This window comes from Musca vetustissima, unplaced genomic scaffold, assembly GCF_032173495.1.
Source record: "Musca vetustissima isolate MV318-11 ecotype Yass unplaced genomic scaffold, APGP_CSIRO_Mvet_v1 utg212932, whole genome shotgun sequence".
Taxonomy (NCBI): domain Eukaryota; kingdom Metazoa; phylum Arthropoda; class Insecta; order Diptera; family Muscidae; genus Musca; species Musca vetustissima.
The window spans coordinates 1-72,089 of NW_026886658.1; the positions used below are offsets into that span (position 1 = coordinate 1).

The window sequence follows — 72,089 nt, forward strand, 5'->3', positions numbered from 1 at the left end:
TATAATATGTTTGATATAAAGATTGATTTTTTTATAATTCGTAGACTATAAAAATTATATAATTATAAAAATATATATATTAATTATTCGGGACGCATTTTGGTTAGTTGGATATTTTTAATGAAATTGTATGTTGGTAGCACTGTCAACCATACGTTTCCAAACACTTCCTTAAAGTCTTGACAAATAAACATTAATGGCTGCCAATCTCGAACGAAGCAGTGGGATTTTTTCCAATTTTTCATTTTCGCTCCAATTTGCAAACTTTAACAAATAAAGATTTAAATAAACGGAACAGTGTATAAAGTGCAAGTTTCTTAACGGAAACAAATACCGAATATAGGCATTATGTGGCCGCAAGCACTGCAAATGACCAGAGACGAATGTCGAGGCATTTTACGGAGACTTGGTAGGTTGTCGTTCGTGTGCTGTACACTGCATGAGAAAAAGTGGTACTGTAACAGAAATAAGTGAACGATAACTTGGGACGAAATGTGGTTATGGAATGAAAGATCATTGCCCTATCTCCTGTCCATTCAAAGGCGACTAATGTTGCGCATTTTTCATCTGTTTTAGAGCTGGAATCGTATTCTCAAGTAATAAGTGTGTTTCGCGCTCAAGGAGGTCTGAGTGAAGCCAAGGCTAAACTGTTAGAGGAATTGCGTGGTATATTTCACATATCAACTGAACGACACCGTGCAGAGGCCCGACGTGTTGCCAATGATGAACAATTGGCCACAATTGCGGAAGCGTAAGTCTAGCAAATAAACGATGTTGTTGTGCTCTGTCCTCTACAAACGTTTTTTTGGTTCTATTTTGACAGTATATCTGGACCAAATACATGGCAAGAATGGTCGCGTGAAGGTAGACGTCCTTATCCGTTGTTGCCACGTGTGGCTCCCCATACAGCCTTAGCTCTAATTGCCAATAATGTGGCGGAGGAAACAGCTAATGAAAATCAAAAGCTTCCCTACCCTGCTGAAACTGGTGAGGCCATTAAGGAAGAACAGCAACAAATTGAAAAGCAAAGACCAAGCGAAATTGTGGAGCGTAATAATCATGTAGTAACCAGTGATCCGGTGAGTACTTGGACATATATGTGTGCACTGCACCTGTCACATTGGTTACCCATTTGTCAATGTTATATAAGTGGATTTACTAATTGATTTGGATCGATCTTGAGATATTTATTCTCAAATTGTTTTCAATTGGATGCTGATACAAGTATTGAAGGCAGTGAAATATTTGTTAGGAAATGTTGGTGTACATTAGCGAAAGCAAATGTATTTTGCTTATGCGATAATCATTCACAATAGTCTAGTGTTTACCAATTTTGTTGACAGGGTTGTATTTGTGCACTTGGAAAAGTAGTTAACGGGTAAGTATAAGAGTTGCCAGATGATTAATCTAATGGACTTTGGGTAATCGACAGAGGGAACTAATGATGACAGGGACCGTAACGGTTATAAGTAAATCAGTTATAATATACAAGTTATTTTGTGCCCTAAATAAAATTAATTAAATTATCACGTATTTAAGCACAGTAAAAGAAAAAAATCTTCGACTTTGGTTTGCTAAAGTGATAAAATCGAATTAAACAAAACAGAAATTAATATGCTTTTAATCATGGTATAATTATTACAAGGTAGGGCACAGCTACCAACTGATTACAATTTTTTCTCAAGGTGGCTTGTCCCATCAAATCAAAATACATATTTTGTGTATGTATGTTTCAAAATATGATTTGACAGCAAACTTTATACTCACCTGTGCTTACTGACCGACCTTATATAGGCCTTGTGTATGTGTATTGTTTTGAATACTATGTCAAATAAATTCAAAATAAATTTGAATATATTCAATTTTAATTGAAATGAAGATTGTTATGGAAGAAACAAACGCTTTATGGTATTCCCTACTGGATTTTGGGAAGAAATCATAACCTTCATTACTTTTTCGAGTTTTTAGAAGAAGCCACACGTGCATAGTTGCTTTTTTGCTATTCACTTCAAGCTGCACTACCTTGTATTATTGTACCATGCTTTTAATCAAAATTATAGTTCCGTTCCAGAACCTAAAACAATCTACTCATTTTACATATTTTGCAACTTTTTACTCGAAAACCGTTTCTCAACCCACAAAACTGGTAAAACATTGAATCAAATTTAAGAGAGCACAAAACAAAATGGCGTTCTCTTTGTAAACTTTTTACTCGAGAAATTTGGCCGTGTAAAAATGGTAAATTGGAATGCCTACTTCAGATTGGCTGTTATGTTGATTTTGAAGTATTGCCATCTAATTTTGGCATATTTATTAGATTTGCGTTCCCGAACTTTTCAAATTATTTTGTACTCTGAGAGCAATTTTGAAATGTTTCCCTTTTACTAGATTTACTATTAAAAAAGTACTGGAACAGACCATATATAAATACAGGCGGAAAAAAATTCATTTTTGGAATGTTTACATTGGAATAATTATTTGATTTATTTAACTCGTGAACTTCGGAAATATCGATATACGTGTATAAAGTGTAATAGACGTAGCAAACGTTATTTATTTACATAATTTAACAAAGTGCAGTTATTTTCTAATTTATTTTACTTATCACCAAGGTATATGTAATATAGGCCATCCAGATATCTACATTTTTTTTTTAAATATATAGAATTAAAAAAATAAAACGGCATGTACATTAGAACTTTTTACCGGGTTAACCTACTTTACTTTAGTTAACTTTGACAAAAACCATCGAAAAATTTTTTAATTTGTTGAAATTTTGAATTTGAATTGAATTGTTGAATTTTTTTGAAATTATTTATTTAAATAAAATCAGTTAATTGTTTACATTTATTTGTGCGCGTGAAAAAAGTGCAAAATAAATCCAATTTGTTTCAAAGATATTTTTGCCACAACAAACTATGTTGTGTTTTGAAAATAAAAAACCATATGCAAGGTAGATGTGTTAGGTAGTCGCATCGACCAAATTGTGCCTTGACCATATGCATACAGAAAAATGTCGAACATGATTTTTTATTCAACCAAAAAAAATTGTTAAAATATGAATATATTCAAATCTTGGAAAAAATTGAATTGTTTACGAAAATTGTGTGTTGTGCGCCCTTAAAAATTTGGAAAATAAGTAATGTGTACTTTTGAACGAGTAGCCTTTTGGATGATCTGATATTTGGGCCATGGCTTGTGTAATTCCCGAAATTACACAAGTGCAAAATAAATCCAATTTGTTTCAAAGATATTTTTGCCACAACAAACTATGTTGTTTTGTTTTGAATTCCAATAAAAAACCATATGCAAGGTAGATGTATTAGGTAGTCGCATCGACCAAATTGTGCCTTGACCATATGCATACCGAAAAATGTCGAAAATGATTTTTTTATTCAACCAAAAAAAAATTGTTAAAATATGAAAATATTCAAATCTTGGAAAAAAATTGAATTGTTTACGAAAATTGTGTGTTGTGCACGCTTAAAAATTTGGAAAATAAGTAATGTGTACTTTTGAACGAGTAGCCTTTTGGATGATCTGATATTTGGGCCATGGCTTGTATAATTCCCGAAATTCGCCTTCTGGTTTCCTGGGTGTTCATGCATGAAATCCTCAACTGAGGCGATGTCATTAAAGGATGGATATGTTGCTCTTACGTTGATGTATTGAATGTTTGAAAATTATTTTCAGCTTGAAAATTATATAATTTTTGAGCTATATAATTTCTTGACTTGTTCTTTCCGCTCCACACGACTTCAATCTACGACTTTTGGCAAATATAATACCTTTTTGTTTATCAACAAAAGTATGTATTTTTAGGCGCATAAAATACTCACATTAAACTACTTGTGTTCCCAGAACCAGGATTATTTCTATCAGGACTGGGTGCGTTCAAGTGAAATTAAAGATAATTAACTCCAGTGTTAATTGCTTTAAGATATATTATACCACAATAATAAATATAGATTCCATGTAACAAATTATTTGAGGAGTTTTATGTAGATTCCATGTAATACCATAAAAAATTAAATGCCTTAATCCAAAGATTTTTTATTATTTTTACGCATAAAATTATAAACTTTATATTGCCTCTCTTTTTTTCAAATTTCAGTTCAAAATACCAGAAATACCCTCTGGTACTGGCAAAAAGAATTTAAAACGCAATATACACGATCAAAATCAAAATGTAAGTGGTGTTGGTTCGGGTAAAAAACGTGCTATCAGCGAAAATTCACCACAAAAGAATCATCAACATTCTGCGGCGAATCGGCAACAATATCCACACATAACGGCAAATTCACCACAAGTGAACAACAATATTACTGCGTCCACCAACCATGAACAGAAATCTAAACAACAGCAGCAAGCCGCAGCAGCTGCTGCTGCACAGCATCAACATTTACAAAAACAACGTTATTTCCATCATCAACAGCAGTTGACCAAGCAGAAAATGGCTAAGAAGGCAGCTGCTGCAGCAGCCGCTGGTAGTGCGAGCAAGAGGCAAGCAACACCGGCCAAAAGTGGTAGAAGGGCTCAACAGAAGTTATTATTGGAACAGCATCAGCAACAACAACAGCAACAGCAGATGTCTCTCAAACAAATTGGTGAACCACAATCACAAAATATACCACATAGTGGATCAATGCATATCGATCTGACATCATCGCAACCAATTGCCGTGAATTCTGTTTTGACCCAACAACAAAATGATCTGCAATTCTTGACATATGCCACCCAGAACGTGCCGCCGCAACAGATTCTAATGGATGAACAACAATCTGCTGCACAAACTCAAATACATATATTGCCTGCGAATCAACCGCCAAGTGGAACATCGTTAATAACACCGGCAACACCGTCGTTACTACCGTCACCAACAACGCCCCAAATTGCAGCTTCGAAGCGCGATGTCTCGAAAAATCTTAATAAACTGCAGCAGATGCAGCAGAATCAACACCAACCTGTCCCAATATCCTTCCCCTCCGGCACACCTTCAGTAATATCATCGCATGATATGCAAAGTAATATCGGTACGATAATAACCTCCCAATCGCCCGCTGTTAAATCATCTACGGAGAAATCTCTGATCTCTACCACACCAGTGCAAAAATATATTGTCGAGGAACGCCAGCCGATCATAAGTACGGCACCCGGTTCGATTGTTAGTTTACAAAGTTCTCCAAATCCATCATCGGCGAATGCAGGTTCTACCAGCCATATAATACAGGTATCAAATGCTGGTGGACAGACATCTCAAATAATGGCCTTGCCACAATTTTCCGCAGCAGCTACAAAGTTGCGTGCAGTAAACACTACGCTTATAGCTCCGGGGTCAAAAATTTCCCCGACGAACAATAAGAAAATTACAACCATAACATCACCGCTGTCGCCGATAAATGCAGGTGCATTGCATGAATTGGCAAACGTGGCTAGCACCCAGAGTCAGGTCCTGCATATTGTGGAAACGACACAAGGCGGCAGCTCAAATCCCACAAACAGTACATCATTTGCTTCATCCCTGCAGACACCACCGGCGGTAATTCAAATACAGAGCGGTACAACAGGTGTAAGTGCTGTTAGTACTCCATCCGATGTTGTCCCTGTTGCTCCTGCGCCAGCTCCAACATCACAGAGTAAGGTGTTGACTACGACAATATTGCCTTTGGTTTTATCCGGAACTGGTGGTGGTGTTAGTGTTGGTGGCAACAGCACCAGCAGCTCTGGCAGTTCTCCTTCCATTAGCAATGCGCCGATTATAATCGGATCAACGTGTTCCACTGCAGGCAGCTCCACTACAACATCCACAACCACAACAGCTGCTACTGCTACCACCTTCATTAAGAATCTTCCCTCGACAGTGGTATTGAATACCAACACAAATACTTTGACACCAGTTACCGTTACGGGCACCATTTTCTCCACGCTGGGCGCTGGAGCAACAGTGTTTCGTAAACCGCAAAATATAATAAAAACATCAGTGGCCACCGCCGCCGTCACGTCCACTTCCAAATGTACGACTGCCGTCTCGGGTGCTCCGCATATCATTAGCAATGTAAAGTTAACTCCCATGAATGTTAGCACCACGAACGCCGTGGTGACACCGCTCTGCTCAGCAAATTCAACGTTTAAAAATGTGTTGCCAACCACTTCGGGTATGATGAGAACGAGTGTAAAAATCTGTCAGTCACCCAATGGAAAAGTTGTAATACAGCCGGCAGGTTTGATGGATGGTTCGAAGGTGAAGTTGAATACATCTACACTGTCACATAAGATTTTAGCCAGTAGCGTGACGAATTCAGCAACGGCTACATCGGTTGCCGGTGGGACGGGAGGCCAACGCATTGCCATACAAAAAGTACAAATAATTCCGGCACCATTGGGATCTCCGGCTGCTGGGACGACGACTATTCAAGCAGCTGGAACAACGGCCTTGGGATCTAAAACCACTACATTGACGGGCAAGAGCAATATGATTTTTATGCCTTCATCCGCAACGGCTAATGTTCGACCAGTTACCCTCTCTAAAATGGGCAACAACATATTGTTGAAATCAACCGCATGTGCACAGCTGGCCAGTTCTCCAGATGGCAATAGTGGAGCAAAAACAAACATCGTTGTTCTGGGACCATCCTCCTCCATCCAGACACAGAACACCAATCCCAATCCTAGCACATCTACATCCACATTAAAGGATACCCTAAGCCAGAATAAAATTGAAATGAACAGCAGTGCTTCATCGTTTATGAATGAAGATGCACCCTTGGATATTCTAAATATGCCTATAGTAATGGATCCGGGTGTGGGCGTAGCATCTGGCGGTGGAGATACTGTAACCGTATTATCCGGAGGAAATATACTAGATAGCAATGCGGCAGCAAATACTACAACCACAACTCCAATTATTGTTGAACAGGGCAACAGTACCCATTTGCCACTGTCGTCAGCGACCCAACAAACGGTTATACTTGGGGCTACCGACTGGGAAATGGAATTAGACCAAGCCATAACTACGGCGGCACACAACAACAATACCACAATTCAATACCAAAAATCCAGCACAAGTAATACAAAACAAAAGCGATCCATATCAACATCATCGTCTTCGAATTCCTCGTCATCGTTGTGTGTCACCGCCAATAAGATGAAACGCATCAACAGTGATTTGATTTCCATTGAGTTGAAATCGAATAGGCCCACCACATTATCCAGCCACGTAAAATCATTGCCTTCCTCGAATAACAACAGCACGAACAACATAATTGTTGTCGACAGCTTTGATGATGTCATTGTGGAGGAACACGAAGATGATTTGACATCCACCTGTTCCACGAATGTGGAGCAAACGTCTACTGAAACGGCAAAAAATCGAATCCACGACGACGACCAACCAAAAATATTAGATATGCAAATATACCAGCAGCATGATGGTGGTGTTGATGGTGGCAAATCACAAATAACCATTGTTGCCGACAATAATGAAGGCCCGGCAACAAATGTGTCGGAGAACAGACAAAGGAAAATCCAATCGAATGTCATGAGATCACAACCACAACAACAACCGGAACAACGACAACGTCAACAGCATATGGAATGTGAAGTAGATGCGGGATTTGATGAAACAATAGGTAAGTTGGAACACTTCGAATTTCAATTAAAATTTTAAAAATACATTAAATTATTCCAGTTTCTGAGATCGATGAAAATACCGCAATAGAATACATTGAAGAAGATGGAGCTTTAGTCACATCATCGTCGTCCTCGTTGTTGCCAACAGTTACCAGCCAATCCAACTCCAAGGAGTCATCAACCGAAGCAGTAATTTTAACCAAAGCTCTTAGTAGTGGTGTAAGCACCACAACTATTAAATCATCTCTAAACACCAGCAATATTGGAGCCAAACCCAGTAAAGAGCACCCCACTGATGCAATGGAGACAACAGTGAATAATTCAAACACCCAACTACAGCAGCTGCAGCCAGAAACACAAGCCAACAACAGTGGTAGTAGTACACAGGTTGAACCTTAAAAAATGTTTTGCTATAATTTCTCTATAATCTAAGCTATAATATTAAGGTTTGTTTTGTTTTTGTTTTCATTTGTACAACAATTCGCATACATATATAGGTTTTATTTTTTATTTTTTGCATAATAATGTATAACATTTTTACATTTACACACAAACACACACGTTTCAAACAATTGTTAAATTTGTTTCTCATCAATTCATTGATATTGTAATAACGTAACATAACGCACATTAGTTTACATTTATACAGACAACATACATTAATCATTATAAAGAGCAACTACATACCACAACTCGGATCACTTTGTTGTATATGCACTTTCATCACCTTCATTTACCAGACAAATATTTTAACTACTTAACCTTAAATTAATTTTTTTATCATACAATCATCCAGCTATACCCACCTATTCATTCATCAAATGTTATAATTTGGAAGAAGAAAAAACAAATTGTTTGATATTTTTCTTTTCAATTTTAATTTAGAATAGTTTTAATAATGGAGTTTGAAACTTTACAAAAGTTTGTATATAACACATAAAATCTAGATTGTACATTTTAATTAAAACTTGTTTTCGTTTTTAATTTTCTTTTCATTATTATAAATACATATTAAAAAAAATATTAATTCACTTATTGCCGTTGCTGTCCTTATTAGATAAGGATCGCCGTGATTTGTGTAAAAGTAAGGAACTTGATTATTAGAACTTTTGTTGTTTCTTAATGTAAATGTCAAGTGAAACAATTCTATAGAAATGTGAATCAAAGCGAGATTATAGGTTAGCTGAATATTGGAAATTATACATACATACGTACATATAAATATTATGTATTTTCTCCCCTTTTATTGTAAGTATGTATAGAAGAAACCCCAACATAGATACACAAACATAACACAAAATGGTTTGTATAAAAAAAAAGGAAAAACAAAACACCACAACAACAATTTTCATTAAGTTAGTAGTAAATTCTTTAGCATATAACACTGTTGGTTGGCATTACTATTATATAATATTATTATCATCTTTTATTATTAAAACAAAAAGAAACGTAATATAAATTAAATTTATATAAAAAAGATTGCAATTTTTGTTTTCTTGAATTTTTTCAATAAATAAAATATCTTTGAAGTTGAATACAATAAAAAATAGATACTTTATTTATTTAGAGACAATTTAACCCGAATAGTGCTGTAATTATTTTTTCGTATTTTGGGACGAAACTTTCAGCGGCTCTAGATTGTTGGTCACTGAATCCAAACATTTTATTTGTATCCTTTCATTAAACAAATAAACTTTTTGCCTATTACATAGATTGAATTCTACTAGCGCCATCTGGATTTGATGTCAGCCCAAATGATCAATTCAATTATCATCATTACACGCCTTGAGTAACTCCCTAAAACGTATGTTGTTTTCTAAATACCTTTATAATATGAACTCAAAATTATAATGTAGAATGCATAACGGCGTTAATTTTTATTATTTTGGAAAGTCTGCGCTCACCAGCGTAAGTATCGGTGTTTTTACAAAACCAGATAGATTTCAGATAGGATTGAAAACTTCATTACAAATAACCGTGAGTATCTCTATGTGGGAGGGTATAAAAAGTTCGAACCGGCCCGAATTTATACTTTTTCTTATTTACCTCAACATAACCAAGTTAGTTCAATCCAATTTACATGTATTGAAATTTTTTAAATATTATATATATATATATATATATATATATATATGCTCATGAACCTGCAAGAATCTTGAACTAATCAAAATTGTTTTCGAAAAACTTTTCCACTATTTATAAAAACATACATTTAGATTTACTTATAAATATATAAACGTAGTTGAAAAAACCAAATTTAAACATTTATTGCAGTTTTGAAATACTGCTATATAATTAATCATTATTGTACTTCCGAAATTCGCGAAACATTGACGCTATTTTACAATCGAAAATAATTTCCACTAATAGAAGATTCTTGAAGGTCCTGAAACGGACCAATAGTGTCACAAAACTCAAAATCTAAAAGTTTTCAATGTAACCCAATGTAACAATTAGTCATAAAGTTTACTAAAAGAAAAGATGTTAACATTTTTAGAGCTCAGTACGAGTTTTGAACACCACTAGCACTCCAATACATTTTCTACACGACTCCACTAAAATTGATCAAAATTTTAAAATTATAGATAAATAAAGAAAGCAGGTTATGGAAATAGATTGTCCTCTAAAAAATGGTCACATATCGAGAGTTCACTGTATGTCTAATAAATCCACATAAAGAAGGTTAACCCGGTAAAAAATTCTAATGTAAATGCCGTTATCAAATGTTACAAAATAGTTAGGACAAAAAATCTTTGGTATTTGGTCAACCACAAGAACAAAACGTTGCTTTCTCTGTGGTAGTCATCGCGGCTGTTTTTTGACAGCACTCAACTTCTAAGACCAAACTTTTATTCATCTTGGTTAAGGCAAAACTAGGGAAGCAGCCGATCTTACTGATGACCTAATAATAAGCTTTAATGCAGATCATTCCAATGTGTCCATGATAAATAAAAAAAAAAATAAATCATTTCGCATAACGTACAAAAACAGTCAAAAATCATATATAGGGGAGAGGGGGGCACCTTTGAACACTTTTTTCTTTCAAGCCTTATACAATTTTTTATTTTATAATTTTTGGTATCTTTTAAATTTTAACTAATAGGTACATATGTAACCTTTAAAATGAATATACATATGACCCTGGTGGACGAAGTCAAAGTATTCAACACTGCCCCCAGGGGGGCAGCTTTGAACAAGGGTTGGTATTTTTGAACGACATGGTTTTTTACAGTGTTTATGTTCAAATATATATGTATTTTATTCATAGATATCAGAAATGCATTTATTTATTAAAAAATATATACAAAAAGTTTCGAAAATAAAAAAATTCAAATCAAATTTTATTAAATTATAAAACGACTTAAAAACAAAAATTAATATCGTGAAAAATACACTTAATTTCATAATCTTATTAACCCATTTGAAATTTTGAGAAATCGAAGCCAAAAATTAAAAACTTCGTTTTTTACTGGAGTTTGTTGCGCATGTTCAAAGGTGCCCCACCTGTGGCATTTTACGGAAATTTATAATAATTTTTTTGTATGAAATATATATGAAAGAAAATACATTAGTTATGTTTGAAATGATTGTTGGAATACAAAAAAATTGTTTAACGAAAGAAAACGATCACCGAATTCTCTCTGCGCCCTTACAAGCAAAAAATTAAAAGTTTACAATGGCACTGCGAAAACATGGTCACCCATGTACATTTTGTCGACAACTGAAAAAGCTAGCCAAAGTGGTTTACGCAGATAGAAAACAAGATTGCCATATACAAAAATGTGGTTACGAGTCGAAAAAATTTTAAACCGAGATTTTATGTGCCCCCCTCTCCCCTACGTTGCCTGCATAAAATCAAAATTTTCAATAACAATACGAGTGTGTTTTAAATTACATATGAACTAAAAATTAACCTAGGATTTTGTTTTTATTTTATCTTAATTTTATTTATTTTTCATTTGAATTAAACTAATTTCTCACGCTTTTGAGTTAGTCAACCTTAACCCTATTTGAAAATAGTTTTGTTTTTTTCTGTTTATTTTTTATCTTTATACAAATATACGCTTTTGTAGACCCTTTTTACAGGAAATATTAATATTAAGACAATAATGTCATTTATCCAATGTTATTCGCACAATTAGAGGAGAATCTAATAAAAATAGATTTAGAAATGTTAAATTACAAATTCAGTACAATATACAACAGTTTATAGAAAAAATATATATGTATGCATGCTGGTGTTTAGTATTCGTGGGTGGTGGTGGTTTGGTGTAATTATCCCTATATTAAGTTAATGGCCCAAAGTATTGCCACGGCCCCAGGCATTGGGGAAAGCACCGGCGCCTCCAGCTGCAGCTGGTCTTTGTGGGGCTCTGGTTGCGGGTGGTACACCAAAATAGCTAATGCCACCACTTACATCGGGTACATATTGTTTGCTGTAAGAAGAAACGAATATTTAATATGAATGGTATTTATGTAAAACAGGTATTACAAAGTCATCTTACAGTATGCTTGGTGTTTCAAGGAAAGCGTTACCACCCAATTCTTGGGGATATTGGAATTTGAGGAAGTAATAAAAGTGGCCTATAAAAATTCCTATCAACGAGGCAATGGATCTGCAAAGAAAAAATGTCTGATTATATATTTCTAATTTACAACCCTGAGTTTTAACTTACCCTTGGAATATGAGTTCCATACCAGCTAATACCCATGGCAAGTAGATGGCCTTAAAGCGGCTGCCAAACCAAAAGTTTACAATCACATCTTTATTTAGTTGACACCAGATGTATGTCACCGCAACAACGAGTAGATCCATTAAGAAAGCTACATTGAAGAGAAGTCCACCCAACACGGCCAAAGCCGATACTATTAACTGTAGGTACAAATAATCAGCCGGACTTCGTCCGAATTGATCTTTTTCCAGGCGTGCGCTGTACTGTACAATGAAATAGCAATTGATTAAGAAATGAAAGCCTGTTGATGGTGTCAACGGATAGACAAACAGGCTGGTAGCACAACGCCATAGATGCAATTTGCCCAAGACCAAATCACGGGCCAGATACATGTGTTGCAAGGGGAGGATTCCAAAGCGGGTCAGTAGACTCATTGATATTGTGCCCGCAAGCCAATATCTTGTAAATTTTGGCAGTTGCTTGAACCATTGTCCGGCATCAGCCATTGTGTGGGTGTGTTTCTTTTAAAGTTTACTATTTAGATGACCAGATAAAATAGAGGGCACGCTTTAATGCAGAAAATTTTCCGAAATTATGTTGATAATTTGTTCAATATTGTGTTTTCTCAATTAAATTCAGTCTTTTTCGGTATGAAATCTTGATATCCGTCCAGTTGAATGATTTGACAGTTCACAAGGAAAACAATAACATTACGTGTCTTTTGACACTTTTTCACTGTAGTAGATTGTTGTAATAGAATAACTGCACTGCAATCATATGAGTGACATTGACAATTTTGAGTTGCCAGATGTGAAAAATTACATGGATTTATATTGGGGGGAATTTCTTTGAAAAAAATCCTTGGTATAATATGGCGGCATTTTGCTGAGTTGGTGTTAGCTGTCAATAAATTTAAAAATAGACCATATAAACTGAAGGCAGAAGGTATACATACGAAGATTTCAGGCTCGGTATTGTTGTATGTAAAATAATAAATGAGAACTCATGGCATAATAATGGAAGGTATTCTCATTTGAGAAATTAATAATGGCAACCCTTTTCAATGTGTAACTCATACATCAATTTCAAACAGAATGAAAAATAAATTCCATAACATTTTATGTATGTCGACATGGTATAATTATAAAAGGTAACAGCAAGTCCCAGCTGATTTGATTCCAACGTAATACTAGTGTCAATATGAATTTGACAAATTATATTTTTAAAAATCACCCAACAGGAAAAATGGGAACGCATACAATTTGAAATTGTTTTTTATTAAATGTGCTCCCGTATTCAATTTACTCTATCTGCCTGCTGGGAAAGTTTCAGAAAGAAAATCTTTCTTCAAGGAATAACTCGCTATTCCCAGCATTTTCATATGTGTTACACATATATGTGTCAATGGCATAAATATAAGAGAGATGTGGAAGCGATAGAAATATAAATTTGAAAGATTTTCATTCATGTTTTTCAATTTTTATTTTGAGGATTCGAAAATATTTAATTTTCAAAATAAAAATAATTTGATAATAATTGATTTGTTTACATTTTTCTGTCAAATGAGTTGACACTAGTAGAACTTACAACAAGAAATTTCCATGTGGTTGTTGTATCGTTTTTTTTTTTTTGTACAACAACACTTGCTGTTACCTTCTATTATTATACCATGATAACAGCCAATTAGAAGTTGGCATTCCTGTTTACCATTTATACTCGGACAAATTTTTCAAGTAAAAAGTTTACAACGAGTTTTGTGTTCTCTTAAAATTGGTTCAATGTTTTCGGAGTTTTTTGGGTTCAGGAACGGTTCTCGTGTAAAAAGTTGCAAAACTTGTAAAATTAGTAGATTCTTGTAGGTTCTGGAACCGAACTAATATGAACAAGAATGAACAGAACGACTATTTTTTTCTAACATCTGTAGATTTAGGAACATAGCAAAGATAAATGTCAAACCTTTCATAAAATTGTGTTGTATTTTTTTCTGCTTCCCTATATATATATAGTAAAGCTCAAATTGTATTATGGTATTTTTATTTTAATTTTATTAATTTTATTTTACAAAATGTTCCGACCAATAGTGTTGCGAAAATCTAAATGTTTTCTCAAAAAGTTGACAATACGAAGTAAACACTCAATAAGACTTAGAACAATAAAAACACTGCAAGACATTTTCCACACGACTTGACCGAAAAAATAAAATATGTTTAAATTTACTAAAAACAAAAAGCTTAAAATATTCGAACGATGTATTAAGTTGATTCTGCTATACGGCAGTGAAACCTGGCTTGTGTCATATACTATCACGTAAACTACAGGCATTCATTAACATATGCCTCAGGATCATATGCAGAACCAATACTGTAAAAGAAGAAACACATAAAGGCAAATACCAGCTGATTTGATTCCAACGTAATACTAGTGTCAATATGAATTTGACGAATTAAGTTTTTAAAAATCACCCAACAGGAAAATTGGAAACGCATACAATTTAAAATTGTTCTTTATTAAATGTGCTCCTGTATTCAATTTACTCAATCTGCCTGCTGGGAAAGTTTGAGGAAGCAAATCTTTCTTCAAGCATTTTCATGTGTGTTACACATATATATGGCAATGGCTCAATTATAGGAAAGATGTGGAAGCGATAGAAATATAAATTTGATAGATTTTCATTCATGTTTTTCAATTTTTATTTTGAGGATTCGAAAATATTTAATTTTCAAAATAAAAATAATTTGATAATAATTTGTTTGTTTACATTTTTCTGTCAAATGAGTTGACACTAGTAGAACTTACAATAACAAATTTCCATGTGGTTGTTGTATCGTTTTTTGTACAACAACACTTGCTGTTACCTTCTATTATTATACCATGGGGTGAAACACATAAGAGGCTATGTTGAGTTGGCTTCTTTTATTGTAAAAGAATAAAGCAGAATCGCGTCCGATATTCCTTTATAAATTGACATTTCATACAAAGCCAACTTAAGAGGTCAGGCCTGAATCCTTGTTGTGTTTCCCCTTTAAGAGGACTTCAGGTCTGGCATGTTAAGTTGACTTATTTTATTATAAAAAAATAAAGGCGTTCAAAATGAAGATTGACTTTGATATTCCTTTATAAATTTACATTTGATACGAAGCCAATTTAACAGGCCAGGACTGAATTCTCGTATGTGTTTCCCCCAAAAGAAACGTTGATCTGTGGAACCTAACGAATCAGGAATCCATATAAAAGCAGATTAAACGTGGGATGCGGAGATGGATTGGCCACATTTGAAAAATAATTTTCATAGCATTACCAGAAAGGCGCTTAAATGGAATCCCCAATAATAGTCGCCTTGAGGTGATTGAAAATTAAAAAAACGGTTTATTTTTTAATTTATTTTCATTGTTCCAATATTTATAAATATATAAAAAATTTTAAGCTTTTTATTAACACTATTCGACTTTCACACTCATTGAATTGACTTGCTCACCTAACCCTTCTTCTTGCCTGTGCAGAATTTGCCGTACTCGCAAATTCTGCTTTGCTCTGTTCGTTGAAAACAATTTTGTTGACATTTCCTTTTGAACCTATTCGCTTTACTGACACACAGCCGGCTTTTGTTTACAAACCTGTTGCTTTAATTTGTGCAAATGAAATTTAATTTTTGCAATTTATATAATAAAATATATATAAAAATAAATAAAATATTAAAAAAAAATCTTTAAAATTCAAACATTTTTTACTTTTATTTTCTTTCTTTTGTATTTTGATTCGCAAATTTGGCAAAGAAAAATTTGCTAATGGAAAAGCAAGCGAAAATTTTAAAAGAGAAAACAAAAATTTTGCCGAATAAAAATCTGCCTGTGGAAAAGCAGACTAAGTGTGTAGAATTTGGTTCAAGGCGGTTCAGATTTAGATATAGCTCCCATATATATGTTCTATCCCATTTCACGTCTAAGTAACTTCAAACCCACAAAATAAATCCGACCAAAATTAAAACCTGTAAGAATTTTATCAGTAACTATAAATTTATTATTTTCTGATTTGTGCTCTATTAAAAAAATTTAATTAAACCAATAGAATTCAAATAATAACTTGTTTTATTATATTATATACAATGTTATTAATAGCTTTAATCGAATTCATTTTGCAAATTTAAATCAAAAACTTCATCCATTGCTATGATCAATATTGATTGCTAAGATCAATATTGTCCATCGGCTCGCTGCAACATAACAATTCAAGGGCATTTTTATGCGTCTATTTAAAAATGTTGAGGAAATTAATGGATCAGAAGTATCGAAGGCGCTATTAAATATGTCGAATAGGTTATTCATGATTTTTTTCTTTGAAAACATTATTCTTTCTGTGACATTTTTCCCAATTTTCTGCTAATTTTAAGCAAAATAAATGTACTATTTGCCATGGTGTATTTAATAAGGTGTATGCATCAGATACAACAACACACATTTTACAAAAACAACATTGTTGTTATAGAAATTAAATTGTCATGCTGACAAATAGGTTTTGACAAAAGTAAATAATAATTTTGAAAAGTGTCCCACATGTAAGCCTTGGTTCCTTGGGGATTTTGCTTATATTTTAAATTACAATATAATTTTCGAAGAAGTGGCTTCTTGGTAGAAAAATTGTAGGACATAAATCCCCTGTCAAACACCACAAACCCGTATGCAATCTGTCAATAGACAGAATCTCATTTTAAATTGTAAACAAATTGTATTTAGCCAGGCGTTTGTAGAAAACTAACGGACAAATTCTAATACAAGCTTTATAACACCATTTCCTTGATTTTGAGAGAAACAGGGGATTTTGGGGCAGATTTCCTTTTCCTTAACAGTCTCATTTTATCTCCTTATTAAATCGATCGTAAGAACACACATATACATATGTATATTTGCAATTTGGAACCCAAGTTGTACTTGCGGCAAATATGTGGAACAAATCAGCGGCCGGATTTAGAACTGATTTAAGCTCACGCTTCCTTGTCGTCACTTGGGGCATTAACAAATATTCCGTCCCTATAAATTCATTATCATTGCACTTTTGTTAATAAAAAAATAATAATCGAAAACAAAAGACAATATTTTAAATCGAAATGAAACGTTGACAAATATTTTTGACAATTTACTTTACAAACAATAAAGAAAAAAGTTTAAAACATATGATTGTCACTTACACCTTATTAAATACACCTTGCTATTTGCTTTAAAAATTTCTCTCTTTCAACTGAAATGTTGTCAACATCAATTTTGCTCACTACATGTTTAAAAACAGCACCAGCTTTTTTCTTTTTGTTACCTTTTTTCGCCATATTTCAAAAAGATCGATTTTTTTATACGGATGTTGCCTAGAAAAAGAGGCATTACTCGCAAAACGCAACTTGAAATAAATTTATATTAACCCATTACTTATCACTTAATTTATATGCAAAAATTCAAAGAGGTCATAGGGTAAACGTACCTAATTCCGGCATGTACCAATAGTCGGCATCTGTTTTATATAACTTCAAATAACTAAAAAATCCTATGACTAAAATAAAAAATACCTTCAATAATCTTCTATAACACTGCAACCTATCTCTGTATAAAATTTTTTCGAGCTAAGTACATTTATTTAGTCAAAATTTGGCATTTTGTCAATGAGGTTTATCAACACTGGCGATAATTCATGTTTCTTAAGAAAAAATTTGTGGACATGCCAATTTCAAAAGACTTGTAATTATATTAAAATAATATATTTTTACAAGGATCTTCTTCGTAATTGTAAAGAACATACAGGAGAACACTTTAGAATTTAAATTTTTTAAAAAATATTTGTAGTTATGATATTTTTATCGATGCAGACCTTAGGAACAAAATTTTTTAAGGTGTACCAATAGTCGGCATATGGGTTAATAATAAGCAACTTTTCTATCATTTTGGCTCAAAATTGCAAACAATTTTAAATAAGTGCTCTAAATAACGATTAATTTATAAAAAATCAGTTTGTGTTGTTTTACATAATAAAAGTTAAAAAAAGTTTTACATTATTAATTTTTTTACCTCTGAAATGCCTTTTTTAAACATGCCGAGAATTGGATAACAGGTTCCCAAAGTCGGCACCATGTTTTATAATTGTAATATTTTAATAAATAATATTATTTTATATAACTTTTTCAATACAACACTGATGGAAACGTCCCATAGTAAGAATTTCGAAACAGAAGAACCTAAATACAATTTCGTGGAAAGGATGCCCTTGGAATGGTGAAACGTATAAAAAGCGAAAATTCTTAAAGTGCCGACTATTGGTGCACTTACCCTGTTGGGTCATTTTTTTAATAGCTTACTGAAAGTCAATCTATCAAATTACTTTAACCCTTTAAATTTTTCATAGGCTAAAGGGTTATTTTCAAGTATAATATCGCAAACATATAAATGTTTTGATTTAATATAAATATGCTCTCTTGTATCTATATTTTCCATTTAAAAATAATTAATTATTTTGTTTTTGCAAAATAGTCAGGCTTAATCCCAGTTTGTTGTTTTTATAAAAAACAACTATTTATTAGTGGGGAATGTATGGCATTGTCCGCTGAGGGGTAAGGCAGGGAAGACTATAGTTTCGGATCTCGCCACTGATCCTCATCAGTTCCCTTAGTTTTTTGTTGGGATATTCTCCCCAGAAGCTATTAATAGCTTCTTTACAAAAAACCTTTCAAACCCAAATGTCTCTTGTGACAATTCGAAGTTCTTACGTTACCAGCGATACGACCCCAATGAGAAGTTCGTTTCGTTGGCGCCTGACTTCGTGGTCAACAAGGCATTTACAGACAACTACAATACATTTCCCACTGCTATGTGTCGTCACTTTGTGACGAATGCACATAACGTTGTTGCTGGCATTGCTAGTTAAAGCAATGGCATTGCTAGTTAAAGCAATGGTTTGATCAGTGGCGAGATCCGAAACTATAGTCTTCCCTGCCTTACCCCTCGGCGGACAATGCCATACATTCCCCACTAATAAATAGTTGTTTTTTATAAAAACAACAAACTGGGATTAAGCCTGACTATTTTGCAAAAACAAAATACAAATGGTATCCCAAATAACCCGCCAAACACTACTGATAATTAATTATTGTAAACACAATCGAAATAATACGCACTCAATGTTGACTAAGCATACAATAAATTGTATTGAGCGACTTTCAAGGCTACTTTATATTTAGCACTAATAAATATTACGTGTCCTTATTTTGGAGTGTTCTAAACACAAACACAACAAAAACTCGTGAGAATCGACACTTTGATTTTTTTCAATTTTGCACAGAAAAACCGGTCATTTGACCTATAGTGCAATGGTTCCTTTTGAGAATATGCATAGAATCACTTTCTGAGTCGATTTACGCATGTCCGTCAGTCGGTTCTGTGAACAAAGTTCAGGTCGCATTTATAATCCGATTTGGATGAAATTTGGCGCAGTTTACTTACTTCGCTCAAGGACGAATCCTATTGAAATTGAAGAAAATCGGTTCAGATTTAGATATGGCTCCCATATATAGTTTCGTCCGATTTTAGGTAAATGATGCACCAAACTCCTAATATTTGTCCGATTGAGACAAAATTTTGCACAGAGTACTGAATTAGGTGCAGACTGATGCTTGTGATGTTTTGTTAAATTCGGTTCAGATTTAGATATAGTTCCCATATATAGTTTCGCCCGATTTTTGTGAATGATACACCGATTGAGAACAATTTTGCATAGCGAATACAATGGAGGTAAAAATGATGTGTGATAAGGTTTGTTGAAATCGGTTCAGATTTAGATATAGGTCTTACATATATTTTCGTAAATGGTGCACCGAAGGGCCTATATTTGTTCGATTCACACGAAATTTGGCAGAGGGTATTAAATAATAAAGGTGTGTGCAATTAGGTCCATGTATTTATATATAGCTCCCTTACATAATTTTACTTGATTTCATACACCAAAGAATTCAAGTCTGCCCGTTTAACATGCAATGTTTACTTGATTTCAGAATGGTATGTGAATGGGTTTTTTTCAATTGGTTGAAATATCTATCTAGATTGCACATTTACTTTCGCCAGATTAAATTCCAATGATCCTGTTCTATCTACATATATGCTCCTGTATATTTGTGTGCAGTGTTCCGTATCCTTCTTATAGTTCATACGATTTTCCGAAGGGACTTCGAAGATGACAGATAATAGAAATAGATGGCAAAATAATATATAAATATATATATATATGAGAGACCATGACTCCGCTCCACAGAACTGAAGGATTTTAAAGTCATTCTGCAATGTTGGTTTCATCACAACATCACAGTGTACACAAACGTTTTAGGGTACACAATATCCATCTCTGATTTTAGCTATCGTATTGAAATATAAGGAAGCATAGAGAGAGAGAAACAGTGAGTACTCGTATTTTCAAATGCGCAGCCTCCTACACTTTCCCCTTTTTAATTTATTTATTAAAGAAAGCCATTCTCTTCAGTTGGAGTTTGTGATGGAGAGAGATAAACAAACACGCCTTTTATTATTTACACACTCGTTGTTGTTTTTTCCTCTTTGCAACAAAATGCCAGCCACTTGATATCTCTTTCTCTTTTGTTCGTTTGAGCTTATATTTATTTACTTTTATAATTCTCAACATATTCCAGCATACATATGCACAAACATATGTATATTATTCTACATACATATATATATACCATAATGACATATGGAGGCAGTGTAGGGGCCATATTGTTGTTGTTGGGAACAATTTTATTTTCTGAAATGACGTTTGTCATTTGAAAGCCAATGTAGATGGATTTTTGTTCTTGTTCTTGCTCATCTTCTTCTTTTGTTCTTTTTTTCCATTTATGTATTTCAGTACTACAACTGCTGCTCGTTCATTTGGGTTCTTTATTTTTGCTGTGTAAATACTTGATAATGGCCACATAGATGATGATGTTGAACTGGCGATGATAACTGTGATAAGTGAAAGGGTTACCGTACGCAAAATTGTTTTGGGGGAGAATTTACGAAAAAAAATAAATATGTTTGAGATTATAATGAATTATATTAGCAAATTAATGTTTCTTTAAAGACATTTACGAAATATATAGCCTCAATATGCCAGCTATCAAAGCAACGTTAATAAATATTAAAGATATCGATGAAATATATATATATATATACATAGAATATCCTGCAAGTCGTACAAGGATCAATGAGTAAAAACGCCGTTAAGCTCGATGAACCGAACTTTTTATACCCTCCAACATTGGGTGGCCATTCAAACCATCTAAAATCTATTGGTGCTACTAGGAGAAATCATATACTACTGACAACATTAAGGTGGAAACATGGCATGTTTAGTTGGCATTTTATTAAATGTCAATTTATAAAGGAATATCAGAGTCAAACATGATTTTGGACACTGTTCTTTTTTTACATTAAACAAAGTAATCTCAACATGTCATGCCTTAAACCCTCTTATGCGTTTCCCCTTTTATTAGTCCTGAAAAATCAAAACATTTGTAATAAAAATATTTTGAAATTTGAAATGGGTTTCATTCCAAATTTCGTCACAATCGAACAAAAATTGGGAATTTGGTGCACCATTTACATAAAATGGAACTATACATGGGAGCTATATCTCTATCTGATCCGGTTTCAACACGCTCGATCGGACAATATTGTGTGTTTGGTGCACCATTCAGATAAAATCGGATGAAAATATATATGGGAGCTATATCTAAATCTAAACCGATTTTCTTCAATTTCAATAGGGTTCGTCCTTGCGTCAAACAAATGAGTTGTGCAAAATTTCATCTAATTCGGAACAGAAATGCGACCTGTACTTTGCTCACAAAAATACATATATGGACGGACATGCATAAATCGACTTAGAAAGTGATTCTATGCCTATTCTCAAAAGGAACCATGGGTCTATCTCGATTCCTTTTGCCTGTTACAAACATATGCTCGAAGACATAGTGTGGTGAAGGGTATAATAAAAGAATTCAAATCATAACTTAATCTCTACATGTTTTTGTATTGAAATGTTTTACCAAATGATGAGAAGCATATTTGAAAATATTCCTGCAAAGTCCTTAACTGGATTTGGCTCAGCAGCAGCATTTCCATGCCTTCGGGGCATTTTCTTTGCGATTTTCAAAATGGAACTGAATTTCGGATCTTCAAGTCAATTGCCGGAAATTTGCTGTGAATACTGTTTATACATTTTGAAAAAACATGTCGATAAAAATTCATCCTCAAAATCATATTCCAAATCAGGGATGCAAAAGTTGGTACAATTGTACTAATTTTAGCACTATTTGGAAGTCAAAAATATAATAGCACCCCAATGACATATTTAACACCATTTCTAAATTGTATCAAATTCTTCTCACTTAAAAGTATTAAACGCGCTTAAACATACAATATGAAATGAATTGCCATAGTTTAAACTTAGTGTCTACGCCGCTTCAAAATTCAGTATTACAGATCAGATTGATAAATTCAGTAAAGATATTAACCATTATTTCTGTAAATGTTCTATGAGCGAGATGAGAGATTCAGGAATCTTTCGGTACAGATATTCGTGCTGTTTTTAAATACTCAACAACTCGATGGCTTTCACGTCAAGAAGTTATTTAAACGATTTTGGGGCAGTGGGAATCACTTCAATATTATTTCACACTCAAAGATTTCGAAGCTGATTCCCGAAAGATAAGGCTCAATTCTATTATTTCAGAATTTTCAAACCCTTTTTACAAACTGTTATTTTTATTCTCACAATATTTACCAAAAATTTTAAATAATATCAATTTAGAAATGCAGTCTGAGGATACCAGAATGCAAGTAAAAATTATTAAGTCTTTCAAAATCGACTGTAGTCAAAAAGGAACTAAAGGAAGAAATGTTTCCAACTTTTTAGAGGATTATTATCTATTCCACATTCATCTGCAAATGTGGAAAGGGTATTTTCATATTAAAATATAATTAAAACCAAAGAAAGAAACAGACTACATGTTTCGACTGCTTCAAATCTTTTCTAAACGAAGGATTTGTTGAATTCATGCTGCTACATAAGAATATGTTGCCAAAAAGTTTTACTTAATTGATCATTTTATATATGTATAAGACTTATAAGTACGTAGAACAAATGAATTATTATGTACCTTCTTGTTAATTTGTAAGTGTTCATCTGATCTATGTGTATATAAAAATGAATTCTTTATGTATGTTTTTATTAATTGTTAATAACAATAAAAATTTAAATATATATAAAATGTACAATCGAACAGAAAAAAATACACATTTTATTGAAACCCAGTACAATTTGAATAATTGAATTTCGCATCCCTGTCTCAAATTCATTGATTGTTTCGAAAATGTAATCCTCTAAATATTCCCAGATCCCCAAATCAAAAATCTAATTCTCATTTCCAAACAAAAATCCCCCATTTTGGTGATAAATCCCCTAAACTGGGACCACATAAAAAAGCGGCACGACAATACACCAGCGTCGATTCAAGATCGCAAGTGTTGAATTCGTGAGGCTATCGATGACATATAGGACAGCCACATTGCGAATTTGTTATTCAAAATTTCACGAAAAGGATATGGCTCTGTAAGCGTAATCTGGTTGGCCATTGTTCTGATATTGTTTTCCATTATTTATTTTCTTATTCGCTTCACTTCACTTGTAATTATAGACATAAACCATTTTATTCCATTAAGATTTGCCAATACACTGTACCGTAAATAAAATGTAATGTGATTATTCTAATTTGAATCGGACCTTCATCATATATTAGAGACAATTCTTACTAAAGTAGTTTTTGTGGGTATTTGTCATATCTCTCGTAATCTAATTAGAGAACAGTCACAATCCACGAAACAATAAAGTTTGAGAAGAGTGTCAGGGGTATTAAAAAGTAAACAAAATATCTACAGATTAAATTACTATTCTTATTTTTTTAGCACAATTAATAAATAATGTTTCTATTTATTATATTATTTTGCTATGGTAACTCTACATTCTGGATATGAATTGCTATTGTCATGCTATTGCGTTTCCATTTGTATTCCTGTAGTATATTTTACTATTCTTCTATAATTTTTTATGAATTTAGATTTTATATGCAAACATTCCAGTGTACTTTTCATCACAAATAACTGACATAGTAATGTTCGACTTTACGCAAAATATTTTATTACTGGGGCGGAATTTGATTCAATTGGTGCCTTCAAGTAGGGCCTTATTTGTTAAAAATTTTGGCAGATTTTTAGTGCCCAAGTTCTGGTGGATTGTAATTTTGTTTGCAACTCCTCGAAATAATCGTCGGATTAAAATCTTCGTTGATTTAGCCATGCCTGTCTAGTGAATGAGAAATATCGTCATATTTAAGATTATATTTCCTGGGGGTTGAGATATGAATCAACTTTTTATACCCTCCACCATAGTATGAATGGTCGCTGTAATTTGGTAACAAATCTTCTTACCAAAATTTATTAATATTCTTCCCCTTTTAGGAGTAGTCCTCATACAACCACCCTTTTTTGCACTCATATAACGGCACCCTAACCAAAGGTAATACTTCCTCGCAGAAAATTTTCAATATAGGACCAGGTTTTGGCGTATAAACATCCCATATTTTTATTTTTTCATATATTTTGTAACAGGCAAAAGGAAACGAGATAGACCCATGTTTCCTTTTGAGAATATGCATAGAATCACTTACTGAGTCGATTTATACCTGTCCGTCTGTCCGTCCGTCTGACTAACTATCCATGTTAAATTGTTTGAATTGGATTAAATTTGGCACAGCTCATTTATTTGGGACAGGGACGAAACCTATTGAAATTGGAAAAAAATCGGTTCATATTTAGATCCCATATATATTTCCGTCCGATTTTTAGCAAATGGTGCACCAAAGAATCAAATTTAGTCCGATTAGCAGAAAATTTTGTACAACGTACTGAAGTTAGGATAGTCTTACGTGTGCCAAGTTTTATTGAAATCGGTTCAGATTCAGATATAGCTCCCATGTATATTTTTGTCCGATTCTTAGCAAATGGTGCATCAAAGAGTCAAATTTGTCCGATTGGCACAAGATTTTCCAAAGCGTACTGAAGTTAGTGTAGTCTAACGTGTGGCAAGTTTTATTGAATTCGGTACATATTTAGATATAGCTCCCATATATCCGATTGGCATAACATTTGCAAAACGTACAGACCTTAGGATAGGCAAACGTGGTTTATAGAAGTTTTATAGAAATTGGTTCAGATTTAAATATAGCTCACATATATATTTTCGTCCGATTTTTAGCAAATTGTGTATCAAAGAAAAAATGGTTGCATTAAATAATGAACTGCGCTCAGTGATGTAGAATAATGAATAATTTAAAGATTGTGTGTGAATTGATGTACCAAAGAAGAACCCATTATACCAAATTCAGTTAAAAAGCACGCTCAAGAACCCCATTTGATACCAAATAACAACCCATTGTACCAAATTAAGCGAATTCGCTTCAATAGCGCGTGCAAGAACCCCAAAATTGGGGGGTACCCTTATATGCCTATACGTGGGACGATATTGCTCATCTTCGAAATTGACCTGCCTGCAGACAAATGATAACTCAAAATTACAAAATGGTAAATCTTGGCGATCTACCCCAATTCGTTTAGAGGCTAGACAACAGACAGACATGCTAAAATCGTAATAGAATTCGGGTCACATATAGACACAGGTCATATATTTAATGTAGTCCACTTTCATGTCAATGGTCCATCAAAAATGCATCTCTTGAATATAGCCAATGTGGTAAAGAGCACTTTTCTTACTGGATTTTAAATGACTCAGAGTAAAAACTTTTAAAATTAAAATGTTTTCATGAACTTCTCATTTTAATATTCTCGGCCTTTATTTTGTCAGGCCTTTGTGCGTCATTGCGTAAATATTCACAATTCTATCTATGATTACGAATATGTATGTTTGATATACCTTGTTTTTGCAAATGGAATCTATTGTTGTTCAGCAACAATTCCCCAATGGTGTATACGGCATACATCCATGCTGTCTTGACATAGGGTTTTGCTTCCGATTCCCGTTGCCAACAGTTTTACATTTAAATATGAATATCTGTTGGACTGGAATTCCTGTAGATTTAATGATTACTTTACAGCCAACAAAAACCTCCAGTCTTCGCAAGCAATCCTTTCAGATTCGGAATGAATAACTAGCGAGAGGGCTTGGCAGGCGAACGGGCGAGCTTACGTTGTATATATGTATGTATGTTCCTGTTGCCTGTTCCGTGTGTCATTGTTGACGTTGAGTTGCTCTACTCTTCCGTCCTCCCCCCACTCGCTGTGCCAACTTGTGGTGTTTTAAATTTTTAATTTTCTCTGCTGGTGTTGTTGATGTACTCTGGCGAGATTGCTGCCGATGCCTTGGTTGTTTCGTTATTGTTCGCCCAATGCCAGCAAGGATGTGTGAGTGTGCGTTTCGATGCCTTTATCCTGGCCAAGGATCGTATTTGTTTAATTCGTAGCACTCGCTACTGTGTATAAAGGGACGAACGCGGCAACGACTTCCACAACGGCACTGTGGAAGACGTGGAGGACCTGGTCGAGTGGTGGCGAACAATGAAGAAAAGAACAATTATTTAATATTTGATAAAAGCGGGACTACATTGTGAAAATATTAAATATTTACAGGATCTTAATTCTCACATGCCACGACATGCCAAGCTGCTGCTGCATGGCAAGCAGAAGTCGACAATAGTTTTCTTCTCAACTGTGTTGCGGTATTCAAAACATTTAAGAAAAAGTCATATTGCCAAGAACCCCTTTGAGGTATTCAAAAGAAATTGAAATTGTTTTCGATTTGTATGACGCTGTTATGGATTTCCTTTAAACGTTTGATTGTTTGGCAATAATGTTGACTTGCAAGGAAGAGATCGAGCAAGCGAGCGAGTGACTATTGTTATTTTGTATAAATGTAAAGAATTAAAACATATGAAGTTAAGCTCGCACCTGGACACATTGGGTAGCCACTTTGAGTGAACTTTGGCAATCAACATATTAGGTTATCTTGGCAAATAATTGCCTGCAGGATTTATTTAATTGTTGCATTAACCCATTGAGACATGTGTGAATGTGTGTCAGTGGCATGCTCATATCATGGGAAATTTTAATTGGCAATTAATTTCCTGTGAACTTTTTTTAATTGCGTGTGAATCTTGTCTTTTATCAATTGGTGGTTTGTATTTAAAATCCATTGTTAGTAATAGCATAATGTCTTCAATATTGTTTTGAAATATACGTAGACTATTGCTATTGGCTTAATAAAATGATAAATAAACAACAAGTGAGGAACATATAAAGGCAGGCCATGAAATAAATTTAAATTAAATTCCTTTTGAGGATGAATCTCTTTGGATGTATATTACCAAAAAAAGGCAAATTCGTCAAAGATACGGAGTGATACATTTTTACTGTTGTACCTATAATTCAAAAATCAAACGCAACTGACCATATGATACCCGCCATCACTTTAGGTATATACATACATGGTATGCTCTTAGGTTAGATTAATCTGAAAAAGGGGTGGTTTACGCCACCTCTTGCCCACTCACACCGTCTTAGATTAGAGGTGCTCCTAAAATTCTCATTTAAACCTACAATAATATATACCGAATATATAAGACACTGCACCTTGGTGTTTGGTATTGAAAATATTACATATGAATCCACAGTTTCGCCTCTTTTTCAGTATATTGAAGCGTTTTGCCGCAATTTCAAACCAAACGTGCTGTAATTTGGAATTTCGGCGTCATGAAGAGTGATATACTTCGGCGTTATATCTAAATCTGAACTGATTTTCCCCAATTTCATTAGCGTTTGTGCTTATACAAATAAATGAGCTGTTCCAAATTCCATCCAATTTGGAAAATAAATTCGTGCTTTACTTTGTTTGCAATAACACAAGAAGAGACAGGCGGATGAAAATGTTCAGATAGTGATGCTATGCATATCCTTAAAAAATTAGTATATTTCGTGTCCTTTTGTATGAACCATCATAGATCTATTTCGGTGAGATGCAACGGATGCGGAGAATGGGTACATTTTATTAGTTCTTCTATTTTAAGAATATAGCGGAAGGGACTAAATGCTGGTCCACGTTATCATCGTCGTCTCGGATTACGTGACTCCCCCGCAATCTCCGCAGTATCAATCTACGTTGCATGCCATTCCGTCATAGGTAATGACCAGAAGGAGTATGGCGCTGGCCGAGCAAATAAATAGCTCAACGTTTTGCACGGTGAATGAGTACATACCCACCCGGATAAGGGGAGACTGCCAAAGCTCTCCAGCCATTTCCATCGTGTCTCCAGACCTGAGGAATGACGTGACTTGACATTTCACGTGGGCAACGGTACAGTCGCTATCGAATCCAGGAAGGAAGGATGATCGACTGTCTGTCTCGTTTAACGGCGTTGAGGTGACAGATCCGAAGTGTTGCGTGAGTTGTTTCAACCGGCAGTTTGTAAAGCACCCCGAGTGTGAAAGGACGACGAGAAGAGTATTGCGCCGTATACAATCTCTTCTAGTGTAGGAGGAACCACCACAATTTAGGTTAGAGGATGTTGCAAGTGCCATCAGAAGAGCAAAACCATCCATAGCGCTTGGTCCGGATGGAATCTCCATGCTCGGACGACTTATAAAGGTTATCGAATGTACCCATAACCTTTATAAGTCATCCGAGCATGCCAAATCTATTTGCGATAAGGTCAGGAGCAGAACAAGGTTCTCAAGTCGCTAGCCGGCAGCACTTGGGGAGCTGATAAATAAAAACCTGGTTAACAACATACACAGCAATAAACGATGCACAAACACACAAGATATGTCCGGTAGAGATAAAATGGTGCACACCGTATTGAATCAAGTTCAGATTGGCGGAACAGATTTAGATATAGTTCCTATATATATGTTCGATTTTATGTAAGTGGTGCTTCCCAAATCTTAAGTTTTGTCCGGATGTCACAAAATTAAGTAGAAATCGACTCATATTTATACCCTACACAACTATGTTGTCAGGGTATTATAGCTTTGTGCAGCCCCAAAAGTTTGTAACGCCGCGAAATATTGGTCCTAAACCCACCTTTAAGTATACCGATAGTCATATCTCGACTAGCTAAGTCGATCTAGACATGTGTGTCCGTCCGTCTGTCCATTATAATTTGTAAACACGATACGATACACGAAATTTTGCATGTAGGATGGGTTCTGGCCAATGAAGACCCCTATTGTTTTTGGAAAAATCGGTTAATATTTAGGGGATAAAATGGACCAAAAACTTTATTTTTGTCTGTTTTTCTGGTCGCTCCAGAGGTCGCAATTATGGCCCAAACCCCGCGAATTTTTGCATGGAGAAGGGGCCAGAGAATAAACATGCAAGATTTGATAAAGATCGGTCAATATATATCGTGTCAAATGGACCCTGTTAAAAATGACAAAATTTTTATTCTATAGCGTATATATTTACCCCTGAAGAACAAAGACCCAAGAAGTTAATAGAATATCCAAGAGGAGTGGTTGACCTTTAAATTGAAACCAATTACATTGTCGTATGTAATCGGATGTGGGAGTTATACTTAAATATTTACAGGTGCTTACGTATTCAAATATTATTTAGTAAGCCATTACCACCCTAGAGGGCGAAAATATAGCGTTGATCGCTTTGAAATTTTCCATGAGGATCCATGTATGGCCAAGGACAGCGCCTATAATTTCCGGTGATGATCAGATAATAATATTGGGATAAAATGGACCGAAAACTTAATTTTTTGGGTTTTTTCGATTTGATATATAGGCCACAATTGAAGCCGAACATAACAACACAACCCACGGTGAAGGTCAAGAGAGTGAAAATATTGCCCAAGATCAGAATATAGAACCACACAAAGTTAGATTTTCGTGAAAGTTGTGTAGGGTATCATATGGTCGGCCCCGTCCGACTATACTGCTCCGCTCACTGGTTTTATTTATCTCCCATATATATTTTCGGTCTATTTTATCTAAATGGTGTCCTAAATACTCAACGTTTCCCCTGATTGCGACGAAATTTTGCATAATGTACCAGAATCACGTTATTGAGTTTTGTTGAACCTAGTGTAGATACAGATATAGCCCCCATATATATTTTCGACCGATTTCATCTAAATTGTGTGTGCTGCAGCATACCGAATAGCGAGTTTCAAGCTTGCTTTGAATCACTCCAGATTTTGATATTTTGTCTAATTCATACCCTGCGTACCTTTAATTCAATTGGTATGTTAGTTGACAAATAAAATGGACCCATTAAGTCAATGCGCACAATAAAATGATCAAAAACAGATATTATTTAACTAAAATAATTAAAAATACTATCCATCATACTGTCTATCATTTTTTTTCGCAATTATTCATCAATTGACCACCATTCATCGATAATCACTCCTTTGGGGTTAAACACAGTTTGTTATTGGCGGTTTTCTGCATAGACACAACAAGTCAAGATTCCCCATATGCTCTCCATCGTATTCTTGACGGAAGTTTGAATCCTTCAAGGATCCGCCAAAACTACGCCGTATGTTACAATAATAATAATCTTATTAGCATAAGTTGTGTATAACCAATGTGGTGAAAGGTATCATATAGTCAGCCCGTCCGACATTACTTTCTTTGCCGGTTTTATATTAAAATAGTTATTTGTTATAAGCTAGAATATTATAGTTTCGGAATTCATCACTGGTCCGCATCAATTTCCAGAGTGTTTTGCTAGGGATAATCTCCTGATAATCTTTATTTTATTTCGAACTTACTAATGATTGACATTTCTTCTCCAAACCACAAACATTGGTCTCTGTTGTAAAATCTTCAAACCGAATGCTTTAATAATATCTCCATTTCGATATAAATATGTATATAATTTCCCAAATATTTAAAACTGGAGGTGCTTTATTTAAATGTTATATATTTTTCTATATTTGTACTTACAGCTAAGCTATACTTTTCTCCGTCGCAGACTCCCCGGTCATATTCATTTGTTTATTTTTGTAAATAAACTTCATATAAATACAACAACAACATGAAATTCCCTTCAACAGTTGGAACTGAAAGAAACCCATCATTATCACCATAAAATCCAACAGAAAGGTACACTAATGGAGGACAAGAACACAAAAGGCCCATTGTACTGAAAACATAAAATGCCACATTACCAAACAGCAGCAGTCAGTCGACCAACCATCCAGCCAGTCAGTGTCCTCCATCTAGTCAAAATGTGTGTGTGTGTGTGTGTATGTGCAGACATTCTGGCTTCGTTCCCTGCACCCATCTGTGCCATCTCGTTCATATTATTCCGCCGCCATAGTACTACAATATACAACGGGACGACGAAGACCACCTGCAAATAAGAAGCGAACCGAAAAAAGGAGCAAATCAACTAAATTGCAATACAAATATGTACAAACACACAAACTTACAAACTTACATACATACAGAAATACTCGTACAGCAGCTATGCACACAAACCCTACTGTGATGGATCGAAAACAAAAGCTAAAAAAGAATGGAATTAAAATCAACGAGTAAGTAATGGGTTACCCCGGTGGAAAGGGAACTTGCACAGCTACCGAAAAAAAGAACCAACAAAATGGATGGTTGGATGGATGGAATCATTGTCGCCAGCAAAGCGGCGCATACTTTGAGAATAAGTAATGGGTGCTGTTGGGTGCTGAGGTGCGATGACGATAACTGTGGCTGCCAGCCAGCTTGCAAAATAATATGTTCCTCCTTGCATCCTAAAGGTGATGGCTGCTGAGTGAACGATGGCTGTTGTTGAACAATGACTACTAAAAGCAATAGAACCCGCAAAAAAGCAAAACAAAGACAACAAGCCGTGTAGCAGGAGTAGTGTTGCATCTCAACCAAGCCACTGTTGTACGTAATGATGGCAGACATATGATGCAATTTATACCACCACCACATCGGAGCAAGATGATTTCACTAAATATGGGTTCCGCACATAATCACACGGTCACTGTTGTTGCTATTGTTGTTGTTGGTGCTGTTCACTCATTGTGAGAAAGAAACACCCCTTCTTCCGTTAGGAGAAAGGCGCAAACCAAAGCAAAGGCGCAGTAGCAGTGAGACAGAGAGAGTGAGAAGACATTTTGTAAAAACAAAATCCATTCCATGTGTGAAAGAGATGCATGGCCATGTGTGCTCTGCTGGCCTTGTATGGGTGAGTTTTGTAATTTGAGTAAATTGGGGTGGTATCATTTAAATGTTCTGACATTTGACGTTCATTCATTTTTTTGTAACTGTATTTTGTTGGTGTTATTGATGTTGTTGTTGTTGCTTGTTCACCATCAATTTGGTTTCTCCCATTACTCGTTTTGGACGACTTATGACTCGATATGCCATCTAGATGGCAAACAATAGTAGTAGAGAGTACGTGTACGCGAATCCTGTACTCTGGGAAACTGTTCTTGGTTTGCGTCAAACGTCGATATTTGTGAAAAAATTCGTTTGTACGTACGTACGTTTACATTTTAATGGAATGTTTGCTATGAATACCGTTATCGTCGGTTTAAAAAAATTACATATGCCGTCGGCAGGATGTGTTTTTGAGCGATTGAATTTTGATTTTTTTTTTAATTTACCGGATGGACATTTCGATATAGCTGTTATTTTTTATATGTGAATGTGTTAGGTGAATAAAATATAACTTTTTGGATATTTTTTTCATAAATAGAAGAAGAATATAGGAGATTGGCTCAAAATTATTTAATAAATACCAAATTATGTTTATTTGTTTTAAAAAAATTCTACTTAGAAAATTACAAAATCGATTTTTAACTGTATTTTATAACAATAACAATATGCAGAATTTGTTAATGTTTCATAAAATTTGAACAGAAATAAAAAAATCGATAAAATTCAAAATATTTGGAGTATAATCGACCACTGATCTTATGTGTATTGTGTTAAAAATTTAACTAGGGTTTGCGAAGAGAACGGTGATAATATATTAACCATTTGAATGTAATTCGAAAGGAAATAAAATTAACTTTTTTGCATGATTCTTATATTTTGGTTCATACAAATTACAATCAAGAAACCCAATAATTTAAATTTTAAAATGCCAAGTAATACCCTGGACAGACGACAAGATACAGTCGTTATTTATTTTTTATATTTTTTTTTTCATTATAAATAATGCATAATAGCGTTTTAATTAATGAAAAAAATTTTATTCTTTTTATACCTTTCACCACACTGTGGTGAAGGGTATTATGTTTTTGTGCATATGTATGTAACAGGCAAAAGGAATCGAGATATACCCATGGTTTCCTTTCATAATATGCATAGAATCACTTTCTGAGTCGATTTATGTCCGTCCGCCCGTCTATCTGTTTTTGTTAAATTATAAACAAAGTACAGGTCGCATTTTTGATTTGAATTGGATGAAATTTAGCACAGCTCATTCATTTGGCCCAAGGACGAGCCCTATTGAAATTGAATTGAAAAATCGGTTCAGATGTAGATATAGATCCCATATATAGTTTCGCCCGATTTTATGTAAATGGTGCACCAAAGTCCCTGAAAATCATTCGATTTACGCGAAATTTTGTTAGCCTACTGAATTAAGTCTATAATGATGAGTGCGCAGTTTCGTGAAAATGGGTTCAGATTTAGATATAGCTCCCATATATAGTTTCGCCCGATTTTATTTAAATGGTGCACCAAAGTCCCTGAAAATCATTCGATTTGCACAAATTTCGGCATAACGAATTGAATTAAGTCTAAAATGAAGTGTGATAAGTTTCGTGAAAATCGGTTCAGATTTAGATATAGCCCCCATATATACTTTCGTCCGATTTTAGGTAAATGGGATCACCAAAGTCCCTGCAAATCTTTTGATTTGCACGAATTTTGGCATAGCGTACTAAATTAATTCTAGAATAATGTGTGCAAAGTTTCGTGATTTGGCATAGCGTACTGAATTGTGTCTTAAATAATATGTGCTAGGTTTCATGAAAATCGGTTCAGATTTAGATATAGCTCCCATATATACTTTTGTCCGATTTAAGGTAATTGGTGCACCAAAGTCCCTATATGTCTTTAGATTTGCGCGAATTTTGGTATAGCGTGAATTAAGTCTAGAATGGTGTATGCTAAGTTATGTGAAAATCGGTTCAGATTTACATATAGCCCCCATATATACTTTCGTCCGATTTTGATTTGCACGAATTTTGGCATAGCGTACTAAATTAAGTCTAGAATAATGTGTGCAAAGTTTCGTGAAAATCGGTTCAGATTTAGATATAGGTCCCATATATATTTTCGTCCGATCTTATGTAAATGGTGCACTAAAGTCCCTATATATATTTCCATTTGCACTAAATTTGGCATAGCGTAGTGAATTGTGTCTTAAATAATATGTGCTAGGTTTCATGAAAATCGGCTCAGATTTAGATATAGCTCCCATATATACTTTTGTCCGATTTAAGGTAATTGGTGCACCAAAGTCCCTATATATCTTTAGATTTGTCTAGAATGGTGTATGCTAAGTTACGTGAAAATCGGTTCAGATTTACATACACATCCTGTTTATATTTTCGTCCGATATTAAGTATATGGTGCACTAAAGATCTATAGCTAAGCCAATTGACACAACGTTCCGAAGTTAATATAAATTAATCTCTGGCAAGTTTCCCTCAAATCGGTTCAGATATAGATATAGCATAGCTTCCAACATACATCAAGTAATCAATGGATGTCTGATTGAGATTAAATTTTAAACCGTGCAGCATACTAAATAGCGTGTGTCAAGTTTGCTTCAAATCGACTTACAAAATTTTGCATAGGTTGCACAATGACATGTGTAGGTATTTATGTTTGTCGGTTTAGATAACGATAAAGATCACATATTTAAGTTCGTTCAATTTCATGTCAATGTTCCTTCAAAAAGGCGACGTCTGTTAGGATACATATGTAGAATATACCCAAAGTGGAGAAGGGTATCATATAGTCGGCCCAGTCCGACTTTACTACTTTCCTTACTGGTTTATATGTGAACATGAACATCCTTTTATATAAATTTAATATAAAAAATTAATTATTGTTAAACTTAAGCAGTTACAATCTCACAGTGAAAAGTATCCACCGGTATTATTTACAACTTAATAACGGTTAAATGTCAATCTTCTTATGGAATATCAAGTTGAATATTGCACCTGAAATGTTTATACAAGCGTGAGTTAGCTAATTTGAATAGCAATCGTGAGAATTTGAGACCATGGGAAGCCACAAAACGATTGACGAGAGAAAATGAGTTCTTCACCATACTGAACTAAGGAAAATCTCAACGGAAAATAGCTGCTCGGAAATAGATACTCGATCTGCTGTCCAAAAAATTTTATTGAGGTACAAAACCGAGAAAAAAATTTGCAACAAGTCGAAAACCAGCGAGAAAAAAATATTCAATATAAGAAACGAAAAGTATTTGCTTCGACAAGTGGTCGATAATCCAAAGCTAAGTGCACCTAAATTTGCTGAAATTGCAGAGAAATATCTGGCAAAAAACGAAAATCAGAAACATTTCTAAGAATTTTGCGGCCTCATGGTAGATTGCACTGAAAAAGCCATTTATAAACCCCAAAAACCGGAAAATCCGATTGGAGTTCATTCAGGAATACGAAAAAAGGATTTTTTACTTTGGAAATCTGTTACTTTTGCCGATGAAAGTAAATTTTAATTGTTTGGGTCGGATGAACAAAGTAAGGTATGGCGCAGGATATGGCTAATAGTATGGGGTTGTATGAGAGCTGCCGGAGAAGGAAATCTCGTTTTTATTGAATGAATTGTCGATAAGATTTATTATTTAAACACTCTAAAAGATAATTTGAAATGTAGCGCTGAAAGTTTGTATTGGGCACTACATTTAAATTTTATCAAAATAATGAACTCAAGCACAAATTCCAAATCATTCGAGAATGGATGCTTTAAAATTGTCCAAAAGCGATTCAAACACTTCCTCAATGCCCGGATTTGAATCCTATACTTTTCACTGTGAGGTTGCAATTGCTTTTATTTGACAATAATTATTTTTTTATATTGAATTCACATAAATATTGCTTATTTTGGGTTTTAGTCCAGTTAGTATATAGCAGTCAGAATGATGTCCCAGGTATTCTACTTGGTATTACCGGTTCTTGGTGAAATTTACCATTCCGGGTTATTTTTGGCAAGCTATTTTTTATTGGTTAAATATTTAATTTAAATATCCTATTTTCGATGTTAGAAAATAAGGAAAATCTTGACCGATTACCTTGGATTAATCGTTTTTGAGTTATTTGTAAAAACACGATTTCGAGAAAAACTCGTTTAAAGTTTAAGAAGCACTTCTGTCGTCGCTTGATGCTAACACAATAAATCGTCTATATCTTCAAGAGTTTTTCAGATTTTTACTTTAAAATGTTAAAGGAACATCTTGAGTTAGTGTAGTTTTGAATTAAAAAGAAAATCAAAATCCAATTCGTTTGAAACCGAGAGTGATGGGGTCCCCTTAAAAATATTTATTTTATATCGCTTGTATCGACCAATTTGCAATTTCAATGAAAGATGGTATAGTTTAAACCACCTATCCCATATGTATATTGTTTTTTGTCAATAGGTCTTCTTTTTAAATCGGGCTTGACACACACACATTCGCATGCTATATTTTTACTTAAAAAGAAATTAAGGATAATGTAAACAGCCTCTATATACAACAAAAACAACAAATTGAGAAAGTTGGCCTTTCACATACACACAACACAATCTCAATTTAACGATGTTGTTGTTTGGTATCGTTAGGAACGATGATGACGATTCGATTCGTCGTCATACATTTCTGTTGGGCGCCATATCTCTCTGTGCCCAGGAAGCGACTCTCTGTGTGTATGTGTGCGTTAGCCTGCATTTGAGACTGTCTCCTGCCGTCATAACACATCAAATATTTGCATATCAAAATTGACATTGTCATTACGCGGTTCAAATTAACGGTGATTTATTCTGCATTATATCCTTTGGCACAGCGAAACGAAACGAGAAATCGAAACGAAATCAGACAAACAGACAATACCTTCGCACAAAGGCAAAGACAATCAAAAGTAAAATGTTTTACTTTTTGATATGGGTGATGATGATGATGAGGATGTTGAGAAAAATAGGATGTTGAGAATAGTTTATGTGAGAATAAAGGTGAATGGAAATCCATGTGAAATTATCTAAACGTATATGGTAGATACGTATATTCGTATATCGATGTGTGCTTATAAAGTAAAATTATGTATTAGGCTTTGATACTTTGAGTTCTTTGAAGAATAATTAAAATTATTATTGCATTCAAAAAAAAAAAAAAAAATACTCAGGATCAAAGGAATTTTACAGTGTATGCCAATGTAATTACATGCATTTATGTCAAAGAATTTATACACGGGGTGATTTGTTTGTTTTCAATGTTGACTTTTTATCATATGACACTTATTAACGACATATGAATAAATAAACTTTGCTGTTTTTAAAAAGGATTATTATTTTAAAAAGGATTAGAATATCAATTGAATTTGTATTTCAAGAAAAAATAACACAATTTTGGATATAAATAAGGTAAGTTTAAATATTATTATGCTTCAATATTCTATTTACAAATGAGAACATTTTAAATATACATTTGAAACGGATTTCAAAAGTTATGAAACTGAATAATATAAAAATATAAATTTCAAATTGTAGTATATTAAATCTATATCCATATATCTATATTCTATATCTCTATATATATAAAAATTACATGTATGTTCGTGATCGCTAAACTCAAAAACTACTGCACCAATTTGGACCAAATTGTATGTACATGTTCTATGGGGCGTGAGGAGTGTTTCTGTGTAGTTTGAAGTTCATCCGACAGATGGCGCAATATTTAGTTTCTTAAGGGTTTTCACCATAATTCAAGAACTACTGCACCGATTTTGACAAAACTTTTCTTATCGTAGTCTTGAAATATTGCTGGAGCTCCAGAGATGGTTTAAAAGGTGAGAGAAAGTCGAAAACCGCGAAAAATTTGCAAAATATATTATGAAGCATATTTACATTTCCGCGAATTTAGTATCGAGCCATTTTGATTGCACCATGTCGTTGTGTTATTTGGAGATATTTTGGTCAAAAATGGGTAGCGTATCATTCCTTTAAGACTTCATTTGTCAATTATTGAAAATTTTCAAAATATTTTATTTTTTTCAATTGGATTGTACGGGAACAGACCAATTATTTTTGTGGAAATACAAAAAATAGTTGAGAAATATGTCATGGAATGCACACTCGATCATTGTATAGAATGCATATACATATTGGGACAAATGCAATTTAGAAGACATTCTGAATGGAGTTTATATCCATTCATAGAATTTTGATTCTAAGATCCATGCTCTAGATTTTTTTGTTTGAATATATGTACATAATAAAAATAGTTCAATAGGAACATGTTATTCCTTAAAGTTCCTAAAATTTTGCTATGCCACGAATATCAAATCAGGTGATACCATTATATCGTGGTTAAATGCCTAATCGGTGGTTAATATGTTTGAACTTATAAAAACAAAAACTCGCATATATCCGATACCATCGGTAAACCAGCAAATGCATAATAGGCATAATATCTAATGTGAAGGATATACCAAAACCTTCGTCAAAAGCATATATTATAACATAGAGTCTCACGATGTTACCAATTCGTTTTACGAATACCTCAATATATCAATTACCGACATATATAAAATTAGGACATCTAATAACGAGTGAAAACGTCGTTATGTTCGACCGGGCCAAACTTTTATACCAGTAGTCGTTCGGGACTGAGGGTACCACTATGTGGAAGCTATCCTAAAAAAGTAGACCGATATCGATAACTTTTGGTATGGAGATATGTTGCCCAATGAGAACCCAAAGTATCTAATCAATTGGTTAAAAATGTGCCTAAAGGCCTAAAAACTACTGGTGGTACCGTTATATGGGGAATATCTTAAAAAGTGAACCAATATTCATAATTTTTGGTAGAAAGATTTGCTACCATATGAGAATTTAAAATAATAAATTATCGCGGAACCAAACACCCCAAAATAAGGAATAATGGGGAGTACGGTATATGGGGGCTATCATAAAAAGTGGTCATATGCCTTTTTGACACAATACTTGAGTCAATATTAATAATTTTAAGTAAGTAGGTTCGGTATACATTGAAACCCCCAATTACCAAATTATAAAAAAATCGGTTGAAACCCGTGTCAACATCCCCCGATATATACTATTTTTATTAACAAACATCCAATCAATCATCCAATCGTGATTTCGACATAGATTTTTATTCTGATCAATAATATATACAGATACTTTCTGGGCCCCCAGTGTTGCAAAGGGAATGACAAATTTAAAATACATTTTACCTTATGGTGAAAGCTATAAAAAGTTTACACAGCATTGGGCTACCGTTATGTGGAAGTCGTATAAACATATTGCGAAATAATCTAATTAAATCCGAATACTGAATGACAATTCCGGCTCTTGATATCTAAATTATTACAAAAATTATATCCACGGAAATTTTAGGAGGGAAAACAACGTTTGCCATTTCGACAATTGCACCGCTTATAAATCAAGAACAAAAATTGTAAAATATCCTCGCACATTTTTCAATTTTAAGTTAATTTATTTTCTATAGCAACAACACTCGGTCATAAACATCAAAAAGTATATACTCTGAACTGTAATGTTTCTCTATGTGAATGTCGATGTGTTTTGGACCCAACCCAACTGAAACTTGATATTCTGTTGCTTCTGATGTAACGATCAATATTGGTATATGGGAGACAAATATAATATGTTTGTCCATTCCAAAAATGTTAATGGATATTTCATACACAAAAAAATGTTTATGCAAGTATGAATAGAAATTAAAAAATTAAAAAAAATATTCCTTAACAATATTGCTAAGGCAAGACAACGTTTGCCGGGCCCGCTATATGTATATAAAAATGGAGTAAGAAAAATGTATACTAACGCATTAATTGAGAACGGCTGGACCGATTTGACTCAAAGTTTCTTCCAGTTGTAGGTAATTACAGTGGGAAGGTTTTTATGAATGAAAAATTCGAGAAAAATCCGCGAAAATCTTGCAAAAATTATTTTATAGAAACGGCTGGACCGATTTGACTTAAATTTTCTGTTAGTGGTCTGTAATTGAAGTAGAAAGGTTTTAATGAATGGACATTTTGAAAAAATCAACGAAAATTTTGCAAAATATATTTTGAAAGATATGAGCATTTCCACACATTTTATATCGAACCTTTATGATTTCATCTCTTCGTAGTTCTTTTTGGGCATATTTTGGGCGAAAATGAACAGCGTATATCTTTAAGTAATTGTTATTTATGGAAAATTCTCAAAATATGTTAATTTTCTACAATTGATTGGATTGTCATTACCTTGAAAAAACTATTGTATATAAATTTATATTTTCATCAAAGTTAAATTTAATAATAAGAAATCGAAAAGAGAGAGTAAGATTAATCGCTATCATTCTTTGCTCTCGTTTTCCATAAAATCAAGATTTATTTTGTTTGAAAATATAAGTTATGTTATGTGAAGAAATTTGCATGGTATGTGTAGGTTGTGAAATGTTTCCCAAATAAAACACAATAAGACATGGTAAAGTAAAGATATAGCGGTTCCATTATGTGTAGCCTATACCAAAAACTATCTTACCCTATAGAGAATACCGAATTAGAGGCAATTAAATTGATATTTTGTTACTACTTTCCAAGTACATTAGGATAAGGATGCTTAAAAGCGCACAATAATGAAACAAATTGTTTTGAACATAAAAATACAACACATATCCCATGTGATATCTGGGCCACTGATCGAAACTTGATCGTGTCCTTAATAGGAAACAACACCAGGAATATACATAGACATATGTTTTTTTTTATGCTATATACGATTTTCAACAAAATACGAAGGTATTATTGAACATTTTCTTATAAAAGAAAACGTCTATCAAACTATTCACTTATACTTTAGTTCTTAAATGTATTTTTAAAGATGTGATGTGTAGTAATTCGCATATACTGTTTGTAATTGCACTGGGAAGGTTTTTACGAAGAAAATGTTGAGAAAAACATCAAAAAGTCGGGAAATTGAAATGATCGAACGTTGTGTTAGTTACATTGTTTATAACTCAAGAACTCTACACCGATTTTTACGATTCAAAGGACTTATAAATCGTGTGTGGTCAGAATTGGAAAATATGAAAACTAATTGTGGGATTCCGCCAAAACAAATATATTAAGTAATATTTACAATTCCCCAATTTTGCTATCGAGCTTTAATGTTTAAATCCGAAAATTTTGAGGTGATTTACAAATGTCTCTCCGTCCTCCTGTCCGTCTGTCTGGCCGGCTGGTGAGCACGTTAACTCTCGAAGGGAGTAACCGATTTCATCCAAACTTTACACATCTTAATACAGTATTTTTCGGTTAATTGCACATCAAAATTTGCACAAATTTTTGTTCAATTAACCGAGGAACCAATTATCCGAACCCGCTTAATTGAATAGTTTGTTCAATTACAGTAATCACGTATAATTGGAACTACTAATGATTGAAAAAAATCCAATGTCAAATACAAATTACGCTTTCTCGCAGTTTTTCCTTAGCAATAAACATATGTTTTGAATTAGTAGAGATGCCACCGAGTCTTTTTCACAAATTATGTCAAATATGTATGTAAAAAAATGGCAGATTATTTTTATACCCTACACAACTAAGTTGTCAGGGTATTATAGCTTTGTGCAGCCCCAAAAGTTTGTAACGCCGCGAAATATTGGTCCTAGACCCACCTTTAAGTATACCGATCGTCATATCTCGCCTAGCTGAGTAGATCTAGACATGTGTGTCCGTCCGTCCGTCTGTCCATTATAATTTGTAAACACGATACAGGCCACAGTTATGGACCAATCTTCACGAAATTTTGCATGTAGGATGGGTTCTGGCCAATGAAGACCCCTATTGTTTTTGGGAAAGATCGGTTAATATTTAGGGGATGAAATGGACCAAACACTAATGGCCCGAACTTCGTGAAATTTTGCATGGAGTAGGGAATCGGGTCAAAGAATAAGCATGCCTGTTTTGATAAAGATCGGTCAATATTTAGTGGGTCAAATGGACCCTGACTTTTGTGTGAAAAATGACAAAATTTGTATTCTATAGCGTATATATTTACTTCTGAAGGACATTGACCCGAGAAGTTGATATTATATCCAAGAGGAGTGGTTGAACTTTAAATTTATACCAATTATATTGTTGTATGTGCTTGGATGTGGGAGTTACACCTAAATATTTACAGGTATCTTCGTATTCGTTCCATGAGGTTCCAGGTATGGTCAAGGACAACGCCTATAATTTTCCGTGATGATCAGATAATAATTTTGGAATGAAGTGGATCGAAAACTTAATTTTTTTTTTGTTTTATTTTTGTGGTCCATAGACCACAAATGAAAGCCGAACATCACAACACAACCCACGGTGAAGGGAATCTGGACAATAGCTGTACTGAATACTCGTAATATTCGGAAAATATGTCAGTGTGAGGAAGAGGTGCTGTTTATCTCTAAGCGGGCAAGAGGGTGCAAATATCACGAAATATTGCCCAGGCTCGGAATAAACATCCGCAGAAAATTTGAGTTTCGTGGTAGTTGTGTAGGGTATCGTATGGTCGGCCCCGTCCGACTATACTGCTCCGCTCACTGGTTCAATTATTATTATGCAATTAACCGGTGAAAAGTAAAAGGAAATTTATTTTTGATGACATGAATTTTGAACCAATTAAGCGGGAAAATCAATTCACAGGGTTTAATTATCCGAGAAAATTTACATGTATTTTCCTATGAAATATTTTTTGCCCCATCATGTGATTCAATTAAGCGTGGAAAACAATTAACCGAAAACTACTGTATTACTTTCAAATTTAGTTCAAGTTCGAAGATGCGGAATATCGGCGCGCTCCTTCTAGTACCACCTCCACAAAATGATCAAAATTATGCAAAAAATTAATTTTATAATATCATGCGAACGGATTTTCCAATGATAACCAAACTTTGTACAAACTATTAGCTTTACCATGCCTAGATGTCCAAAGATGGCACTGGTCTAGTCCTTCTGGTAACTATCCTACAAAGGGTCAAAATTTTCAATATTTATAAATCCAATATCAGACGAATGCAATGTCCGTTATGAACCAAATTTATCTTTTCGAAATCTAGATTATGTCCGAAGGGCCACTCCTTCTGGTACCTACCTCACTAATGGTAAACATTTTCAATATTTATAAATGAAATATCAGGCGAATGGAATGCCAGATACCCCACAAATGGTCAAAAATTTAAATTAAATCAAATATAGGAAGATTTGCGCAACCTATTATCTTTACCAAGTCGTCGTCCACTCCTTCTGGTACCTCCCCCACTAATAGTCAATATTTTCAATTATCCCGCAATGCAATATCAGGGGAATGTAATGTCAGATTTTAATCAAACCTTTCATTGCCTATTATCTTTACCAACCCTATATCGAGTCCGAAGATGGATACTCCACTCCTTCCGGTACCTCCCTCACAAATGGTCAATATTTCATATAATTTTATCAACATTAAATCCGAAACCTCATTGATAAAAACATATTTCTTATATTAAGCTAATAATAAAATCTATGTTCAATTCCGAAGACCTCCACCAGCCACTTTTTTACTTGTTATAATGAAAAAACAAGTGGATATTTTTGAACCGATTGGATTATTAGTTTTTGAGTTATGGTGTCCGCCATTTGAAAAAAAAACTTTTTCGAGAAGAAAGCGTTTAAAGTTTGAGAAGCTATATTTTCAAGAATTGTTGAGATTTTTAATTAAAATTTTAAAGAGACCTTCTTATTTTCGGGTTTGATTAGGTAGTAAATTTTCTACTAAAAGTTATTAATGATGGCTCGCGTTTAGATATAGCTCTCATATACCCCAATTTTCGACATTTTGAGATTTTAGTATATTTTCCCATAAAAGGGGCTGTATTTCACAACTTCTGGTATCTAGAGAAAAATAATAGGTATAGGTCCAGTTTATATCCCGTATACCTTAGTAAGCAGGATTAAAATTAGACAACCAGCGAAGTTTATTGGTTTTGTATCATAAGTTGTACTTTTCATCGGTCTCTATAAATCCTGACAAAGTTCGTTACATCAAATAATAACTCGTGTGGAAAATACATATGTGAATAACTCTAAATTAGCACACAATAGCTTCCAATTCTAAACATATAGCATTTTGCTCGCCCGCTTGATGGCAGCACCATCAAACATTGCCACAAAGTTTGTTCGCAACCTATTATTTCGCCGCTGTTATTTTCTCCGCTCAAGAGTTACAGTGATTTAATTCAAGTGCGCAAATGTTTCACATAACCCACAATTAGAGTTCGTTTTGTTTTTTTGTATTTTGCGTTGGCACTTGGCTTCCGCCTGTATTTCATTATATCAAGCAGGCCCAATACACTCAAATGAAAGGAAGCGAGAGAGGGGGGTTTTAATGATAGCCCTTTTCTGCACAATCTACGTTTAGACTGTGTAAAATGTTCACATATTGCTCGGTTGTTTGCTACTGATGTTGTTGTAGTGGCTTTTTTACTGTTTCCGTTTAGTAGTTACTCTCTGCCCTGCTTTCATATTCACAGGATAATTGTGTAAATTTGCTCCTTTTTGGGTGTGTGTGTATGTACAATTTGAGTATGTTTTGATTGTCTGATAAGACCAGTAGAATATTGTCGATTTCGAAGGCACAGTGGTTACAAGAAAATAGATGCGAAAAAGTCGGATATAGAAAAACTCTGTAAACGGAAAGAGTCAAAGAAAAGACCATTCAAATAGTTTTCTATAGAAATTATATACTCTTCTATAGGGAGAAGATACCATTAGAATACCCTTTTTATAAAAGAAGACTTGAATGGTTTTCAATAGAAAAAAGACACTCAATTGCGGTTTCTAAAGAGAATACCCTTCGAAGATTCATCTATAGAGAAATTACCATTCAAGTGTCCTTCCATATACAGATGACCATTTAAATGTCTATCTTTAGAGAGGAGCCCATTTGAATCACTCTTCTATTCGCGTGGCTCTTCTATAAGGTGAAGAGAATTCGAGCAACATTTCTATACAGAGAAAATACCATTCGAATGTCTCTTCTGTACAAAAATGTCCATCTAGATAAAATCTTTAGTGAGAAGATCACCATTCTAAAGCTATTCGTAAGAGAAATGTCTTCCACAGAAGGAAACCCATTCGAATGATTTTACTATGAAGAGGATATCTTTATATAAAGGAAGTATGATTAAAATTACCACCAGTGAAAGGATTTTTTTTTTCAAAATATTCAAAAACTCCTTCAACGGATTTTTAAATATAGAAAATCGCCTCATTGAACCACTGTGCTTCCAACACGGCCACTTTGAAACTCTAATATTACTGCAGTAGGTGTACAGCTGCCTTTTTTGTTGTTGGCATAGTTTAGTCCTTGTTATCCTGTCGTTTACAAAATGATGTTGCTGTTGTGCTGTTGGTTTGCATGTCCGTTTTATATGTTTGCATTTAGTTTTATGCGATTTCTAAGGATTCCAATTTAAAATACTACCACACGCACACACAGACGTACATACACTTACTCAAGATCAGGATACACCACCATCACTCATCTGTATTGGCAATGTAAACAAGAGGTCCTTTTTCATGAGAGAAATTAATGAATGACTGACTGAATGACTGGGGTTTTGTTTTGAGTAAATCATTTTTATTTTTTTCTGGAGTAGGCTACCTACAACAACCCTCCATTCGATTGGATTTTTGTCGACTCTGAAAAGGGGGCATAGTCCCTTTAGAATGGAAAACACTGCTATCGAACATGTCCGGCATGTAAATATTTATTTAACTCGGTCACATTGTTTGATGGCGACCAACGAGTTAGGTTTGTGCATTTTTTCCGATATTCGGAATTGGAACTTGGCTCAAGAGTGTGTATTTGTGTGTATAATTGTAATTGGAACATTGCTTTTATTTTTTGTTTTTAGTTTTTGGTAATTTGAGTACCACTTTCTTGACAGTTGAACCTTTTCAATAGGAATGTGTCATAATTGTTGTAGTCAGATTGCTGTGCCATTTCATGAGGGAGGGACTTTTAATATAATTATGGGGTTTTGACAGAATGCCATTTTCTTTCCGAGTATTTTTTGTGACTTTGCTTTATGACTTTGTGAATCGAAGTCGGAAGAGGTTCCCAAGGAATGTTTGACGTTTGTAAGAAGAACTCACCTTGAAGAATAGAAGAAACGCCTACTATTGTAGCGCCTTAATAAGACGGGGGGTTATGCCACATAAACAACCATAAGATCCGTTTGGAAATTAAAACTCTTGGTGAGAATCATAAAGAAAGTGCGATAAAAGGTAACCCCTGGTACAGAGTTGAATGGTGTGAGCTGTATTTTTCATTACTGAATTGACATTTATTTGTTAAGAGTTAAAAAGAAAATACGTAAACTCTACATTAGTTAAATCAATACATTAAACGGTACTAAATTGCGGTAACGGTACTAAAGTACAATTTGAATTTGAAGGAACGGATGGAGCTGGAATCCTGAAATTTGATATTAATATTACCGTCGGAGTGTAGGATGGGTATATATAGGTAGTTTTGGAAATTTGTACTTATGTGTGCGAAAAGTACTAAATCGTACCATAATTGGTACAATTTGGATTTGGGTAAACCGTTAGAACTGGAATCTTGACATTTAGAGTTAGGATCGCTGTTGTTATTTTGGAATGAAGTGGACCGAAAACTTAATTTTTGTTTTGTTTTATTTTTGTGGTCCATAGACCACAAATGAAAGCCGAACATCACAACACAACCCACGGTGAAGGGAATCTGGACAATAGCTGTACTGAATACTCGTAATATTCGGAAAATATGTCAGTGTGAGGAAGAGGTGCTGTTTATCTCTAAGCGGGCAAGAGGGTGCAAATATCACGAAATATTGCCCAGGCTCGGAATAAACATCCGCAGAAAATTTGAGTTTCGTGGTAGTTGTGTAGGGTATCGTATGGTCGGCCCCGTCCGACTATACTGCTCCGCTCACTGGTTCAATTATTATTATGCAATTAACCGGTGAAAAGTAAAAGGAAATTTATTTTTGATGACATGAATTTTGAACCAATTAAGCGGGAAAATCAATTAACAGGGTTTAAATATCCGAGAAAATTTACATGTATTTTCCTATGAAATATTTTTTGCCCCATCATGTGATTCAATTAAGCGTGGAAAACAATTAACCGTAGGGTAAATTAACCGAAAAATACTGTATTACTTTCAAATTTAGTTCAAGTTCGAAGATGCGGAATATCGGCGCGCTCCTTCTAGTACCACCTCCACAAAATGATCAAAATTGTGCAAAAATTAATTTTATAATATCATGCGAACGGATTTTCCAATGTTAAGCAAACTTTGTACAAACTATTAGCTTTACCATGCCTAGATGTCCGAAGATGGCACAGGTCCACTCCTTCTGGTAACTGTCCTACAAAGGGTCAAAATTTTCAATATTTATAAATCCAATATCAGGCGAATGTAATGTCCGTTATTAACCAAACTTTGCACAAACTATTATCTTTTCGAAATCTAGATTATGTCCGAAGGGCTACTCCTTATGGTACCTACCTCACTAATGGTAAACATTTTCAATATTTATAAATGCAATATCAGGAAAATGGAATGTCAGATTTAAACCAAACCTTGCACAACCTATTATCTTTATCAACCCCAGATCAAGTCGAAAGATGGGAACCTTTGATCCACTCCTTCTGGTACCTACCCCACAAATGGTCAAAAATTTCAATATTTCTAAATCAAATATCAGGCGAATATCTGATTTGAACCAAGCTTTGCGCAACCTATTATCTTTACAAAACCTAGATCAAGTAGGAAGATTGGACCTATGGATCCACTCCTTCTGGTACCTCCCCGACTAATAGTCAATATTTTCAATTATCCTGCAATGCAATATCAGGCGAATGTAATGTCAGATTTTAATCAAACCTTTCATTGCCTATTATCTTTACCAACCCTATATCGAGTCCGAAGATGGGACCCAGTACTCCACTCCTTGCGGTACCTCCCTCACAAATGGTCAATATTTTATAAAATTTTATCAACATTAAATCCGAAACATCTTTGATAAAAACATATTTCTTATATTAAGCTAATAATAAAATCTATGTTCAATTCCGAAGACCTCCACCAGCCACTTTTTTACTTGTTATAATGAAAAAACAAGTGGATATTTTTGAACCGATTGGATTATTAGTTTTTGAGTTATGGTGTCCGCCATTTGAAAAAAAAACTTTTTCGAGAAGAAAGCGTTTAAAGTTTGAGAAGCTATATTTTCAAGAATTGTTGAGATTTTTAATTAAAATTTTAAAGAGACCTTCTTATTTTCGGGTTTGATTAGGTAGTAAATTTTCTACTAAAAGTTATTAATGATGGCTCGCGTTTAGATATAGCTCTCATATACCCCAATTTTCGACATTTTGAGATTTTAGTATATTTTCCCATAAAAGGGGCTGTATTTCACAACTTCTGGTATCTAGAGAAAAATAATAGGTATAGGTCCAGTTTATATCCCGTATACCTTAGTAAGCAGGATTAAAATTAGACAACCAGCGAAGTTTATTGGTTTTGTATCATAAGTTGTACTTTTCATCGGTCTCTATAAATCCTGACAAAGTTCGTTACATCAAATAATAACTCGTGTGGAAAATACATATGTGAATAACTCTAAATTAGCACACAATAGCTTCCAATTCTAAACATATAGCATTTTGCTCGCCCGCTTGATGGCAGCACCATCAAACATTGCCACAAAGTTTGTTCGCAACCTATTATTTCGCCGCTGTTATTTTCTCCGCTCAAGAGTTACAGTGATTTAATTCAAGTGCGCAAATGTTTCACATAACCCACAATTAGAGTTCGTTTTGTTTTTTTGTATTTTGCGTTGGCACTTGGCTTCCGCCTGTATTTCATTATATCAAGCAGGCCCAATACACTCAAATGAAAGGAAGCGAGAGAGGGGGGTTTTAATGATAGCCCTTTTCTGCACAATCTACGTTTAGACTGTGTAAAATGTTCACATATTGCTCGGTTGTTTGCTACTGATGTTGTTGTAGTGGCTTTTTTACTGTTTCCGTTTAGTAGTTACTCTCTGCCCTGCTTTCATATTCACAGGATAATTGTGTAAATTTGCTCCTTTTTGGGTGTGTGTGTATGTACAATTTGAGTATGTTTTGATTGTCTGATAAGACCAGTAGAATATTGTCGATTTCGAAGGCACAGTGGTTACAAGAAAATAGATGCGAAAAAGTCGGATATAGAAAAACTCTGTAAACGGAAAGAGTCAAAGAAAAGACCATTCAAATAGTTTTCTATAGAAATTATATACTCTTCTATAGGGAGAAGATACCATTAGAATACCCTTTTTATAAAAGAAGACTTGAATGGTTTTCAATAGAAAAAAGACACTCAATTGCGGTTTCTAAAGAGAATACCCTTCGAAGATTCATCTATAGAGAAATTACCATTCAAGTGTCCTTCCATATACAGATGACCATTTAAATGTCTATCTTTAGAGAGGAGCCCATTTGAATCACTCTTCTATTCGCGTGGCTCTTCTATAAGGTGAAGAGAATTCGAGCAACATTTCTATACAGAGAAAATACCATTCGAATGTCTCTTCTGTACAAAAATGTCCATCTAGATAAAATCTTTAGTGAGAAGATCACCATTCTAAAGCTATTCGTAAGAGAAATGTCTTCCACAGAAGGAAACCCATTCGAATGATTTTACTATGAAGAGGATATCTTTATATAAAGGAAGTATGATTAAAATTACCACCAGTGAAAGGATTTTTTTTTTCAAAATATTCAAAAACTCCTTCAACGGATTTTTAAATATAGAAAATCGCCTCATTGAACCACTGTGCTTCCAACACGGCCACTTTGAAACTCTAATATTACTGCAGTAGGTGTACAGCTGCCTTTTTTGTTGTTGGCATAGTTTAGTCCTTGTTATCCTGTCGTTTACAAAATGATGTTGCTGTTGTGCTGTTGGTTTGCATGTCCGTTTTATATGTTTGCATTTAGTTTTATGCGATTTCTAAGGATTCCAATTTAAAATACTACCACACGCACACACAGACGTACATACACTTACTCAAGATCAGGATACACCACCATCACTCATCTGTATTGGCAATGTAAACAAGAGGTCCTTTTTCATGAGAGAAATTAATGAATGACTGACTGAATGACTGGGGTTTTGTTTTGAGTAAATCATTTTTATTTTTTTCTGGAGTAGGCTACCTACAACAACCCTCCATTCGATTGGATTTTTGTCGACTCTGAAAAGGGGGCATAGTCCCTTTAGAATGGAAAACACTGCTATCGAACATGTCCGGCATGTAAATATTTATTTAACTCGGTCACATTGTTTGATGGCGACCAACGAGTTAGGTTTGTGCATTTTTTCCGATATTCGGAATTGGAACTTGGCTCAAGAGTGTGTATTTGTGTGTATAATTGTAATTGGAACATTGCTTTTATTTTTTGTTTTTAGTTTTTGGTAATTTGAGTACCACTTTCTTGACAGTTGAACCTTTTCAATAGGAATGTGTCATAATTGTTGTAGTCAGATTGCTGTGCCATTTCATGAGGGAGGGACTTTTAATATAATTATGGGGTTTTGACAGAATGCCATTTTCTTTCCGAGTATTTTTTGTGACTTTGCTTTATGACTTTGTGAATCGAAGTCGGAAGAGGTTCCCAAGGAATGTTTGACGTTTGTAAGAAGAACTCACCTTGAAGAATAGAAGAAACGCCTACTATTGTAGCGCCTTAATAAGACGGGGGGTTATGCCACATAAACAACCATAAGATCCGTTTGGAAATTAAAACTCTTGGTGAGAATCATAAAGAAAGTGCGATAAAAGGTAACCCCTGGTACAGAGTTGAATGGTGTGAGCTGCATTTTTCATTCCTGAATTGATATTTATTTGTAAATAGTTAAAAAGAAAATACGTAAACTCTACATTAGTTAAATCAATACATTAAACGGTACTAAATTGCGGTAACGGTACTAAAGTACAATTTGAATTTGAAGGAACGGATGGAGCTGGAATCCTGAAATTTGATATTAATATTACCGTCGGAGTGTAGGATGGGTATATATAGGTAGTTTTGGAAATTTGTACTTATGTGTGCGAAAAGTACTAAATCGTACCATAATTGGTACAATTTGGATTTGGGTAAACCGTTAGAACTGGAATCTTGACATTTAGAGTTAGGATCGCTGTTGGGGTGGAATTGACCATTCTAGGAAGTTTTGGAAATTCCAACTGATCTGTACTAAATTTGGTACATATTAAATTTTGAACGAAATTTGTACTAAATGATACCAAATGTGGATTTGGGTAATTTATACAGCTGGAATCTTGAAAGTTGAAGTTAGGATTACTGTTAGTGTGTAGGATTGAGCTATGTAGGATGTTTTGGAAATGAATACAAATGTGTACTAAATTTGGTGCAATTTAAATTTTGGGTGAACCAATAGAGCTGAAATCCTGAAAGAGAGAAATAAGATTTCTGTTGGTTGTGTGACCCATAGGTATGAATTTTGGTACAATTTGAATTTTGGGTGAAACGATAGAGTCGGAATCTTGAAATTTAACGTTAGATCACCGTCGGGGTGTAGAAATGGGTTATGTAGGAAGTTTTGGAAATTCATACTAATGTGTTCTATATGGTACTAAATTTGGTAAAATTAAGGGTGAACCTATAGAGCTCGAATCATGGAACTTGGAATTAGTTTTGGGAAAAGGTACTACAAGAGTACGAAAGGTAATAAATGGTAAACAAATAGCATACAGATAGATTTGTGTTGCAGGTCAGAATTGGTGTGTAGTGTTGAGATATGGAGGTAGTTTTGGAAATGCATACTATAAGATAACAAAGGAACTAAATTGTACTAAAAATTTAATTATGGTCAATATTAGTGTGCATGTTGATAAGCTCTTCTTACATATGGAGTTCTCTGTCAAAACAAAATTTAATGTTTAGATATGTTTAAATAATTCTCACATCCGCTAACGAAGTTATCGTTAAAACTTGTGTCGAAAAAGTCCTACGTGTGATAATTATGAAATACGAATCGGAATGATATGTATAACTACATAAAGTAATGTCCGATATAAATATCATAAATATCTAACTCAATAATAGTTAAGTTTGGCCGGGCCGAACTTTTTATACCCTCCACTTTTGATTTGTAATAGGAAGATTTACTACACAATTTGAATTAAAAAAAAAAACAAAACTACAGACATATCTATTGAAAAATATATATGGCGATACGTGACCATATTCCCCAAAATACCGAAATTTTGGAGGTGCCTTCTTAAAAAGTGGACTAATATTTATAATTCTTGGTAGAATTACATACACAAAATTAGTGGGGTACCCTTACATTGGAGATATCTTAAAAGTTTGGCCAATATTGATAAGATTTTGTAGGAATATTTGTTAACCAATAAAAACTGTAACCAGTGAGCGGAGCAGTATAGTCTGACGGGGCCGACCATACGATACCCTACACAACTACCACGGAACTCACATTTTCTGCGGATGTTTATTCTGAGCCTGGGCAATATTTCGTGATTTTTGCACCCTCTTGCCCGATTAGAGGTAAACAGCTCCTCTTCCTCACACTGACATATTTTCCGAATATTACGCGTATTCAGTACAGCTATTGTCCAGATTCCCTTCTCCGTGGGTTGTGTTGTGATGTTCGGCTTTCATTTGTGGTCTATAGATCGACTCGAAAATAACACAAAAAATTAAGTTTTAGGTCCAATTCATTCTAAAATTATTATCTGATCATCACCGAAAAGTATACGCGTTGTCCTTGACCATAACTGGAACCTCATGAAACATTTCAAAGCGATCAGTGATATAGTTCCGCTCTCTAGAGTGATAATGGGTTACTAAATAATATAGGAATGCGGAGATACCTGTGAATATTTAGGTGTAATTGGTATTAATTTAAAGGCCAACCACTGCTCTTGGATATAATATCAACTTCTCGGGTCTATGTCCTTCAGGGGTAAATATATACGCTATAGAATACAAATTTTGTTAATTTTCACACAAAAGTCAAGGTCCATTTGACCCGCTAAATATTGACCGATCTTTATCAAAACAGGCATGCTTATTCTTTGGCCCGATCCCCTCCTCCTTGCAAAATTTCACGATGTTCGGGCCATTATTGCGGCCTCTGGAGCAAACCGACAAAAATTTAGTATTTGGTCCATTTCATCCCCAAAATAATAGCCGATCTTTCCCAAAAACAATAGGGGTCTTCATTGGCCAGAACCCATCCTACATGCAAAATTTCGTGAAGATTGGTCCATAACTGTGGCCTGTATCGTGTTTACAAATTATAATGGACAGACGGACGGACGGACACACATGTCTAGATCGACTCAGCTAGTCGAGATATGACGATCGGTATACTTAAAGGTGGGTCTAGGACCAATATTTCGCGGCGTTACAAACTTTTGGGGCTGCACAAAGCTATAACACCCTGACAACATAGTTGTGTAGGGTATAATTAGTAATTTGGTACAGCAGAATGGGTTAATAAACGTGACAAAAATCCCTAGGTTAAGCTAGTTTAGGTTGAGAATGACCATACACCTAAGCCTTTGAGTGGCCTGTTCTGCGCTTTAAAAAATTAAGTAGATTAGTCACCTTTAGATTAGATTTCCCTAATCTTCCAGGAATTTTGTTTTATTTGTGAAGTCCTTCAGTTTTTTTTTCATTCTCACCCTTATGTCGGTTATTTCGCGAAGAGTGTAATTTCCTAAGAAAGTCTGGGCAGTGGCATGCTCTACACAAAGTTGCTTCCCTCGCATCCAATCTTGTGTTCCGCTAGCCATGAGTCTCCGTTTGGTATCATAGTTTCACATGCTGTGACTCTTCTAATTTCAGGTTTTTGGTATTTCCATTTAAGTTTTCTGTCTAGGATGACTCCCAGATATTTAACTTTATTTTATATGTTTATCACTTTGTTTTGGAAGATGTGTTCTTTATAATGTTCTAATTTTGTCTTTCCCGTGAAGGAACATATATCCTTCTTGTCCGGATTAACATCAAGGCCCCTCGGCCTCGCCCAATTAAAGGCGATGTTTACCGCCGTTTCAGCCTTTCTACATAACAAGTTAGAATTCTTTCCCCTCAGAAGTATTTTAACGTCGTGTTAAGACTTTTAAGATACTATTGATAGTGGTAATACACAGGAGTGGTGATCCCTTCCTGCGGTATCTCTTGTCCTACTTTGTCCCTTATATGTTGTAGGCTACAGTTTATGTTGCTCTTTACCATGATGTCGACTGTCCGTTCCATAGTTTTAGGATTTGGGTGTTGCATAGTTTGCCTTGCCGGGCTACATGAAGACTACCCTGGCTTCCTGTCAGGCTTTCGGAGTGTATGCAAACCGTATACATGAGTTAAATAGTGCTGCAAAATATGGTGATATATAGTCCTCCTCTTTTTGTAATACAGCTGAGAAGAAGTGTCTGGGCAAGATGCTTTGAATGGTGAAAATCTCTTCAATGCATCGCGCACCATTTGCCTATCAATCTTAGGTTCCTCGTATCTTTCTTCTCTTAGCACAGTTACTTGACAAACAAATTTGTACGAGCTACATACATGAGACTAGAATGGTCTCTGTAAAAATTGGGTCAGACTTAGAATAGCTCTCAAATATATTTCCGGTCGACTTCCAAATAGTATAAATATGCACAAACGTGGGGAAAATATTGTACGCTTATAAATATTCCATTTAGGCTGATGTTCAATCCTAAACCCTTTTAAGAATTCAAACAAAACCACCTATACCGAAGTGTATGTATGGGGAAATATTCGTATCTAAACATTTTTAGAATTGAAATCTATAAATATTCCAAATAATTTGAAATTTATTAAAAGTTCCAAAAAGGGGCTTTCCGGCTTTGTGATTTTTGCTTGAACTCAGCAGGATATTTGTTAATATATTGCACACGCATAGATGAAGTAGTGATGATAATTAAGACAAAGATCATAATGACGGCGATGGCGGTAAAACAGTAGTGGTGGTGTATAGAATCGGGATATGATACAAAAGTAACAATCAACCCTCATTGCTATCATCGACAGCACGACGATGATGAGGCCTATCATCTCTAGTCTCTGTCTTGTTCGCCTCACTTGACTGGCTACCACCACTACTCCGTACATGCGGTGCGTAAAAACCGGCACTCAGATAATCTGACAGGCTGGCATTGTCCCATAGAGATTTTATTTTGCCGCTGTTGTTGTGGTTGCTGCTGCATTTCAAATAATATTGCACAACTATGGTAGCAAACATTGTCGAATGACACAAAAGGTCAGGACATAGAATATCATTAAAAATTCTGGCCTCTGTAAAAATGCAGCCAGTCAGTCCGTCAGCCTGCTAGCCATTCATTTGTGTGTGTGTGTCCATTTTTCAGCTACGGTCCTGAGTACATACATACGAGCATGTATCATTTATTATTTATGTGGCAGAAATAAAAAAACAACAACATCGGAAGGGAGGTTACCATCATACTTCATGGTTGTGTTTTGTGCGTCCGTGTGTGTATGTATATGTATGTTAGTTGGTCCTTTTTTTGGTGCCGTTTTTTTTCTACCCGCCAGGCAAAATGGTTTCCGTCTTTTTACGCCGTAATATGCAACAAAACAACCAAAGACTAGCAAAAAATAAAAAAACAGCAACTATACAATAGCAAAATCGTAGCAGTTTTGAATACTGAATATGAGCAGCATCATCGTAGCTTTTTTGTATGTCTTTTGTGTGGAATACAGTGACTCTGAGCATGAATGAAGGAAAATTTGAAATTGCTAATTAATTAGAGAATGATGACATTCTTTAAAAGAGATTTGTCGATGGGAATCAAATGATTGGAGAAAATGTATGATACTGTATATACGAGGTTGGTAAAAAATATACAAAATTTTGAATTCCGTCGACTAAGTGTATTTAATGTGTTGTGTTCATCTAGCTGAATTGATAAGAAATTCAGCGACAAAAAACGAAATCGATTAACCCATCAATGTCCATTGTTAGCGTTTTCCTTTGTTGTACGTACTAGGGAATGGAAACAATGGCATCTTAATTTGCCGGCCGAAATCTTCTATCTTCCCTGTTGCTCTCAAAGTCGTTGAACAAAGCTCTAAGCATTAATTATTAGAGGAGTGGGTTCATGAAATAAATAGGACATATAAAGGTTTCGGGACACTGATTACGATTCTGCAAGAAAAAGGTATACCTTCAATATAGCATTAAATGCCTTAATTAAAAATTAAACATAGCCGTTTTTAGAGAAAACTAAGTTACACACAATTTGGTTAAAAACTCACAAAAAATCCCTAAAAATCGAAATTAGGGGAAAACATTATATATTGGGCTACCCTAAAAGTGTACCAAATGGATAATTTTTAATAAGATGTGTGTTACACAATGCGAACCCAAAATACCAAATTACAGCCAATTTGGTTGAAGGAGAGAGTAGTATCTTCAAATTTTATCATCAGCATGTTACGAGTATGTTTGTAAAAGCCATTATTATTTTTATTTTTTAGTACATTTTTGCATGAAATTTTAATACTATTTTTAAAATATAGGCAATAATTCTTAAATTAAAATTCACAAATTCAAGGCGTCGATTGGTGCTATAACCATTAAAATATCAATTTATTTTTTGATGATTACCTTCAAATTACCAATAATTTTCACCTTCTTTATAATCACCAGCTCCACAAACCGTGACTGGCAATGACGTACAATTTTACTGGTGTAAAGCTCAAAGGCCACAGATTTGAAAAATATAATGTTTCTTCCTCTGAAATAAAGTTTTTGCAAAAATAATAATAATAATAATAATAATAAATAAATACTTACTTTCTTAGCTGGCTTGTTAAAAAAGATTTCCAAGCGCGTCGGTCTTGTGCGCAAATCCACCAATTTGGAAGACCACGTTCCAAGATGTTGTTTTCTACTTGGTCTTTCCATCTAATTCGTGGCCTTTCCCTTCTACGGGAACCATCAGTAGGCTCGTTTTTATATGCCTTTTGAGCTGGGGCTCTCATTCATCCGGACAACATGGCCTAGCCACCGCAGTCGCTGCAGCTCAATACGACTGACTATGTCGATATCCGCGTATAAATTTTAAAGCTCGTGGTTCATTCGACGCCGATATTCACCGTCGACGCAGATCGGCCCGTAGATCTTTCGGAGAATTTTTCTTTCAAACACCCCAAGAGCTGCCCCATCTGCTTGCGCAAGTACCCATGCTTCTGATCCATATAATAGCACGGGTAGTATCAGCGTCTTGTAAAGTGTGAGTTTGGTCTGGCGGGAGGTGGCCTTGTTTCTAAACTGATTACTTAGACCATATTAGCATCTGTTGGCCGTCACAATCCTTCTCCGAATTTCAAATCCTTCTCCGAATCTTGTATGAACTTTTCTAGCAGGATGTTAAAAAGATCACACGACAAACTGTCACCTTGTCTGAATCCTCGTTCGGTATTAATGGGCTCCGATAGGTCCTTTCCTACTTTAACTGCTGACCTTGTGCCACTTAAAGTTATCCTGCATAGCCGTATTAATTTTGCAGGAATGCCGAAAGTAGACATGGCTTTAAACGCCTATGAACTGATAGGGCTGTCGACTGCGGCTTTATAGTCGACAAATAAGTGGTATGTGTCGATGTGTTTTTCATAAGTCTTTTCCAGGATTTGACGCAGAGTGAAAATCTGGTCAATGGTGGATTTGCCAGGTCTGAAGCCGCATTGGTATGGTCGAATGATGTCATTGACCATTGGCTTCAGTCGTTCACACAGCACACTGGATAGCACTTTATATGCGATGGGAAGGAGACTTATTCGTCTATAGTTGGCACATATCGTCTTGTCTCCTTTTTTAGTGCTGAGGTTCCAATCATTGGGCATGCATTCATCTAGCCAAATTGTATTAATCAGCTGGTGCATGGGGTATCATCTTCAACGCCACTATTTGATATCAGAAGCTATTCAAAATGCTCCTTTCAGATCCTCAACACGCTGTCTGTATCTGTCACCAGGTTTCCTTCTTCATCTCTACAGGAGGATGTGCCTGCACCATAGCCTTCGGTTTGGTGTTTTACTCCTTGGTAAAATTTCCGGACTTCATTCTGACTCCTGTAGATCTCGATTTGCTCACGCTCACGTTTTTCTTGTTCTTTCTTCTTTTTTCTGAAAACACGTTTTTCCTCTCTCCTTTTCTCCCGATAATTCTTCATCACATTATGTGTTGCTACTGTCTGCAGGGATGCCTTATACGCTGCGTTTTTCACATCAGTAGCATTACGACACTCCTGATCGTATCATAGGTTTCTTGGAGGTGGTTTTTGGTACCCAAGAGTTGCTTTTGCTGCAGTTTGTAGGAAGTTTGCAATTCTTTGCCATTGTGCTTCTATACTATTATCGGGACAAGAAGTGTTTTCTTCAAGCAGATGGGTAAGTTGAGCGGAGTAGGCATCGGCTACCTGTTGTGTTTGTAGCTTTTCGACGTCGAGTTTCTGTGTTGTGTTAGATCGCACCTTTGCTGCTACATTAACCTTAGAACGCCGAAGGCGGTCATTTTGACCGCTTTCCAATTTCAAGTACAAAAGCAACTGTGCATTTAATGACACTTTTTTTTTTAAATTTGGTGAATTTTTTATAATAAACGTAATTCTATGAGGTACAAAAAGTCACCATATTTTAAAAAAAGTGTCATTAAATGCACAGTTGCTTTTGTACTTGAAATTGGAAAGCGGTCAAAAAGACTGCCTTCGGCGTTCTGGTGTTAAGACGAGTGCGTAACTTAGCTGCCACAAAGTAATGGTCCGAATCGATATTCGCTCCTCGGATCGATCGGACGTCTAAAACACTGGATGAATGCCTTCCGTCTATCACAACATGATCAATTTGATTTCTCGTTGCTTGATCTGGAGAGATCCAGGTGGCCTTGTGTATATCGAGATGCTTGAATCTGGTGCTGCTAACTACCATGCTTTTTGCTGCCGCGAAGTCAATCAACCTCATGCCTTTGTCGGATGTTTCTTCATGTATAATGAATCCGACGGTGGGGCCCAAGATATTTTCCCTTCCGATTTTTGCATTAAAATGGCCAGGGCAACGGTCATATGCTGTTTCTAGGCGCTCGAAAAATATGTCTTTGTTCTGTTCATCTTTATCTTCGGTCGGAGCATGGGCGCAAATGAGACTGATGTAGAAGAACTTCGCGGATTATAGCAATTCGCTCATCTACTGAAGTGAATCTGGATAAGAGGTCTTTTATTCTCCTGTTCACCATAAATCCGCTGCCAAATGCATGTCTCGTTTCATGGCAGCTATAATACAGGGCATAATCGTCTGATTTACTTACGCCTATCCCTTTCCATCGCATTTACTGTAAGACAATAACATCGGCTTTTTACTTCATGAGTACATCCGCCATAGCGAACACTGCGCCTGTTCTGTACAACGTGCGCACATTCGCAGATCGTGGTCCTTTATATGTTTGCGGGGGTCGTCAACATTAGGGGGAGTTGGTTTTCTTTTTCTTAGCTTTTTCATAGTAGGTTGGGTTTTCCGAGAGAGGGCAACTAACTCGACGCCTCAACCCATTTTTTATAGTTCTTATGGGTGGACTCGCGGCACATATTAGCTCACTATTTCATTGCTCCCCAGGTGGCACCGCGGGGAGGTCAGTGTCCACAATTGAGATGAAAGAGGGACCAAGATAAGCCTGGACTTCGCCATGTTAAAGATAATCAGAGCCGTTGCTTGGTATCTATCATCCCCTACGCCACCCAAACCAAATAAATAAATAAAGTAAAATAAAAATGGGTTTCTAGCCCATAGTGGGTCCCTCCATTATCAATTGAATTGAGTGCCCGATTTATAATTTTATCCATCGTAATAAATTTACATTTATGGATCTAATGGAGTTCTGATTAGTTCTGTCTAATTCACATCTTAATATTGTTACAAAACCCAGATAGAGACCGACGATGGGAACTATTGGCTCACTCTTTCCATTAGGCCGGTCGTCCAAAATATCGAGAAAATTGGAGAAATGATCGAAGTTAACTGGTCATAACATCGCCCAGGAGCTAAAAATCAAACATAAAACTGTTTCAAACCATTTACAAATAGCTGGATTTAAAAAGAAGCTCTATGTTTGGGTGGCACACCAATTAACAGAAAAAATAGGATGGATCGAATTCCCATCTGCAAAGCCTTGGCCAAACAGAATGAGATAGATCAATTTCTTAAACGGATGGTGGTCAAAGAGCTGTGAAGAACCTCAAACGGTGGCCAAACCAAGACTGTAGGCCAGGAAGGTTCTGCTATGCATTTGGTGGGACTGGAATGGGATTATTTATTATGAGTTGCTTCCATATGGCAAAACGCAAAATTCTAATCTCTACTGTCAACAACTGGACCGTTTGAAGAAAGCAATTGACCAGAAGCGGCCAGAATTGGCCAACAGGACAACGCTAGACCACACACATCTACACTTCGGGAGCTTGGTTGGGAAGTTTTAATGCATCCATGCAGTCCGCATTTGGCACCAAGCGATTACCACTTTTACTTGCATTGCAAAATTTCTTTAATGATAAAAAATGGTATCTAGGGAGGATTGTGAAAATCGACTACTAGAGTTTTTGCAAATAGAGAGCAGGACTTCTATCAGAGAGGTATTATGAAGTTACCTTAAAATGGCAACTTATCATACTACAAACAGTACATATCGGACATTCCATTCATATAAAAATAATGGGTTTCTTTTTCCCCAACCTAATATTTATTCTTAACGTAGATTTAGATAAACTATGGGATATATACGTTTATCATCCCTGGCACCTTCCATTCAATAGTTATTCAATAGTTGACGCATTACTTCCAATATTAGGTCTTCAACCCGTGAATAAAGCATGTTCAGGTACGTTTGCACCTCGCGGTCTCGCGAACTTTTGTAAAAGGTCCTGGCCTTTCATATAACCACGCCCAAAATATGTTTCTTTCTTTGAGCTACTGTATATTTCCTTATACACACCATCCCATATTTTTCGTTGTTCGTCTGAGACACCCTCGTAACCACGGTGGTGATTCTATCTCATTCAAACGAGTGCATTAGCGTGTAAAATCAACAATTTAATAATGTTACACATGAGCAGCGATTTACAAAACTGGGCAATAGTTGGCTGGCGGGTTGGCTGTCTGACTAGCTGACGGATGAGTAGACTGGTTGTTTACCAGTATTTAGCATTACATTAATGGGAATTCAATTCAATCCAATTCCTTATTAGCATAGTAGTGATTTTGTTGTCCCCCATCTCTCACTCGAATATTGGATGGCTTGCCCGGCTGGGAGATGAGGGTGCAATTGTCAGGGTTTCACAACATGATGCCCAATGAACGGAGCGGTACTTTGTATCGCATTTGCAGTCGTGCTTGAAATCTATCCATTGTTATGTTCATAGATTTAATTTGTTTCTATCGCTGGCTTATGGACAGCTAGTGTGAATGTTATTCTTTCCACAGCTACTGTTTTACAGGGTAATTTGGCGCACAGTGACGCCACTAGTTTTTTTTATTTGCAAAATTCAAAAGAACAATACGATTCTTTCATCAACTGAAAATATTCTATATACCACAGTGATAGATTCTCTTTCAGAGTATATAGTAAAATTTCTCCCTTCATACCACTGTTCTTTTACAAATCATACCCCTATTACAGTTCAATGGTTTCATTTTGAATGCAACGACCAAAAAAAAAAAGATAAACCATCGCCATGGTGTGAATAGAACGAAAAAACACGAAAGAGTGGTGTACTGGACGACAAAATGTTACAGATGGTGGTTGTTAATGAACTGAAATTTGGTAACAAATGTTTAAATGGTGCTCATCATTACGTAAGTATATAATCAACACTTCACTATCCCCCGAAGCAATGATGCCGGCATAATGTTGAATGCGATTTTTTGTTTTCGTTAAAAAAAGTGTCATTTGATGATTAGATGAAATATAAAAAAAGTGAACATCATTGTGTATGACCTATAATATTGAGGAGGACATTTGAAGGATGGAAACATGGAAATTGTGTTTGGTTAGAAATTGATTTCATGCGTTTATGGTCTTGTCTCAAGTGTTCGTATAAATTTTCCTCCGAAACGTCTTGGCCGATTTTGAACATTTTAGATTCTTTCGGTTTGAGAATAGGTCGTAAGCTATTTTTATACCCTCCACCATAAGGGGTAGTGTATATCAAATGTGTCATTCTGTTGCCAACACCACGAAATATTCATCGGAGACCCCACAAAGTATATATTCCTGATCAAAATACAATATTATTAGGCGTGTACGTCTGTTGAAATCACGATATAAATCGCTGTATTTAAGATAGAGCTCTGAAATTTTGCATTGAAATATTCGGTATTTTGGACACGTTTTCAACCGAATTATCTCTAAATTGGTATTTTGTATTCTCATTGGGTGTCAAGTCTCACTCCCAATATATTTATTAATATTGACACAAGGTGGCCCACATATAACGGAACCTGGGTTGTGGTGCCCATAAGGTGGTTGTTGTTGAATGAACTGAAATAGGAGAAATGGAATCCATTACAAGTTGTCCGGTTCTGAAACCGGATACATGTGAGTAGACTTATCTGAGCAATTGAATAAGTGGAATGTGTCGTCTGGTTCTAGTCCACATGCTGGGTATATGTTAGGAATCGTACTGGCAACTCGTGCCCAAAAGGAATTGAGGCGGTTGCACCATCCTGATCTTAGATGTGCTAAGACTACTCGTGTCTGTCTAGGCAGCTGCTTCTTCTCTGCTGCTATGGACGGTGGATGGGCTCTGAGTACAGCATTTTTACGATATTGTTCTACTGCCTGGGCGACTGCATCCATATAAATGCTATTCCGGTCTGCTGGATAAACCTACAGATCTAGAGAGTTACGTTTGTACCTTTCTAGATCATGTAGGTCCATAATTCCGACAACTAATTATTACAGGTACTAGGGTTACATTCGATAGGCTCTACGTATCCACAGCTACATGCGATAAGGTCAGGACGATATCACATGGGTTGCAGATAAGGAGGCCTTGTAGACCACTTTTAAAGCACTAGGTCGGTCATTGTTTAACTTCCGATGCCAGTATGAGTTGTACATGTAAGGGAAGAATATACAGATCTGTCTGCCGCCATGAGAACTGCGATAAGGTGTCTCCTCATGACAGCAGTGGGCCATCATCATGAGGAAACGAAGGCGATACCCGTTCATCGGCACAATCAAATGTAGTACCTACCAGGCTTCCTCCACCCAGACATGTTAGGAGAGATCGAGATGTACATTCAAAGGTGGCCGCACCACTGCTATTCATGTGGAAATCAGTGTGGTCGTTGACTTCGTGGCACATATTTGCATATTGATCTGATATGTCCGTGAGTTAGTTATTCAACATATCAACATATTTTTGATATATACGACTTGATAGTACAATCAACCACTTAATTTATGATATTAGTACCGACCAGTTGGACTGGAATTCCAGAAAGATAGAGCTGTTAGTAATAATATATAAACTAGTGTCAGATCCTTGATTCTCGATCGTATCCTTCTCATTTAAATATTTCTTTAAGTTGTTCCAATTTATTAAAAAATTAAAAAAAGAAAAACAAACAACAACATTTTCCATGAAATTAAAAAGACATTTCCAAGTACCGCCTCAAAATAAATAACAGCATCCACCTTGGTTTTCATTGTTGTGTAAACCAATGAATAAATAAACAATTAAAGTGTCACATATTATTACACAAAGAAATGAAATGTCACGTGAAGAGGAAAACACACACAGCCACACACATCCGAACACAAGTTAAGTTGTCTGCATTTCCTTTAATTTAAAAAAAAAAACAAACGGTAAATTGGGGAATATTCGCGTAACAATTCTGCGTTTAACTTTAGACACACTGAACGATTAAAGCCAGACAATGGAAACACCACCGACCGACCGTATGGCCCCGAGGGAAATGAATGTGAAGTGATTCGTCACCATTTCTTCTGCGATGTCTGTGACAAGACGAAAAAAATAAATAAAAAATTCCAATTAAAACTCGAAAAAGACATCTTTCTGTGCTAATGATGACGAGGATGCTAACGACGATGGTGAACGAGTGAGTGAAAAGCCACCAAGTAAAGATCAAGGTCGACTGGGGAATACTTCTTGTAAATTACATTGTTTGGTTGCGGTGGTCTTGAAACCATGAACTACTTTGAGGTAAATAGAAGGAAGCTATTTAACTTTGCCATTATTACAATTAGTATATCGTAAAAATTTAAAAGAGTTTAGATTTTTGGAATTTAAAAATATCGAATAATAATAATCCCAATTGCTTGTATTATAGAATAACCGTTAAACAATTGTACTACCTCTCCAGTTACAAATTAAACACCCGCATGGATGGACGTGTTTAAATATAGTTCAGTAAACACGTACATTTGAAATAGCACAGTGGGGTTGTTTTGAACATGAAGTGAAACCTTGGGAATAGTAAAAATTTTCTATCAAGGAACTTGCAATACTACGCACACCATAGGGTGTTGAGGATATATAAAATGTTCCATTATATTTGTAACACATCTAAATTTTTGTCGGAGACCCCATATAATATTTATATGGCCGATATTGCAAATTTTTAAATATTCCATTTTCAAACAATCGGCTTTTTTATTTTCGTACTACATCAATGATTTTTGGTACATATTGGCAAAAATGTCCTAACTCCGAATGCGTTCGGGATCAAATTTTTGGTTGTTAGGCGCAAAAGTTATAGAGGTATTAATTTGGACATAAGAAAAAAATTGTAAAATTACGCTGTTTATTATTTTGACCAAAAGTTTTGATAGAGAGATATTATAATAATCGTAAAAAATTAGACATTTCCGCGAAATATGGAGAAAAAATAAAAATCTAGGAGATGATATCATTCATTATATTAAAGACATGTATCGAACAAAAAATTAAATCCAAAACATTTACATGATCTTTAACTGCTGACCTTGTGCCATTAAAGTTGTTCTGCATAGCCGTATTAATTTTGCAGGAATGCCAAATACAGACATGGCTTTAAACACCTCTGAACGGATAGGGTTGTCGAATGCGGCTTTATAGTCGACGAATAGATGGAATCAGTCGATGTGTTTTTCATGGGTCTTTTCCAGGATCTGACGCAGAGTGTTCATGTGATCAATGGTGGATTTCCCAGGCCTGAACTCGCATTGGTATGGTCCAATAATGTCATTGACCATTGTTCACGCAGTACGCTGGATAGCATTTTATATGCGATGGGAAGGAGACTTATTCCTCTGCAGTTGACACATTGACCATTGTGCACGGAACACAGGATGCTTCATCGTAGCCAAATTAATTACATGATATCAGAATAGCTAATCCATGAACATACTGCTTTATTGTTCTTCTGCCGATTAATTGCTACTCTGACCTCATATTGACTAGGTGGTATACAATCTATAGCGTTATCTCTTATTGGTATATTCTTCATCGTCATTATTTGATACCAGAAGCTTTGAAATATGCTCCTTCCAGATCCTCAACACGCTATCTGTATCTCTATAGTTATATCTACAGGAGGATGTGCCTTCAAGAAAGCCTTCGTTTTGGTGTTTTACTCGTTGGTAAAATTTCAAGACTTCATTTCTTCAAGGAGGCTGAATTTTCCGACGGTGGGGCCAAAAATATTTTCCCTTCCGATTTTTGCATTAAAATCTCCTAGCAGAATTTTAATGTCATGGTCAGGGCAGCGGTCATGTGCTGTTTCTAGGCGCTCGCTCGTATGTCTTTGGCCTGTTCATCTTTGTCTTCGGTCGGAGCATGGGCGCAAATGAGATGTATACGAATTATAGCAATTCGCTCATCTACTGGAGTGAATTCACGGCGTAATCATCTGATTTACTTACGCCAGTCCCTTTCCATCGCATTTCCTGTAAGGCAATAATATCGGCTTTGTACTTCAGGAGTACATCCGCTAAAGCGAAAACTGCGCCTGTTCTTCATATGTTAGCGGAGGTCGTCAACATTAGAGGGGTTTGGTCTTCTTTTCCTTTGCTTTTTCATAGTAGGAGGGGTTTTCCGAGTGAGGGAAACTAAACCAACGCTTCAACCCATTTTGTTATACTCCTTATGGGTGAACTTGTGGCACATATCAGCTCACTATTTTAACGGACGATAAAAGTAGCTACCCCAGGTGATACCGCAGGACCAAGAAAAGCATGAGTTTTGCCATAGTGCTAAACAGAGCCGTTGCTTGGCATCTATCATCCCCTATGCCACCCACATTAATACATACAGTATGAGTGGAACATGGCAGACAACATTAACCAGTGCTTTAGATACTGTATTGTATTTACATCCAATCGATATCCAAATACTGGAATTGAGCAATGATCAACTGGATCGACACCGCACACGATATTACCTCTCAAAATATAGTTCGGGCTACATTGGATCTTTAATCAGTAGTTTTGAGTCAGACCGAATACCTGACACAATAGTAGTCACATCATGTTAAACTGTGATACCGGACAGAGACTCAAGGAACAGCGGAACACTAGGACAAATGCTTTCTGACAACTGTTGTTCCGATTAGAAGGAAATATTGCACTGGGACTTTTTATTAAAAACGAGGTGAACCAAACTTCACTTCGCTAAGAACACATAATTACTAGAAATCAAATCTCAACATCATTTCTTCAAACTTTCTTCCCTTTCTAGAGCACACAACAGTACATCTGGTCCATTCTCGGAATGCAGGAACTGCAATATTTTTTTTATAATACATTTACGGAGTACAATGTCTATAATTCTTCACATTTTAGTCAGTTTAAAAACGTTTTATTTTTATTGAATATTAATTTATATCCCACTGTTCACTTTTTCAAAAAGCTTTTCTTCCCTACGAATGTCGTTACGAAGTGAAACGTATGCCAACAACGAATGATTGAATGCTTGACACTTTTGACAATTCGATGAAATTTTTTTTTGTTATTCGTGCCATTGTTATTGGCTTGCCAACAGGACACTTTGACAGATTGTTAAACTGTTGGATGCCTGAGTTTCGAGTGTAAAATAAAGAACTCGGCGACAGTGTGGTTGCTGGTCCGAGGTTAAGGTTGAACGCAATAACGGATATGTGCGTGAAAAGAAGTGGAAATGTCTTGTTCGTCTCTTGCCTTAGTAGCACTACTAAATGCTTGAATGAATTCATTTCATGCCGGCTGTCAAGTACTTTCCATTTCATTTGAAGTCAGAATGCATTTTTTTACATTTTGGGGGCATACAACTTTTTTCAAACATCTGATTTTTTTTGTGGAAGCACTAAATAATGATAGGAATACACAAACTGCACATAGATTTTTGTAGATGTGTTTGCGGTTTCATTGTATGAATTTCTGAAAAAGAATCCACCACATAATCAATTGATTCTGAAGTAATAAAAGGACACGTATTTTCTCAACGTGAATTTCATGTGCTCTCGGTTTTAACTAAAGACCGAATTTCCCATTCTCCTAAGGCATTTTTCTTTTGTCCAATTTCAAAAATTACAATGAGTGTTGACCTTTTTTCCAATATTCACCGAACCATTGAAATTTCCTTTATATACTCGTATTCCTTGGTTTATTCAGTGTCTTCAATCTTTTCCCATCCATCCATCCATTCACGAATAAACCCTTCCATAGCGTCGTTGTTGTTGCATTTCCTGTTCGGCTTTTATTAAACAAATATTTGCGGTATTATAATTGGATTCTGCCTGCTTCTGTTTTTGAATTCAACTTTGTTTCATTGTTTGTTGTCTGTGAAAATCGAAATCGATGATGGCTTGTTTGTAATCGATGAAAGGTATATCTTGCATATCCCGAAAGGTAATTTTACCTTAAAGGAGTTTGCCGGAAAAGGGTTGTGATTTTGTTGTTATTACTTTCGTTAAAGACAAACCTGAAGTGTGAACCAGGAGAGTGGGTCACTAACAGGTGTAATTATAAATGGGAATGGGCTTATGTTATATGAAATGAGGATTATGGAATTAGAATAATTGGCTATCGCACATATATAAATTGTTTGTATAAATATATACACATTAATAAAAATAATAGGGGAAGATCAATGGAAACTGCTATACACTAGGTAGTACAAACGATATCGAGGAAGCATTCGAAAATGTTGGCAACGAAATTCTAATTAATCTTAAGAAACATTTTGAGTTCAACAGATAGTCTTTGACAGAGTTAGCTAAGGAATATATAGTTAAATTCAATTTACTACATTGTAGGGACAAAGTAGGGCCATGGATGGATTCGTTTACCTCTCCCTTGGGTATCTACTATTAATAGTCTCGTAAGGATTTTAATCGAGGAGGTATTTGAACCTATCTGTTATGCAGACTTTGTTATATTAGTTCTAAAGAACACAAACATACTATTCAGGAAGGCAGAGATATTCATTTTTTTCGAAAAGACAAAAGTAGGATATTAGAAAGATCTAATCTTCCAAAACAAATAAATAAAATATTGGTGAGCCATACTAGACATGAAACTGAAATGTGAAGAAATGTATTTCTGAAAAATCTAATCCATTTTTAAAATGCGCATTTGTAGTCTGGTGGTCAGCATTGGTAAATAAATTAATGTAAATTCACAACAAAAAGTCCAGAACATGCCTCCTAGGAATATATTAGGTAATGCGAACAACGCCAATTTGGGCCTTGGAGACTATATATTTAAACACCCAATTGACATCAGGGTAAAATATGAATGTATAGAAGGCACTCGAATAGCAGAACATATGGGACTGAACACTTCATTAAAAATTAGGGGAATTACGAGAGAATGGCAAAGTGTTTGGAGACCCAAAACGAAGACAAAACTAAGCTAATTTTACTGCTTAACTCATAACTGGCCATAAGTACAATATAATTTTTTTTTGGACTGCTTAAGCACCAGAGATGGCCCGTGTGACAAATTTTTAGGGTTTTGACTGTCAAAAAGGTGTAAACGTCGAAAACGCCATATTCCTGTATAAAATGTAATACACATTTATTTGCAAGAAATTTGATATCGATTTGAGTAAAACATACGTAATTTCCATTTTGTCAAAAATCTAATGGTTTTGGGTAGGTTTCCAACGTTTCTGCCGTATCCATTATACGTCGGAAATGTATGTTATGCACATATCGCACATATCAAAAATCGTGATTTTTTAATTGGAGTAACTTCGGGTAATGTGGACCAAGCGTCAAATGTGGACCACCCCCCATATCTAAGAAAATGCTTGAAATATGTCAATGCCGCCTTGATAAATGTTTTCCTAATTAGTGAAAACAAACATCAAGCTTGGTTTTTAATAAATAATTGCAAAGTTGAAAATTTAGTAGTAGAAAATGTAGCTCTGATTGGCAAAATAGTCGAACACTTGTTTTTTTCTCGAATATAAAGAAGTTATGTGGTTTTCTTGTTTTCTTTAACAAAAATATACGTTTATCAGTAATTATAATCGGCGATTTTTAATTTTTATTCATTTTTGAAGCCGATAATTATTTTTAAATAAAAATATTCAATGTCGGGTAATGTGGACCACTATAAAAATTGGGACCTCTTATGAGGACGAGTTCGAAACATGGGCGTATTTAATATGCGAGGAGGTATTCTATCCTCTGAAAACTCGATATGCGAAATTACAGGTGCTTCGGTTGGATAATGAAGCAAGGACCTTCAAAATGCCGCAAATGGGGCGGTACCCTTAAATGGGGGCTATTCCAAAATATAAACCCATATATTTTTGCATTCATTGTTACCCAAGAGTGCAATAAATTGAAATTTATCACAACCAATCCACAACCCACCTTTAACTTACTGATCCTCATTATCCACATGTACTGGTCCACATTACCCGCCAAGTTATTTTTATTCGCAGTTTAGAGTTTTTTGATATATAATGCAATAACATTTTTATAGACAAATATAAATATTATTTGACCTGGAATATATCTAGGCAACAAAGCTACTATGTTGTGAAAACAATTTGTTTTTATTTTTTACCGTTGTTACGCCCACAATATCAAAAAAAAAAGAAAATGGTGGGTAACATTACACGAAGTTCCTCTAATTATGCAGAATTTTTCACTATAGGAAATTTGCAGAACTAAAGCATTTTCAACACATTTATATAAAAAATCCGAACCAAAAAATCCAAAAAATCCATAGATCCAAAAAATCCATAGATCGAACTTCATAAAAGGAAAAACAGTCCAATATCATTATTAACCCACCTCTATGTGACATCTCATTATGCTTGCACTACTTAGGCTCGAGCCTCTAATTTGTTTGACTTTCTCACGGTAGTCTTTTTCGTGTCTGAGCCTTTAATATTAAACTTTAATTCATCCCAGAACATAATATTTCTTCACTGAGTCGAAATTCAATTCATATGTGCGTTCTGATCTACTCTGTACCCTACTTCAATTTAATTAGGTGATTGGTAATAATTTACATCACAAAATAAAAAGTTTAGGTATAAAATAACCATCTGTGGAGATGTACCAGAAGAGGTTGCCCTACAGAATCCATCTTTGGATTTAACAATTAATTACATCGCTTATTCAATTCGCTTCAAATTGTGAAAAATGTTGAGTGTTTGTGGGAGGGGTAAAACATTGCACACAATTTTATGTTCTCAAATATCCGCTTGAACGTTTGTGCATCTCATTTGGACTAACCACATTTTTGATCTTTTTGAAGTTGTTGTTATTGCTGTTGTTTTGGGGGGGCACAACAACATATCAAATATTTACATTGTTTTGGTAAACATTTTAATAACTTGTAAATAGACAACAACAAAAATAACAACAAATATACGATTGGTGGTAATGGATGATTGCGGCATCAATAAAAACAAGAAATTGGACAAATAGACACAACAAATCACTACAGGCAACCGGGTGGGGGTAACACAGGAACTCACCACCACTTGACAGCTGTTGCAATAAAATAACACTTCTTCTTGTTCTTCCTCCTCAGTGTTTCAATTCTTAACACATCAACGTTATCATCGTTAAAAAAAAACTACACTCACACCCAACCATTCGGAATACCGAACTCCATTCATCATCATCCCCTAATATTCCATTGGGTAGTCACATTTCCATGGTGAAGTGGAAGGATGATAAACACTACCTAATGATGATGAGTTTATTATCTGTTTGAACTTGAGATTTAGTGGGTTCGGACTATCTGTATGTACACTCCAACTCCAAATGGCTGACATAGATTTGTGACCCACTCTCTGTTCGTTTTCTCCTTCTTAATATTT

General features: G+C 35.1%; 2 protein-coding genes across 2 annotated transcripts; one reads left to right on the plus strand and one right to left on the minus strand.

The window, feature by feature from the left end:
* The first annotated feature begins 190 nt into the window (after positions 1-190).
* On the plus strand, positions 191-8,028 carry LOC133334124 (mucin-2-like). Its single transcript, XM_061542421.1, has 5 exons — positions 191-409; positions 577-751; positions 824-1,079; positions 4,115-7,628; positions 7,688-8,028. Exons 1-5 carry the CDS (start codon positions 349-351, stop codon positions 8,026-8,028), a joined length of 4,347 nt encoding a protein of 1,448 aa, XP_061398405.1. The 5' UTR covers positions 191-348.
* A 3,883-nt stretch (positions 8,029-11,911) lies between these two features.
* On the minus strand, positions 11,912-12,808 carry LOC133334123 (derlin-1). The gene is made up of 3 exons (XM_061542418.1): positions 12,306-12,808; positions 12,135-12,245; positions 11,912-12,065 (listed from the first exon to the last, which is right to left on the minus strand). Exons 1-3 carry the CDS (start codon positions 12,806-12,808, stop codon positions 11,921-11,923), a joined length of 759 nt encoding a protein of 252 aa, XP_061398402.1. The 3' UTR covers positions 11,912-11,920.
* Between the last annotated feature and the right edge of the window lie 59,281 nt (positions 12,809-72,089).

Bases quoted from the DNA above. Each gene is read 5' to 3' on its own strand.
- LOC133334124 (XM_061542421.1), top strand. From the start codon at position 349: ATGTGGCCGCAAGCACTGCAAATGACCAGAGACGAATGTCGAGGCATT. The intron at 410-576 runs GTAGGTTGTCGT...CATCTGTTTTAG, and splicing joins AGGCATTTTACGGAGACTTG to AGCTGGAATCGTATTCTCAA. The intron at 1,080-4,114 runs GTGAGTACTTGG...TTCAAATTTCAG, and splicing joins ATGTAGTAACCAGTGATCCG to TTCAAAATACCAGAAATACC.
- LOC133334123 (XM_061542418.1), bottom strand. From the start codon at position 12,808: ATGGCTGATGCCGGACAATGGTTCAAGCAACTGCCAAAATTTACAAGA. The intron at 12,246-12,305 runs GTAAGTTAAAAC...TTTTCTTTGCAG, and splicing joins ATGGAACTCATATTCCAAGG to ATCCATTGCCTCGTTGATAG. The intron at 12,066-12,134 runs GTAAGATGACTT...TTCTTCTTACAG, and splicing joins CTTGAAACACCAAGCATACT to CAAACAATATGTACCCGATG.